General features: G+C 33.1%; 9 protein-coding genes across 14 annotated transcripts; 5 read left to right on the top strand and 4 right to left on the bottom strand.

Annotated features, from left to right (window-relative positions):
* Positions 1 to 4,160: 4,160 nt before the first annotated feature.
* LOC105128859 (uncharacterized) lies at positions 4,161 to 7,043 on the bottom strand. The gene is made up of 3 exons (XM_011030701.1): positions 6,292 to 7,043; positions 6,083 to 6,183; positions 4,161 to 5,030 (listed from the first exon to the last, which is right to left on the bottom strand). The coding sequence occupies exons 1-3, from the start codon at positions 6,765 to 6,767 to the stop codon at positions 4,396 to 4,398; spliced, it is 1,212 nt and encodes a 403-aa protein (XP_011029003.1). The 5' UTR covers positions 6,768 to 7,043; the 3' UTR covers positions 4,161 to 4,395.
* A 3,864-nt stretch (positions 7,044 to 10,907) lies between these two features.
* On the top strand, positions 10,908 to 15,750 carry LOC105128858 (tRNA (adenine(58)-N(1))-methyltransferase non-catalytic subunit trm6). Of its 3 annotated transcripts, none has more exons than XM_011030698.1 (13): positions 10,908 to 11,191; positions 11,291 to 11,421; positions 11,519 to 11,639; positions 11,775 to 11,856; positions 11,939 to 12,009; positions 12,217 to 12,258; positions 12,717 to 12,841; positions 13,174 to 13,267; positions 14,262 to 14,346; positions 14,427 to 14,596; positions 14,716 to 14,821; positions 15,009 to 15,095; positions 15,344 to 15,750. In XM_011030698.1, exons 1-13 carry the CDS (start codon positions 11,067 to 11,069, stop codon positions 15,431 to 15,433), a joined length of 1,329 nt encoding a protein of 442 aa, XP_011029000.1. In that variant the 5' UTR covers positions 10,908 to 11,066; the 3' UTR covers positions 15,434 to 15,750. The 3 variants fall into 3 exon arrangements, with proteins under 3 accessions (XP_011029000.1, XP_011028999.1, XP_011029001.1); XM_011030697.1 differs by having other exon boundaries at positions 13,171 to 13,267; XM_011030699.1 differs by lacking the exon at positions 10,908 to 11,191 and having other exon boundaries at positions 11,326 to 11,417; positions 13,171 to 13,267.
* Positions 15,751 to 17,364: 1,614 nt separating this feature from the next.
* On the top strand, positions 17,365 to 22,038 carry LOC105128856 (transcription factor E2FC). 3 transcript variants are annotated; one of them, XR_842958.1, is made up of 14 exons: positions 17,365 to 17,885; positions 18,296 to 18,479; positions 18,589 to 18,642; positions 18,824 to 18,909; positions 19,136 to 19,227; positions 19,312 to 19,363; positions 20,030 to 20,082; positions 20,163 to 20,213; positions 20,290 to 20,338; positions 20,428 to 20,493; positions 20,574 to 20,644; positions 20,746 to 20,947; positions 21,109 to 21,429; positions 21,555 to 22,038. XR_842958.1 is itself a non-coding variant. In XM_011030695.1 (13 exons), exons 1-13 carry the CDS (start codon positions 17,616 to 17,618, stop codon positions 21,181 to 21,183), a joined length of 1,305 nt encoding a protein of 434 aa, XP_011028997.1. In that variant the 5' UTR covers positions 17,365 to 17,615; the 3' UTR covers positions 21,184 to 21,531. The 3 variants fall into 3 exon arrangements, 2 of the variants coding, with proteins under 2 accessions (XP_011028997.1, XP_011028998.1); XM_011030695.1 differs by lacking the exon at positions 21,555 to 22,038 and having other exon boundaries at positions 21,109 to 21,531; XM_011030696.1 differs by lacking the exons at positions 20,428 to 20,493; positions 21,555 to 22,038 and having other exon boundaries at positions 21,109 to 21,531.
* Positions 22,039 to 22,953: 915 nt separating this feature from the next.
* Positions 22,954 to 25,543, bottom strand: LOC105128855 (putative HVA22-like protein g). Its single transcript, XM_011030694.1, has 7 exons — positions 25,250 to 25,543; positions 24,766 to 24,806; positions 24,566 to 24,664; positions 24,423 to 24,479; positions 24,272 to 24,335; positions 23,972 to 24,181; positions 22,954 to 23,614 (listed from the first exon to the last, which is right to left on the bottom strand). The coding sequence occupies exons 2-7, from the start codon at positions 24,795 to 24,797 to the stop codon at positions 23,216 to 23,218; spliced, it is 861 nt and encodes a 286-aa protein (XP_011028996.1). The 5' UTR covers positions 24,798 to 24,806; positions 25,250 to 25,543; the 3' UTR covers positions 22,954 to 23,215.
* Positions 25,544 to 32,185: 6,642 nt separating this feature from the next.
* LOC105128854 (protein disulfide-isomerase LQY1-like) lies at positions 32,186 to 34,728 on the top strand. The gene is made up of 5 exons (XM_011030693.1): positions 32,186 to 32,477; positions 32,563 to 32,646; positions 32,734 to 32,785; positions 33,815 to 33,971; positions 34,497 to 34,728. The coding sequence occupies exons 1-5, from the start codon at positions 32,313 to 32,315 to the stop codon at positions 34,516 to 34,518; spliced, it is 480 nt and encodes a 159-aa protein (XP_011028995.1). The 5' UTR covers positions 32,186 to 32,312; the 3' UTR covers positions 34,519 to 34,728.
* Positions 34,729 to 35,678: 950 nt separating this feature from the next.
* LOC105128853 (Tetrapyrrole (Corrin/Porphyrin) Methylase) lies at positions 35,679 to 38,414 on the top strand. The gene is made up of 6 exons (XM_011030692.1): positions 35,679 to 36,031; positions 36,126 to 36,250; positions 36,343 to 36,572; positions 37,157 to 37,196; positions 37,282 to 37,373; positions 37,895 to 38,414. The coding sequence occupies exons 1-6, from the start codon at positions 35,882 to 35,884 to the stop codon at positions 38,113 to 38,115; spliced, it is 858 nt and encodes a 285-aa protein (XP_011028994.1). The 5' UTR covers positions 35,679 to 35,881; the 3' UTR covers positions 38,116 to 38,414.
* Positions 38,415 to 43,866: 5,452 nt separating this feature from the next.
* On the bottom strand, positions 43,867 to 46,759 carry LOC105128852 (uncharacterized). Of its 2 annotated transcripts, none has more exons than XM_011030691.1 (3): positions 46,652 to 46,759; positions 44,991 to 45,326; positions 43,867 to 44,913 (listed from the first exon to the last, which is right to left on the bottom strand). In XM_011030691.1, exons 2-3 carry the CDS (start codon positions 45,318 to 45,320, stop codon positions 44,311 to 44,313), a joined length of 933 nt encoding a protein of 310 aa, XP_011028993.1. In that variant the 5' UTR covers positions 45,321 to 45,326; positions 46,652 to 46,759; the 3' UTR covers positions 43,867 to 44,310. The 2 variants fall into 2 exon arrangements, with proteins under 2 accessions (XP_011028993.1, XP_011028992.1); XM_011030690.1 differs by having other exon boundaries at positions 46,529 to 46,758.
* A 1,779-nt stretch (positions 46,760 to 48,538) lies between these two features.
* Positions 48,539 to 51,836, top strand: LOC105128851 (endoglucanase 2-like). Its single transcript, XM_011030689.1, has 6 exons — positions 48,539 to 48,904; positions 49,254 to 49,540; positions 49,907 to 50,341; positions 50,739 to 50,877; positions 50,999 to 51,165; positions 51,288 to 51,836. The coding sequence occupies exons 1-6, from the start codon at positions 48,694 to 48,696 to the stop codon at positions 51,618 to 51,620; spliced, it is 1,572 nt and encodes a 523-aa protein (XP_011028991.1). The 5' UTR covers positions 48,539 to 48,693; the 3' UTR covers positions 51,621 to 51,836.
* A 2,145-nt stretch (positions 51,837 to 53,981) lies between these two features.
* LOC105128850 (cytokinin riboside 5'-monophosphate phosphoribohydrolase LOG1-like) lies at positions 53,982 to 56,567 on the bottom strand. The gene is made up of 7 exons (XM_011030687.1): positions 56,245 to 56,567; positions 55,722 to 55,819; positions 55,589 to 55,619; positions 55,402 to 55,501; positions 55,099 to 55,169; positions 54,503 to 54,646; positions 53,982 to 54,421 (listed from the first exon to the last, which is right to left on the bottom strand). The coding sequence occupies exons 1-7, from the start codon at positions 56,377 to 56,379 to the stop codon at positions 54,326 to 54,328; spliced, it is 675 nt and encodes a 224-aa protein (XP_011028989.1). The 5' UTR covers positions 56,380 to 56,567; the 3' UTR covers positions 53,982 to 54,325.
* Between the last annotated feature and the right edge of the window lie 12,435 nt (positions 56,568 to 69,002).

Below are 69,002 nucleotides of genomic sequence, written 5' to 3'. Positions count from 1 at the left end.
GAAATGCCAAAATTTAACTGTTCATCTAATGAAGGCCCTAGTGATTAAGAAGCTAGCTATCGATCATTCACTGCTGATTGGGAATGAGCAAAAGCTGAACCTGTGATTGACCGATTTTTCACCAAGCAATTTAATTCATATTTGAAGTCCATTAGTCCTGTGGTCCATGCAACATAAAATCCAAAGCTTGGCTTGACTGTTCATGCATATCTATCAAGAGGCCGCTGACAAAAGTGGCCAGAAGAAATGAAAGGCATAAGGAAACCAGAGGCTCGATTTTGACAAAAAAGAAGAAGATTAAAATTGGAAAAAGCAGAACATGCATGATGAGATTATGAGGCGGGAGGGCTTTCGCTAATGGTTTTTCAAGACAACTACAATTGCGTCTTGTACTTTTGCTTTGACTGTGGAAGCGGGTGTTAGCGACATTTCACATTAATGTATAACCAAACAGTCATGTTATTTTGTTTTTTCTATCAGAGAAAATCGTGTATTTTATGAATCTAGAAAAAATAAGTAATATTTTATTTATTTTAAATTTTTATAAAAAATATATATTTTGACTTAAATTTAAATTTTTTTTTATATAAATCTCAACTTTTTTATCATCATACTACATTTTTTAGAGATTCATAATATATTTAACAGGAAAATAATATCTTTTTTTATTATAAAAATAAATAAAATTAATGTTATTAAACTCTTTAATCTTAACAAATTAATTTTAAATTTATCTCGTATTAAATTTTTTTAAAATAAATATAAATTAACTCGATTAAATTTAAATTATTTAATTAAAACTTTATTTTATTTAAAATAATTATAACTATATTATTTTAATTAAAAATAAAAAACTTAAAGTGATATCATCTTTTGTATTTATCCTAATTAACCCGACCACCTCTTGGTATATGTTTTGTACCGAGCTATGTTTAATAATTTGCTAAAAAGTTCGAGCTACATGAAATAGTCAAAATCACCAAGAGACAGTAGCAAGTCAACGGGCCAATTTGGGTCGGTCAATGACTGAACTCTACGAAGCGCCGACAAGCAACACATTGTGTTGGAAAGATGGGCCTCTTATAAGGCATTATGCTTTTCGGCTTTCAAATTTCAAAACGAGGCGAAAGCCCATAATATAAATACAGAAAACCTCGGATACACCGGTTGGGAGAGGAAATACTTGAGTTAATGGTGATTGTTTTTTTAAAATATATTTTATTTAAAAATATATTAAAATATATTTTATTAATTTTTAAAAATTATTTTTAATATTCAAATATTAAAATAATTTGAAAACATAAAAAATATAATTTGAAGTTAATAAAAAATAAAATAAAAAATTAATTTTTTTAAAAAAATATTTTTAAAATGGAAAAATAAACAGAACTCAAATATACTAAAAAGGATATTTTCAGGAATGTAGCAAAAAAAAATTTCTCTGTTTTTTATTTTTTATTTGAAAGTATATTAAAATTATTCTTATATTTTATATTAACATATAAAAATAATAATAAAATATGAATTTAAAACTAGAAAGAAAGAAAAAACAAACAAACAAACAGTAACACGTTAAAAGTCGAAAGCATGCCATAAAAGATGGATTCTGGTATGCATGTCTTTAACGAGGCTGTAGGAGAGCAGGAAGACACGTATCGAGCACTTTCCCAGCTTATCACGGCAAGTATATGCATGGTGTCCCTTCCCCTTTCCTTTAGAGTCCTTTGTGAAAACACTACAGCACTTTTGTGAAGGGAAAATCTACTAGAAACTTGGTGTCCATTTTATAGTTATCTCATGCAATTCGAAAACTGATCTAAAAAAGAATTTGAATCATTATATCATTTAATCATTACAAGTCGAATCATCGCAAGCACAAATGTCGATTAAGGTTAATATTTTTTATAAAAAAAAAACACATTGTTTTATTTTTTTTTTTAAATACTTGATATTTATTTTATAATATTTAAATTGAATGTGATCACTTCTATTTGATTCAATTAAATTTTATTAAAATATTTTTTTTTAATTTATATAAAACTCAACTTAAATTAATAGATTTTTTTATTCAACCTGACAAATTAGATTAGGTATAAGATCTTTTCTATTTCAAAATAGAATAAATTTGAATTTTTCTAATGGATGAGATGTTACTATACATGTTTTCTAATCAGAGCTCTCCCGGTAATTAAGAATTTCTTTCATGTTTAGTTTTGTCTGCATGTATTTGGACATTTTCTACCCTATTTTACCCTTGTTATTGACCACGAGATAGCCACCATCCAATTCAACTTGTGGCATTTGCGTCACCCGTTGTGCCGTGCACTCCGCCTCTCTGTTCAACCAAACTAACAAAAATCTACACGGTAATCTATCGTATCTAATTGTTTTTTTCAAGGATAATAATGTTTTTACACCAGTTTGATCTACACGGTAATCTATCGTATCTAATTGCTTTTTTCAAGGATAATAATGTTTTTACACTTCATTTTTTATTTAATCAATTACTGAGTAGACGAACCACATCTAATGTGTTGCTCTTGAGATAATTTAAAAGAGCCCGTGGATTACCGGGTTCATTAAAACAGTGTTTTTTTAATTTATTTCAAGAAATTATCTAAGATAAATAAACCGGTTAGAATCGAACTTGATCAGATTGAACTGAGTGTGATTATATTAATGTCTTTTATAACTTAATTCACTATTAATCACGCGGTTTTCAATTTAATAGTTACAAAGACAACTTTCTTTTTGACAACCTCCACTTTTATTGTATTTTCCAACAACCTCCACCATTTGATCAAACACCTTATAATAAAACGGAAAACAGACAGACTCGTTCAACTGGGCACAGCTAATTAATTTAGAACTCGGCATGAGTGCATCATCAATGGCGAGATGCATGCTCTCACATCCAATTTAATTTTAAGTTTTTAAACCATGCAAATGTCAAACCAGAAAAACACTTCATATTAATCTACCAACAATCAAATATTAATAAACACAATGAAGACCTACAACCAGGGCAGGGAGAGGATTTTCTTGGTTTACTAACCAAAGGTTCTCTCCAGTAACGTGCAAGGCCAAGCCTTGATCTAAGATCAACAGCCAATCATCAACCTGTCAACTCGTGCTCCTTACAACCCTCGGATCCCAGTCATGAGCTAATACAAGCAAAATTAGGTGGTCTGTCAAGTGCAGGAGGTTTCACATAAGTCAAGGATCCCAGTTATGAGCTAATACAAGCAAATTAAATTAGTTGGTCTGTCGAGTGCAGGAAATTTCACAGAAGTCAAGGATCCCAGTTCTGAGCTAATATCAGTTCTGAGCTAATATAAGTAAAATTAATTGGTCTGTCGAGTGCAGGAAGTTTCACATTAGTCAAGGATATAGATGTAGACACAACACACAACACACACGGACCCCCGTCACTCAGGTTATTATACAATAGATTTATGTGCTCCATTTTCAGTGATCTCACTGAGGATTACATTGAATATAATTTTAGGAAACTCCCATTTGATTTAAATACCCTATGCCATGACCTTATTCCCATATTCTGATCACTTCCTGCAAAATCCAAACACCTCAAACAATGAGAGAAATGGATGTGCATGTGCTCAAGCATGCGAGAGCAATTATAGTAGAGTCACTGTATGTGTGTTACTGTCTTTCGCTATTGTTGATTGGTCAAGGTCAAAGAACACACTCCTCCCCCACCACTTTTCATCTCATCAAAATTATTTCAAGATAATTTCACGTGGTCCATCATAATTTTGGTCCACTCCCTTCGAAAACCCAAGTTGGAATATGTCAATTAAACGAGATATCAAGGAAGAAAAGATTACACCAATCCATCCATTCCGAATTAATTCACACCCAATTAATTACCCTTTTAAGACTTTAATTTTGTTTCCCATGACAAGTCACTGTACCAACCCTGAAAATGTCTGGCTCTGCATGTAAAAATTCTCAGGAGAGGAGACCCACCTGCAAATAAAGAGGCCTAGCATAGCCATTTAGACAGTGAAAGGTGTCCATTCGAGGGCGACATTTCAATGACTCCTTTCCACCTCCCACTTATAACAAGTTGCTGTTGCTTCTCTCGATTGAATGGTGTCTTCGTGAGAAAATAGCAAACAATGATTTCAGCGTCCTTGTTAAATATATTTTCATTATCATCACTATTTTTTTCCCCTACTCCGATACACTGATTAAATACTAAATCTCTCCAATCCGATCATGTCTTGAGAGCAAGATTTATTATGTACACAAACACCTGCGGTGGTTAGCACAGTTACGCTAATCACTGATCAAGGTATAATAGGTTTTGAACATACTAATACAAAGTAATCTCTATGGTAAAAACCGAAAACTAATAATATGAAAAATAATCTAAGACTCAAGAGCCTTGTAAATGACAACAAAACAAGGCAATATAGCCCTTGGATTAAAGACTGATAATTCCTCGAGAGTCGAGTAGATCCCAGCACAACCGGCTACGGAATCATATGAGCCAGCAGACGCACCATCCTCCTCGGGCGGCTGCGCATCCTCCGCCACGCGCTTCACTCTACCAGCAATCACACGACACACCAACATTGCCCTACGTCCATCCGTACAGCCCCATAACGAGTCATGGGCCCTACCGCTACTGGCCGTGGTGCTTACACCTTTGCCTTCTATGCCTTGAAACCCGTGCCTTATTATGGTGCAGACGCCACAGACGGGGATCGAGCGGCACAAGCTGGAGGAGCCGAGTGAGCCGAGAGAACAAGTTAAGGTTGTACAGTGAAATCTTAACAGCTCGGTGCCGTCCGCTGCGCACCTGGGGTTTTTTTTAGTGCTGTTTAGTGCACGTGTCTTCACTGCGTCCCTGCAGTCCTCGAACCGTTGGATTGTTCGTTGTGTGTTGTGGACTTTTAATATCCGTTCGATCTTGCAGATAGGGTTGTCTTTCTTGAGCCAGCTTGATTTGAAGATGATCTCCACGATATTTCGGCCTGAATCTTCTGGTCCCAGCTCCGATACTGCATGTGTGGCAAAAAAAGTTGATTAACTCTTAAAAATTCGATGATTTATGAGATGCGGGCAGGGCCAGGGCCCGTGCAGATTTAACATGACGGGGCGTAAGAGGGAGTTCTTATGACAAAATACCACATAAGGCAATCAGGCCATCAAATTATGGTTGTCGAAGGACAGCTGTCGATCCCGCGCTAAAAATAGCAATGGTAATAAGACCAGATCTGTTCGGTTCAATTTGTTTTTAATACAAAAAGAGTGCGATCCCAAGTGGATATATTTTTATGGTGAATGATGACTTTTTTTATTTAATAATTAATAAAATAACACTAATTATTTTATATATATTATAAAACTTCCCGCGAGTTAGATTAACTAGTGGTCAGTAGGTGAACCCTCATTGCTCATGACTAAGGTAAAGAGATCATCTTGTATGGCTGGCAGAAAAGATGTCCCCGGAGAGAAGGCTGAAGTTGTTCTTAAGTCACATTTATGGAAGATAAAGTGATTTACTGGTTTTGTCTGTGCGAATTTGGTGAGAAATAAAGCATGGAGACAGCAATCATAAAAAGAATGGCCTTGAGCTTAAATGTCAAACTCTAGGCTTAACTCATTAACTGAATTGAAAAAAAGCTAAGAATAGAGGGTGTGCTGTTCCATCAGAGTGACGTATTCTTCCTTGGAAAAACTATAATGTTATAAATCAAGAATTATTTATCCTAAAGATAAAGTGAATGTCATATAAATACAAAAGCAATCGAATAATTGACATTATTGGAAACAAATAACATTACTCTTGGATAATGGCTGGTAAAAGAAAATCTGGACTAAAAAGAAAATGAATGGGAGAAATTTAATTAAAATTGAGCTCATAACAAACAAAAAAAATATTCGACTTTAATCTATTAATCTAAGAAAAAACAGAACAATCTCATTGGTTGAATGTGTTGGAACTTTTTTTTTTAATGGGCAAGCTATAAGAAATTAGAACATTGGAAAAATAATAAATCAATCAAGGATAATGAAATTTCCTTTTAATTCAGCAAAAAATCAAAATTACCGGCATGGCGAACTTTTTGATGAAGCTCCAAGCTTTCAATCTTTGGAAAGACCTCTCCACACTGAGTGCAAGCGCTTATTGTAGTTCTTGCAGATGGATATCTGAGTTTTTAGCCCAAATTAATAAATAATAGTAGTCTATGTTCTTTGTTTTTGTTATCGAAGAGAAAATGAGAAATTAAGAGGAAAATGAAAGCTAGCGCAGTGTACCTGCTAGGGTCAACGATCATGTGACATTCATAACAGCCTGAAAGCTTCCTAAATTGCATGCCTCTAGACGACGACGAGCACGTTACACCACTGTTGGATCTCCCTGAACTCATCAGTGACCGAGTTGATGATGACCCAGTACTCACACCTTTCCGGCTTAGTAGCCCAGTTTCTTGACCCAGTGTGCTACTTTCAGGTGAGTTATCAGCTCTATGAACAACCCTTGTGTTGCCATGAACAACGTCTTTGAAACTACATATTGAGCTGCAAGAAGATCCTAGTTTTGAGTATCCATTGGGGTTCTTTGATGGGTCGTGTACTCTCGACCCCTCGATCTGTTTGCAGGTCAGTAGGTTCTTGATTTGGTCCCATGAAGATGGTTGCTTTTCCTTTTCCTTTTGCAGCTTTCGCTTGTGCCTGGATGGTTGTTTTTGACGAGTCTCTTTGTGTTCTTGTAAGAAAGTGAGTGCAGCCATCACAAGCAAAGAAGAAAATAAAAGACAAGAGTAGCGGATAGAGTTCTCTGCTAATTAGTTCATGGGAGGGAGGGAGGGAGGGAGGGAGGGCTTGAGACAATGAGAGAGTTTTGTGCAATGGAGGGGGATCCGAGACAGGCAATAAGGAGGCAAATAGAGTGTGTTATGGTGGGTCTGGCTTTGTTTATTTACTTCACTTTTTTGTGTCAAGTACTGTTTTTTTCACACAAGTGAGGGTGCCTTTTGGAGAACCAAACCTGTCTTGATGGTTGACCATTTTGTGAGACCGAGTCAAGTATACATAGAAGGTTCGCCATGTCGTTTAGGGCCATTTGATGGGTGCTATGAGCCTGTAACCCACTGCTTAGAATTGGGAGGATAAGGTGGATACAACACATGTTATGTTGTTGGACGGCTTGCTATTTGGCTATTCTTGCAGAGAAAACATGTTTGTCTGCAACGAGTGATCGATCGATCCCATCGTTGGAGCCATTGTTCCCTTGTATCGTTGCATTTCCTTTCGTCTTCTTCCTTGGAATGTGCAAAGATTACGTTGGCAAAAGAGAATAGAAAGCTGGCCTCGGTGCTAAAATGTTGGCAACCATCCACTTGGACCGAGACCATTCAAGAAAAGGTTTAATCTAACAGCGAAAGTTGAGCAAACGTCAGAGACCTCGGTTGGATTCTTGCTTTAGAGATTAAAAGTGGAATAAAAAAACAGAAAAATCAAGTAAAATTAGAAAAAATCAAGTTAAACTAGTTTAAATTATTTTTTATTTTCAAAAATTAAACTGAATCAAAATCACTCAAACCGGTTATGATTTTTAAAATAAATATATTCAATTTGATTACTTTTTTTTTATATATAAAAATCAAACTGTACCAAAAATAATCACCAAAGCAGTTAGCAATTACCATATTCAATTGACAAAAATTCAATACCAGCTTATAAAGTTACTTGTCTACTGTTACTTCTAAGGAGACGGTGCCTTAAATTTTCAGAATATTCGTTCTGGTCCTTTTTAATGTTATCAGTTCAGGTTTATCCTCGTCTTTTTAGATGTTTTCTACGCTGAAATCTCCCCCCCCACCATTTCTGAATCTTTACTCCGCCCCTGGCAACCATTATTGGTTTTGTTGTTGTAGATGCCTTGGCTTTCTTTGAATCGTCTCCTTTATACCTTTCCTTACTTATTAATGATCATGTACTTGCCAACCTTTCTACTAAATCTTCCCAAGTTTTTTAGCGGCCGAGCTTTTAACCCCATGATTTGTAGTCGCCTGTTGTTGGTTTCCACATCTTTCACCTGAATTCCAACCACCAGTCCAATCGATCCCTATTCTCCTATATATCGGCATTTGCCGTTTTGCACCCTTCAGTCTCAGTGCAGGTCTGCAGTTCCCTGGCTTAAGAAACTCCGATTGTCAGGCTTACATCGGTCTCTTTGAATTACGTGGGCCTCTTCTACCTTTAAATCACTAATGAAACGGACTGCAATCTAGTTCGTTTTTATCGGTTAGTTTCATGGATATAACAGGAATGAAACGGACTGCAATCTAGTTCGTTTTGATCGGTTAGTTTCATGGATATAACAGGGTGAAAAGGTTCTTAAGTGCACGGGGCAACTTCCATAAAATACGCCTACAGGATGAAAAGGTTCTAAAATTGAACTGGTAAATCAACTTGTTGATTTGTTGGACAAAATAAATGATTTTCATACAAGCCAATGAAACACTTCCTACGTATCGATCCACACACTCCTGCAATATAGACTTGCCTCTCATTACTTCTTGAAGTTGATGACTTTACTGCAGAACTGCATACACTGATACAAGTAAACAAAAAACTCGGTCTAGTGGGCATTTCCTATCATATATTAAGCCGATATTCTCTGGATGTGTGGACATTTGGGTTGTTTTATGCATCAAAGCATAGACCAGTGGGGTACAGATTCCTAAGGAAGGAAAAGGTAAGGCGTATGAGCCAAAGAGACATCATATAAAACAAGGAGAAAGAATAGAAATCCTTGTAGGCTGTAGTAAAACGCATCTTTCTATGTCCATGTCTCCGGCTATCCACTTCCCTGGACAACATGAACAACGTGCCCCCGTTTCCTCTTGCAATGCCGAAAGCAACCTAGCTAGCAGTCACTTCAAACCTGGGCAGCGTCGCCTCTCATCACTTGGCTTCAGGGCTCGTCAGAATCCTAGGCTAAATGATCTCAATCCACAGTTCAATGCTTCGATCAACCCGGAGTTCACACACACACACAATCGGATTTTTTACGACAGGAAACGTTTTATCAAATTTTTCTGTCTGCATAAGTACATGCAACAAACATGATAATTGGGGATGATAACAATATTCGAAGTAACTCAATCCTCCCATGATTTAATAAAAAATCTTTTATAAGTTTTTTCATGCATTTTCCATATCTTAGAATTTTATTTAGACAGAAGAGAAAAACAAATTTTAATATGATAATCTTAAATTTAAATAGGAGCACATTAAGATTAGTATTGTTACGAGATGCATGTATCTTTGTATGTAATGAGAATCAAACAGAAAATAAAAATGGCAGAGAATAATAAGAAAAAAGGCGTCTTCGTGAGAGTTGTTAGAAGTCAGATGTAGATTTGGCCAACCATTCGCTTAATAAGAAAAAAAATAAATAGAAAAGGTGCTGTTCCCTTGTCGTCTACAACTCAAGAGAACCAAAGTCACTCTATGTCTGATCCATTAATATGGTACAATTATTATTAAATAAACAAAAATAATTTCCCACCACAATAACTAACTGAGACGATAATCTTGCAAAGTACAAGAAGTTGTTTTTTGTTTTTTTTAATCTTATTCGTTAATCAAGACATAGTCACTAAAATATTGCAGACATGGCTCCATATGCTGTTAGAGAATTAATTAATGAATCACTTTATAATTTATGGAACTGGTAATGTTTCTGCTTTCCCCACTGATTAATCACGTAAATTTCTATATATCTGCTGATGAATTTTAAAATATTAACTTGATGGTTGGTGTTCTTAATGATAATTAAATCTCTAGCTCCATCCTTTGCCTTGAATTCAGCAAACAAGCATAACTACTTCACTACCTTCAGTATTCAAGGCCGTGTGTGATATTTTTCCCTGCCGGCTAAGCCCTAATGCTTGATATATCCCATGTGCATCGTCACTGTATTCTCCCAGTATTAGGTGGAACATCACGTTCTTTGCAAAGAGACAGACAAATGAAGCTATAGAACTACTAGTAGCTCACAAGATTACTACGGGGCACTGACCGTCGCTGTTGTGATCATACACCGCAAGTTATTGAAAATAATTTGACTTGAATGCTAGCTTCCCACGTTTCATGTGAACAGGGAGTGTTTGTACACGCGTTCCCTTAAAATTTTAATTTTATTTTTATTTTTATTTAAATAATTTTTTTTGTACAGTTTGAGGAGAAAAGGCATGGTTGCAATTCTACACAAGAGGCATCATGCCATTTCTTCGAAAATACTCCCGGATTTTTTCTGACGGGCTTTGAAGCAGAAAAATTAGCTTCTCTGTAATTTGGAAACGCGGTTGTCACTGGTGCATCCATAAACAGGTATTCGGACAAGAATATTCCACTGTTTTTGCTTCGGGTTAGGATCTGAATTCATTTTTTATTTTCCTCTTGGTCATTGTCAGATCCTCCGACTCACATCACTAGTCAGGCAGTAAAAGCATAAGTCAACAGTAATTAATTTTTTTTTAATTCTTAACTCAGTCAAAACCCATGTAAGATTCAACTATTCTTTTTTATTTTTTATTTTCAAAATCATTGTCGTTTCAATTGTATTTTTTTCTTTTTTGAAATAACCTATTTTGAATTTACACGGGTTAAGTGAACCAATCCATAAATCAGGTCTTGACCGAGTTTGGGTTTTGTAATTTATGATTTATGATGAATTTTCAAATAGATTACTTTGGATACCACATACAAGAGGGCTCCAAATTTGTTCAGAGTGGGTTACTACAGGCCCACATCAAGAGTTTCAAAACTTATCTCTTTCAAGACGGGCCAACACTAGACTTTTCATGATCCCATAAATATTGGGCTCGCTAGTTTTGAACCTCCCACGGTTAGCACTTAAACCCTAATTCTTTGGGATTTGTGCGCCTTCGAAAATTTAGAAAAAAATCATTCGCTTCTTGAATGCTTCACTGCGGCAAATTCAAGCAATAGAGAGTACCAAGTCTGTTGCTTTGTTCTGTATTCTTTCAATTCTTAAAAATCACAATAAGGGGCCAAACATGTCCCAAAATAACATTCAGTCAAATTCAATTCAAAATCCTAGAGTAACCTGGGAAGGTTGCAGTGTCTTGCTCGACATTAACGACGGCGACCGCCTTGTTTTTGCTCGATTAACAGCTGGCTCGTAAGTTTTTTTGCTTTTTTTTTGTTTTATTCTTACAATTAACAAATGCTTATGTTTTCTTCTTCTTCTTTTTTTTCATTTCTTTTTTGAAATTTGTAGGACGTTGAAAATTGGAAGTAAGAATTTCTCTTTACGGCCCTTGATTGGATGCCCCTTCGGTTCTTCTTTTCAAATTGAGAATGGGACTGAAGGGCTTTGTTTATGTAGGTTTGTTCCTTCCACGGAAGTAGGTATTGTGCTTGAGCTCTTGTTTAATTGTTTAATCATGGATTAATTAAGAGCTTTGTCTTGGTTTGCTGATTATTATTTTTTAATATTTGTTGGTAGATAATAATGATCAAGAAAAAGGAGGTTCTCAAATAATGGAAGAATGTAGGGATAACCGAGCTATTGTTGATAATAATGAAGCCCAGACCCTAACTAGTGGAGACATAGATGAAATGCGGAGGTGATTTGCGTAATTTTTTATGATTTTATTCTCGAATGCGGGTTAAAACGTTGATGCCATAGCTTATAGTTTTTGTCAGTATGATTTGCAATCTTGTTTCTTTAAGATAGGAATCGTAAACTTTGTTTGGTGCAGGCAGGGTGTGAAAGGTGATGAGATAATTGAAGCTCTCATTGCCAATAGTGCAACATATGAGAAAAAAACAACATTTTCTCAAGTAAGTTTGATGTCGGAATGGATGAAGTTTTGTTGGGCCAAAAGGGCTTTGATTGATATGCTCATGTACTGTGTGGTTGCAGGAGAAATATAGGATTAAGAAGCAAAAAAAGTATGCCCCTAGAGTACTTCTGAGGCGACCTTCTGCTAGGAGGTAATCTCTTGCTTCATCTCTAGTTAGTTTATTTTTTTTGTCACCTCATTGGAATTGGCTGGATTGCTTTTTAACTAAGTCATGTTTTGTAATTTTATAATAAGCTTCGTCATGAAACAAATGGGCTTAAAGTTTGGTGAACGCTGTTTGAAAATGTCAAGTAACCTGATTTTATAACTGACATATTATTATTCTTGTTTATTTCAGCATATGCGAGGCGTACTTCAAGAAATATCCACATAGAATCGGGTAGTTTTATGTTATTAATTAACTCCATGATTTAAGTTATTTGATTTTAGTTTCTAAAAATTTTTGTTGTTCAGGATTTTGTTAGTTTATTTGATATCATTTTAAAGCATTTTCATTCTGCATCCATTCCCTGAAGTTGAACATTGAAAGAGAGACTATCTAGCTTAGGGTTTTTAGGTAGTTACAAGACATAGATTGAAAAATTACAGCATAGGTGAGGGATGAGTGAAGGATTATGGCAAAAAACCAGCATGACCATTGGGTATCTTAGATCAATTACCATAAGAGTTTCTTTTAATAAAAGTAGAGGATTGAAGGGGTGGATAATTATCAAATTATGTAAATAGGAAATAGCTTTATGAATATCAGTATGATTCATGGTTTGTTGGTTGTTCTCATTTAGATGTATGTGGTCTTTACTGTTTCGTTGGTATCTGAATTCTCTGCCTTCAATACAGATTCCTGCGAGTAGATGCATTATCCCTGTTGCTTTCACTTGCTAATGTTACTGCAAACTCTGACATCCTGTTAGTGGATATGGTTGGTGGCCTTCTTACTGGTGCTGTGGCAGAGCGTTTAGGAGGTTTGATCTCTGATTTCGTCTGAGAAGCCCTTCGAATTCTATAGCTTTATAAAGCTGTTTGCTTTATGTAGTAAAAGAGAAATACCACCAAGAAAGGGAAAACCAAGCTTTTTGCTTTAATTATGTTTCTATTACTCCTCAGTTATCCTTTTGACAGGATTCAATATATGATAACTTTTCAATTCTCAAGCCATCAAATAAATGAAAAAGAAAACGAAAGTGTTATTATACCCTTGCCACAATCATGAATGTATCTTCTTACATGTGTTTTCTTGGCTTAAACCACTGTAGCATGTAATTTCTGGTTGTGAATGATGTTATTTGTTTAGCAGGTACAGGTTACGTTTGCAATACATATCTTGGAAGTACACCGTATCCTGTGGAGATAGTCAGAACATTCAACTTTGATAATGAAATCTGCAAAAGGTACTTTGTGTTGTTAGTTTCATCATAGTTCCAGAAAGTGGAGAAACATGACTCGCTTATGGGAAAAAAATGATCTGTGTTACCTCGTTTTTCAAAAATAGTTGAGAAAGCATAGGGTTCTTTTTGGTATGATGAACCAGACAAGACAAAACAAGTTCTGATATATTTGGTGCATACTTTGGACATGACTGGACAAGTTGTGAAGTATTTAATGCACATTTTGAATCCTTGTCATGTCTTGAGTTGTCCCAGGGCAAAATTCTAGTTCCACCATAAGGGGTGGAACAAGCTTGTCTAATATCACAGACAAAAAATATCATTTCTCAATTTTTCATATTATCCACTTTTCTATCACTCATTTATTTTTTAATTTGGTAGGCTAAAATTTGACCACATTTATTAAAATGAATACTTACATATAGAGGCTTAATTGCAAAAACCTTTTGATTTAGAGACTAAGTTGTACTTATCATAAAATTAGAGAATCAAGAATATTACAAGGACTAAAATGTCATAAAAATAAAATACAGGGATCAAAATAAATTGTTGAAAAAACTCAAAACACTAGAATGAACATTTGCAAAACAAATTATCTTGCCTTATCCAATGTGCTCCAAACACAAGACAGGAATATGTATTGTCCAGTCTAGTGTAGTCCAATCCAGTTTCATCAACTACCCAGTTCAGTCCATTTCCATTTATATTGTCCAGTGACTAGTCCAGTCTAGCATACCAAAAACATCCTAGTTATTGTATAATATGAAGCAGCTGGGACTTCTATGTAGAATTATTTGATATGATAGCCCTTCCTGGTCAGCGACGGGAGATTTTAATATGCATAGGATCAGCATGACTCTTGCTTAGCCTCTTCTATACAAGAGATCCTCTGGATTCAACGTTGCTTTCATCTTTTGTTTCTAGCATATTCGCTTTGATTATGTTTTCTATCTAAACACAGGAATTTCATTTGAAGGAATTAATATTTTCTTTCCAGGATTGTGCGGGCTCCTCTGCGTGACCTCTGTTTAGAACAAACTGGAACATCCGAGATAATTGATGCCAGCAATGCAGAATTAAATGTTAGCATTCTTTTGCTCATTGCCAGAGTATGTTTTTATCTTGCACACCAGTAACTGTTTTGGAGAATCAATTCTTGTAGGGCCAAACCTCCTCCATCAACATGGAAGAAATGTCTCTTCCATCCAACCACGAGGCTGTGGATTCAGAGACTATTATCTCTCCACAAAGTAAAATGGGCAAACCCCCTAAAGCTGGTGAAAAGGCATCAGAAGAAGCCATTAAGTCATGGAAGGAAAATGGGTTCTCTAGGTAGCTAGATGTGAATAATTTGTTTATTAGTCAATAGAATCTATAAATGGATATTTTCTATTTCAACATTTTTTTAGTTTTCAAGCATAGTCAATAATTCTAGCTCACTCTGTGTGCAGTCTAATAATTGCTGCTCCAGATGCGGATGCTTGGAGCTTAGCGAAGGATCTACTGCCACTTCTATCATATTCAGCACCATTTGCTATCTACCACCAGTATCTTCAGGTCATTTGATTCAAATTATTGAGATTTGTTCAAATTAAGACTTGCTAATGCATTATTTTCTATAATAGATGGCAGTTTATTAATAATTAATGCAGTATTGTTACTGGATAATCTTTTGTAGTATTACTGGATAGGCTTTCACTCATGGTAGAATATTTTCTTAATTGCTATTCTTGTTCGAATGCAGCCACTTGCAACATGCATGCACAATTTACAGCAGGGGAAAATGGCAATTGGTTTGCAAATTTCAGAACCTTGGCTACGTGAATATCAGGTTTGTTGGCTACATTTGTGATAAATTTGGAAAACTTTTCTGTCTACTGTTTGCGTGGTGTTGATGTTTTAGTTTGGAGTTTGAAGTTTGTGGGGGAAATCAAAATGGGAGTTTTCAAACAGAATCATATCATATGCTTCTTCCCCTTGATATGTATTCTCGAGGTGTAGAGGCAGAGAGTATAATTCTTCTAGGGGATGAAGATGCAGTGATTCAATATTCCCTGGTGTTTTCTGATGCAAATGCAGGTTCTCCCATCAAGAACTCATCCATTGATGCAGATGAGTGCCTTTGGGGGTTACATTCTCAGTGGGACCAAGATATGTAGCAGTAGCTAATCTGGACTCCCAGAGAATAGTACATCAAACCTAGCTCCTTCGTCCATGTTGGCTGCTTGTTGGCAAGCGAAATACCCTGCCCATGAATTGGAAACCTGCAGCTCTGCAAATTGAGTTTTTTTAGATAGGATTGCAATATGGTTTCTGTAGCTTGATTTTTTCTCCTGCCCGATCTTGCACTTGCAAGACGTGCAACTTGCTGTTTCATGCAAGTTATATTTTGTGATTTCAAGACGGAACAAATCAGATTATTTTTAGGCTACCCACCTGTGTGCTTCGGTATCAAATATAATTTCTGGAAGTGTTTAGGGTAATGATTCATTCCGCCTTACACGTACTAGCCTGTTTGGCCCCGTTTTTATGTTCGTTGTGGTGAGTTTTGAAATTAAATTTATCAAACTATTTAATATGTTGTTAGTAAGTTATTTAAATTAAAATTAATATTAAGGATATAATTAAAATTAAATAATTTTTAAAAAGAGTAAGTTATTTAAATTAAAATTAATATTAGGATATAATTAAAATTAAATACTTTCTTAAAAAATGAATTCTTTCTGTATGAAGCACACAAATATTATATATATAAAAAAAACACAATAAAATGGACGCCATAATCAAACATTACATAGCTTTTTTTTAAAGTACATAACTATTCAATAATTTAATAAAAAAATCTAATATACTTGAAATAAAATAATTGAAGTTGAACACTATATATAAAGCAAAATTTATTTAAACTAATTAATTTTAAAATATTTATGATTAATTTTTAAGTAAAATAAGTAGCTTTTCATCTCAAAAAACATCACTTTTCATTCTTTTAAATTATAAGCTAATATACCTTTAAACTGATTTTGTAAAAAATATCGTTCACTTAAAAAAAAATTAAACAACTAATTTTTAAAATTCCAATCAAATATGTTTTTTTTTAATATAACTTCAAAATAAAACTCTAAAAGAACCAAAAGGGGAAAATGTTTCAGTTTCCTTAAATGGGTTCCCAAAAAATATTTAAAAAGTAAAAATCCACGTGTGGCCTTTGATCGTCAAGAGTTTCCTGACAATTCTAATTTAGAAACTTCACACAAAAATAAAATGATTATACATCAACACGTGAAATTCGATTTCCTAGAAGTAGAAACGTTATCTCGTTCTATTTCTCTCTCAACTTTTGTATGAAAGACACCAGATGTAATATCTTATATTAGTGGATAATTTTTTTTAAAAAAATCTTATATAAAAATATTTACTTTAATTGGTAAGATGGGTTTTCAGGCCATACATGACTGTAAAAAACATATCGATAAAATCCCATGAATCAAAATAGATAATATTTTGCTGATAATGTAGAATATTATATAAAAAGAATAAATTTTATATTTTCAAAATAACATTTTATTTATAAAAATTACTAAATTAGTACTTTAATAATTTAAGATCCTTCCCCGTCAAATTTAACAACACACAACTAATAAAAAAAAAACGTGATGTCATTCAATAGGACAAATGTCGAATATATCCCTAAACTATCACCAGTCCTAATTTTGCACCCAAAATGCCTTTTATATTAATTTTATTATCATATTATATTATTTTGATTTTTTAGTAAGAATTTCTGTTACAATCACTCAATGGGAAGTGTTAGTATTTTTTATAAAATGATTTAATTTTTAATAAAAAAATATAATATGAATGAAACATTAATGAAAAGTCTTAAAAATATATGAAAGTCGTTAATTATAATTTTTAAAATTTTAAAATAAAATTGACAAAGTTGGACCAACTTACACAGTTGAGCTGGTGTTTTATGGGTTTGTCTTATTTAATATCAATATTTCAAAATTAGGGTTTATCCAATAGAAAAGCCCAGCCCAATCCAAGCCGAAAAAATTTATAGCAGAGGGGCGTCCAATCCAACTGCCAACAAAAGGCGGGCGTACGCATTCGAAACTCACCTCCTCACCGCTTCTCCCCTACGATTCTCAAACCCCTCTCTCCCGGCAACTGCTGTGTTCTTCCCATCCTCTCTAATCCTTCCGTACCTAAATCGGTTTCTCCCTCCGCCTCCTCCCTTTAATTACCTCCTTTTCTTTGTCCAATCACCGCCCTTTTTACACTCACAAATTCCTCCCCTTCACTTCCCTCCAAACACTCTCTCAAAAACCCCTCTCCCCCTCTCTTCATGGCGAACGCCAGCGAAGATCCGACCCGGACAATCAATCCATCGCAATTTCACTTTCATTTACTTCACTCTCATTCTCACTTTCAAAATCAGAATTTATTTTCTTCTTCAAATAATTCAACTCCGTCAAATCGACTGTTCCCTTCCTCTTTCCGAAAACCTCACCACCCGCCTCCTCCTCCTCCTTCTCCTCCTCCTGATAACAACAAAACTCCTATCGGCTTTCAATTCCATAGTTCCAACACGCATTCTGCATTTCGTGACGTTGCGGTTAGTTAGTTTTACTCTCCTCGTCTTTTCTTTTCCTTACTTATTTTTCTGCTTAAATTCGTATAATTATTGATTGATATTCATTGTAATTATTTTTATTGTTTAACACACACACACACACTCGATCGAAGCTTTTTTTTAAAAAAAAAAAACAAATTGAGCTTGTAATTAAAGTAATAATTTTCTTCCCTGGAGAAAATATTTAGTTATTGTATATATGAAAACTCTCTAGCTTTAATAAGAAACACAGAAAATTGCAAAAACAACGTAACTATAACTACCTAATGCGCTAGGCGGTTCGGTGTATTGGAGACAAGTGTCGTATTTTAATTAAGGTTGCACTAGAATTTGTTGTCTAGAGATTAAATTAAGTTGCAATTTAATTACAAATTGTATGATATTTATTACAGCTGGGAATGAAAAGTGAAAGTGATGATCATGAGGTTTGGACTAATAGAGATACCGCTTTCCCTGCGCAAAGTGATATAGTTACTGATCAAACTCTTACTCGTTGGTCATCTTCTGGGGGTAAGCATAAAAATAAGTCAAGGGTTCCGAAACATGCCAAATCAGTGACTCAAAGAATTAATGCTGGTAATGTACTTTTGCATTATCGACTGGTAAATTTCTGCATGTTGTATTATTGAGCCTGTTAATGGGACGTTGATGTAGAAATTCTGGTTAAATTGATGTTCAATTGCAGAGTCTCCTAATGGACTGAATTTGGCTAGTGGTTGTCGATATGACAATTCTTTAGGTAAGTTTTGATTAATTGGGTTTCGCATTCTTGTAGTCTAGAATATTGCATGGTTTATTCTATTTGCACATATAACAAGCATTCTTATGTATCTACTTACGGTTAACTTGGGTGGATTTAAATTTAATGTTGCTGTGATGATTACTTACAATTTACAAATGGTCAAATTTCTTTTGGACAGGCTTGTTAACCAAGAAATTTGTCAAGTTGATCCAGGAGGCTCAGGACGGGACCCTTGATCTGAACAAAACAGCTGAAGTGTTGGAGGTATGGACTATGTTATGGGCTATGCACATCTGCTGCTAAATAAGAAAATTGAATTGCTTACACTGGAGGGTTCAAATAAGGTTTTCTTTCCTGTGCAGTATCTCTCCTTTCTCATCACAACTAGTGATATTGTGAAATCATATGTAATGCTTTTTATAGGGGTATGTGTAGTGTGAGTATCTTTGCTATAAACTGAACTTTTTTGACATGATATTGATTTTGACAGGTCCAGAAAAGGAGGATATATGATATTACAAATGTTTTGGAAGGAATAGGATTAATAGAGAAAACTTCAAAAAATCATATACGCTGGAAGAAGTAATGACACCAATCTTTTCTCGTGCACTTCCTTTGTTGTTTGCTTTGCATGGCTGGTAATTGACCATTGGACCTTCTAAACAGGGAATTTGATGACTGTGAGCAAAGGATGTTGGATAATCATGCTAGAATAAAGGTATTTCTTCGTCATATCCTTTTCAGGAGTCAGATGCTTTATGATGGCTTCATTCTTTCTGCACTGATGACTGACACACAATGGATTGGTAGCATTTTCACGTAATGATGATGAGCATTTGTTTGAATTTCAAAAAAATTCAAGATTCAAACTCAATTTGTTTTAGGTGCCCAGTAAATAGGTCTTGCCTCAGCTTTCTTAGGTTTAGGTTGTCGATGTTAGATTTTGAATGTAAAACCAGGTTTTTGCAACTCAAAAGTTACTGGTGAAAGTTATGGGTCATATTTTTAGAAAGTGAAAACCTGTTGGCCTTTATGGGAAGAAGGTTGTGATTGTGCTCTATGATTTATGTACTTAACATATTTCAGGGAACAATGAGCTAACATTAAATGACCTGTTTATCACTCACTAATCAGTAATTTCTGAAGCAACCCTCTCATGTTGTGGATTGATAATGAATTATCAGTGTGTGGAAGATGCAGTGAGCATGTGGTGATTTGGACATGTAAGATCAAGTTGATTTTGTTAGAAATTGATGGTAACTGATACTCTGTAACGAAGGCACTGTCAGTTGACCTTTCAGCTTTCTACACTTCTAAGAGGTAACACTATGAAATATTAAAGTCACCGGTCTTACTACCTGTTTATCTTTGGATTTGATTACAGGCTGAAGTGGAAAGTTTATATACTGAAGAGTTCAGGCTTGAGGAATCTATAAGGTTGGTTGAGTCAATCTTTTTATTTATATTTTTTCTAGTCCTCTGTGGTTAGCTTAGCTCTTATCATGTTCTTTTTCCAGGGATAGACAAGAACTTCTGAGACGCTTGAAGGAAGATGTGGTTTGTCGAAAGTATGCTATTTTCTCCCCCAGATTTTATGGTTTCAATATGACTTGTTTTGTTTATCTGCCTACTTGGTTTTGTTAGGCATCTCTTTCTAACAGAGGAAGATATTACCAGCCTTTCATGCTTCCAGGTATGCAAATCCTGGGATTGCTTTGAAATCTCTTTGCTATCATCTCCCAAATTTCGTGATGGTTATTACTTATGACACTACTGCTGCAGAATCAAACACTTTTTACAATAAAAACTCCTGAAGCTAGTTATCTGGAAGTGCCTGATCCTGATGAGGTACTGAGTGTGGATACGTGGAACTTTAAAAATTGTTGAAATTTATTTCTACCTGATGTAATGCTTATTTGCATGGGCAGGATATTGGTTCTCCGCTATACAAAATGACAGTTAGAAGCACCAATGGACCCATTGATGTGTATCTCTTGAGGTAACATGCACCACTGACATACAGTGTGCACTTGGTTTCCATGCATGATTGTGTTCAAAATCTGCTACAATTTCATAATGCCATTTTGATTATGGTTGTAGCAAATGCGAACAAGGTGAGGACATAACCATGGAGCATGTTGAACCAATGGATACAAGTACTTGGAACAGTAGCCAATGCAGAGACCAAGATGCAGGCTTGCCTTCAGAGTGTCAGGGTAATCAAAACAGTTGTTGTGAACCATTCAGCTCACTAACTCTAGAAGCATCTGGGATTTGTAAGTTAATTCCTGCAGACTGCAATGTAAGTATTGGAAGCTTCAAATTGGTTTCATAACAGTTTCCTAGTTGATAGTTCCGATCCTGCACACACACACAAATGCACTTTTATATACTTTCTTTGGTGTTTGGTCACGGTTAAGGAAACTTAATTAACCTGTTTGCCTGTGAACCATCCTGTTGCAGATTGTTGATGATTACTGGTTCACAACAGATGATTCAGTCAGCATTTCAAAATTGTGGGTTGATCGCATCTCTTAACATTCTGTTTTGATTCACCAAGTTCTGATTTTTGAAATATATGGAACTGCCTTGCTATTGGAGAAGTCTGGAGGCTAACTCTCCACTTGACCTTTATATGTTTATCACATGCTATGCAACTGACGTAGAGAGTTTTTTCCTCTTGGATGACCTCTCATCGCTTCTGCCATGACCGTCATCAAGAGTAACTGTTGTTCCTGATGTAAATGAAAATTAGGCAGTAGGTCGTTCAAGCAGACTGGAAGGGTAATTTTATATCCCCTCCACTTTTGCAAGTGTAAATTTTATAGCTGGATGTTTTCTTTTCTTTAATGGCAATGATGGTTATTTTTTAAAAGATTATTAATTATCCTAATCCCATCTCTTATAAGGGTTGTTGGGGCTGTAGTTTCTGCAAATGTGCCTACTGCCGGGCAGAGCGAAAGACCGTCTCTCGGCCTTGGTGTCAATAGTGGGCTTGGAGAGTCAAGAGCCAGTGTGCTTATGACCATCTGGCTGCCTGTGTTGATCAGCAACACACACAATCCTTCATAAAAAAAAAGGTGGGGGGCATTTTGTACACTGTTTGGGTGCTGATGGATCATAGTTGAGGGTGTGCTCCCTGAGCTTTTGCAGCAGTCAGTGGCATGATCTTCTAATCATCAATTCTTTTTTTCTTCTTTTTTTTTCAAGTTGACCTTCCAATGTTCAAAATAATCCAAAATAAAATATGAACTGTATCAAGACCTGAATTGTAGAGTCACCAGATTGACCTATGGAGGGGAGCTGTGATCAATAACTATGATCAAGATTGAAGTTGACATTGCATTAGTGCAGCAAGCAGAAGCTGTCCTCGTCTCTGAAAGTGATGGTATATACCATGTGTGCTCGGTATTTCTGGCTAAACACGAATGACACTGCAAAACACCATTGCTCCAAATGGCTTTCAGCATCCTAGTTTGCGCGCTAGTATCTTCTATAAGAGGAAACTTCACTGTGAAAACTGTCCCGCGTTGTATGTGGCAAGGAAGTTCTATCCCAGACGTTGACAACTAACAAACCAAATAACTGCAGGCATTACCTAACAAGGAGCTCTCGAAAGCTCGTTGAATAAAAATCATTAAAGCACGTAATCAAGTCCATGCTAATACTACATTAATTAGTGTGATTACAGACCCAAACAATTACAAACCGTACTATCTGCAGGTCCAATGTTAAAAAGTTTTTCATTTTTCACGATTGCCGTGAGGGAGGTTAGTGACCACATTCTCAAAACAAAACCTCAGTTTTAAAGGGATTATAGGGCAACAGGCTCACATCAAGTATTCCTAATCAGTTTAGGTGTACGGGTACAAATATTTTAAATAAGCTTCGGTGTAAGAGTCAGTGGCAAGTTAAAATTTTGCTTTCCTGTTTTGACTGGGAAAGTTAAATTTATGCCAGTTCTTTCCTTTACCCTTAAAAAATGAAAGATCCTCCTAAACTTTCGAGGAACAAGCCTCTACCTAGCTTGTTATTTTTCTCTCTTTTGGTATTAAATTGCTAGAGCTGACAGCATCATCAGATAATAGATAAGTCATCACATACTTTAGACAAACCTAAAAAAAACATCAGAACTGCAATCTTTCAATATTCTTGATGCCTTTACTTTAGGTCTAGGCTTTGTGGCACTGTGCTATCCACCAAATTTCTGCAGCGTATGCTCCACCATTAGATATAAAAAATCCCATCATGCCGTGTCAATTTACACTTACGTTTTCAACAACTGGTAAACACTATACAAGCCAACTCTAAAATTTGTAACCCTATCCAATTATATTATAGAGTGCAAGTGTGGCGAGTCAGATTGCATGATGAACCCAAGACCCTTTATTTGCCAACTTGAGTTCAAACAATTAAGCAACAAATGGAATTGGGAAACAGAAGATTACAAATTTACACCACCGTCACCGAAAAAAAAGGAAAAAAAAAAAAAACCATACCCATCACCGTCCACCTACTGATTAAATACTTGTGCTGGGGTCTAAAATTGGGAAAAATTTGACACCGGTCTTCATCGGTTTGTTCCAGAATGGGTTTTCCTCAATCTGACCTGTGTATCCCGGGTTGTTTGCTCCATCAAAGTTTCTTTTGGTGTAGGGTTTTTGTTTTTGTTTTCTGAAGATGATGGCACGTCTTCAGTCTCCATTGCTTCTTCCTCGGTTGGTTTAGGTTGGCTGGAAACTTCAGATGCTGTTTGGGCATTTGAAGCTGTTGCAGGAACTGCTGCTTCAAGCACTTGAGAAGGACCTGCCTCTTCCGCTACTTCCATTTTGTGCTGACTTGAAGATGTGCTAGAAGTGGGAGATAGAGGTTCTTCAGGCTCTGCTTGTGTCGTAGCTGGTTGACGGTTTGATGAAGGTTGACGGCTGGGAGCAGAAGGTTGGCGAGCCCTAGCACCTTGCTGCTGTGGCTGTAATATCGAAAGTAAAATTGGCATGAAAACTGTAATATAATGTATAACTCAAAAGGATAGCATAGATTGTTTTCAATCACCGCTCTTAAAATACAGTTTCCCATATCACTTATATGCAAGGTTCTTAAAGGACAAAAGTTCAAATTTAATTCCACATTACTGACTAGCTGCAAACTACATACACAACAATTCATCAATTGATGCTGATAGATCATTGTCAAACCTTGAAGAAAACAACTGGATGATTGCATCAAAGAAACAAGACAGCATATTGGTCCATTTACAAGAACCATCAAACTCTGTATTAGAAGATAATGGCAAGAACATACGAGTATATACTCCTAATTACACTACCTGAGCAGGGCGAGGCCTTCTTGTTGACTGTGCAGCAATGTACTGCAAAATCTCAAAAACTCTTGTCTGACCATAACTTGCTGCTCTTTGCCAATATACAAAAATCATATCTCCAGCCCTAGTCCTCAGCTCCAACAAGCTGCGATCTATTTCATTCTCATGCTTCGCAACATATGGTTTGAAGAAGGAATCGTACACATAGGAGGTTCCCTGAAACAAGGAAAGGAGGAGAAATTAATATAAAGGTAAAGATCCAAGAACATAAGAAAAACATTCTTATAGGCAATTCATAATACAAACCTTAGTTTTAGGGTACCATAAGTATATGTAAAATGCCAACTTAGCCTCGCTGTACATTGGGACCCTTCAAGAAACCGAGACAGCAAAACAAAATGAACATGCCAATCGCCATTTTGAACACAAAAGCTGGGTTTAAGCAGAGAATCAATACCATGAAATAAAAGTATCTCCAATTCTCTCACAAACTGTCAAAACCGCCACTAAAATCCTGCAAACAAAGAGAAAATGAAACCCACTTATAACCCTAAAAAATACGTTCCACTAGTTCACAAACATCAAATCACGGTAGAATACCAATACTGGCACCAAAATCGGAGTTGCTCAATCTCTGGCTTATTCAATTCGACCGTTTTATAGCACTCATACGCTGGATAAGCATAGCCAAAAACCATCCTGCCAATACATTACACCATTTTTAATTTCGACAATAAAAAAAAACCTTTAAATTCAAATAAAAAAACAGAATTAATTAATCAGGTCGCCGGGAAACATACACAAGCCCTCGTGTTAGAAATGATCCAATCATTATGTATACCTATCAATAAAATAAAAAAACTAGTTAAAATCCAATGAGAAAATATTTAATCATTCAAAATTTATTTAAAAAAAAAACTCAAATTAAAAAAAATCACATAACAACCAAACAAACCGTTTAAGACATGTTCGTCACTAAAACTAGAGCAAACAATTGCTCAATAAACCACTAGAAAAAACAAAATCAACAAATAAAAAGTGAATAATCCCGAGAAAATTTCTATTATCTAAAACTCCACCTCCTCGCCATCAAAATCTATAACAAAAGGCAAAAATTAGAGTTAAAATACTAAACAAACTACAAAAATTAGGCTAGAAGAAACCGCAATGCCAGTAATCGGACCGAAACAAAACTAAAAACCGCAACAACTTATCTGTGGTAAAAATACGAAGAAATTCAGATAATTTTACAAAAACAAATTAAGAAAAATGAATATTCAATACCTTTTTACAAAGATTTTTATTATTGCGATTTTTTGTTGGCACACCAGAAAAAGAAATTTATCAAGAGCAAATGAGAGTTGCTAACGATCACGGCAACGAGTGGAGAGATCGAAGAATGGAAAAGGACGTTGAGACTCTTCCGTACAGAAATATCGGCGCAGCCGGTTAGCAACAGCGCACCGTTAGAGGTCGGCGTCGGGGTAAAGAGAGGGGAAAAATTGAAAGGGAAGCTAGAGAGAGATAGAGCAGCTGAGGCTCTTTTGGTCGTTTCTTTAAAATTCTTCTAATTTTGGCTTTTGAGTTCCGCAATTTAAAGAGAGATATTTTCCTGTGTGCGAGAACACGAGGATGATGTAACTGCTAGGGATTAGTCACCGTCAAAATGTTAACGGACGGGTTACGTGCTGTAGAATTTGTGAGGTTTTAACAAGTGTAAAGTGTTGCTGTTGTATGCTATCGCTTCCAGTTTAAATCTGAAACTGACGTGTAAAATTTTTTGTTGGAACGGGAAGACTGTCACCTGCTGGTGTTCTAGCAAGGCAAGAGCGCGTGCGGTAAACTTTCTTCGATATTTCACTTTGACCTCTTTAATGTAAATTTGCTGATATGATCCCAGTGATTTGAGAAGGTCCTCGTGTTCTATAATAGTTAGACAATATTGTTAGAATTTTTATAGTGGTATAGTTTCTAAAGCATTTGGCAAAACATTGTCACGTGTATGGATATGAGGGGGTGTGGATGGAGTTAGCATACAGATAGCTGTAAAAAAAATAATTTATCAGTGTGTATGGATATGAGGGGGTGTGGATGGAGATAGCTGTAAAAAAAAAAAATTATCAGCAATATTTGTATTATTAAATCTAATTTTATTATTCAAGGTCATATAATATATATATATATAATAATGGGTTGAAAATTTTAAAAATAGATATCATATATTAAGTGATGGAATAATTTTTTTTAAAACATGGTTAACTTAGCTTGACTCATATGTCAATTTTTTTATGTTACATGTTTTATTTTATTTTTTTACAATTGATTCTTGTATTTTAATTGGTTGATATAATTGATGTACTAATTCTAAATTATACACTTATAACAAATTTTGGTTGGTTTATTGAAACCGGATCCTGATTATGACTAATCATAACATATTAAAATTAATAACACAAACCTAAATCATAAATATTTATATTATTCATAAAAAATATAATTCAATCCGGTATATCCATTTCACCCGAGTAAAAAAAATAAATCATTCAAGTTTGTAACTTGTAAAATATTAAAAATTAGATTTGATATAATTATATATCAAGATTAAACTCAATTATATCCATAAATACCTCTGCTTTTAAAATTTAAAAACATTCTTGAATTTTAATATTTATTTCATATATTTTTTAAAGATGAGTATATAAAATATTATTCTCTAAATGATAAAATAACTATGTTTGGTGTGAATTATTTTTCATTCTTATATGTTTATTGGTCCTTTTCAATGTAAAATTTTTAAATCTCTCACTGTACATGGACTGGGTGAAAAGATAAGAAATGTTTTAAAAATAACGAGAAGTGATTTTGTGTGAGGTTATCTTATATGAAAACATGAGGTTTTAAAGGGAAAAAAACAGGAGAGAAACTGTAAAAATTGGCATTCTTTTAGTTTCTATCATTTATTTATTTAGCGGCAAGGTACAAACCCAAAGCTTATAGAAAATTACAGTGTTGACACTAAGGATTTTTATTTATGAAACCGAAATGGAATATGTGTTAACTTACAGGGACTGAAATATAGTCTACCCATTGCTAAATACGTGTACCATAGTTTTACCATCGAGCCCTTGATTCAGGAGTCTTTCGCCACGAGGCATCTGTTTCTGGATCTGTACCATTCTGTCTCATCAGGGATCACGTGACCTAAGAGAGTCACTAGCGAGTGATGTTACCATCGCCGTGGATAAAGGTGTGAAAGAGAATAAATTGCCGATTAACGAGTGAAGTATCTCATCGACTGCTTAAGCCTCTACGGATAAGCAGCAAAAAGATAAATAAATAAATGTGGGGGCGTATTGTTATTATTGATTTTTAAAGTTTTTTTTTAATATATTAAAAAAATATTTTTTTTATTTTTAAAAACCTATTCCTGATACTAGAAAATCAAAATGATATAAAAGAAATTAAATTAATTTTTTTGTTTAAAAAATACTTTTAAAATATAAAAATAAATGAATTTTTACCTTGTGAGAAAGCTTGGTTATAAAAACTTTACCGGTTGATGGGTCATCAAAGGCTTAGAATGTATTTAAAAGGGTGGAAGTAATTATTTTTTTAAATATCAAAAGTATATAAAAATAATATTTTTTTAAAACCATTGCATCCATCAATTATCACCCTGCCAGCCCGGATTTTATAACCAATGCAGAAAGATATTGAGATTACTGAGTAGGCTCTATTGGAATAACGTTAGGCTACCCTGATATTTTAAAAATGCTACTGTGGCGTCCTTTTTGGGAGACGAATGTTCAATTCAGTCCTTTCCATCCCACTCTTTGCCTTCCCTTTACTCACACCCACGAAAAATGCTCAAGTGGATCACATCCTCTGAAGAATCTTGGTTTATTTTAATAAGATATGCCACATCAGCTTTAAAGCAGAGCTTGTACAACACAATCCTACCTTTTCTCTATTCTTTATTGATTGCTGATGGAAATACCATAAAATTACACCATCTCTTAGGTTTATGTTAGAATTTCTTGCCTATAGAGCAATTTTGCCACTTTAATTTACCTGTAGATCATTGATTTTTACATGGGATTATGCCAACCAACACTAGACACTATTTTAATTAGTCTCTGGTTTCTTTCTTCTTTTTTTTTATTTACGTGGGGTATCCGGGTCAGCTTGCGCACCACGACTAATTTCCACAACTCACTGAATACCCTGCAAACCCAGTAGGCATGTAAGGCACCGCGGGGGTGACAGGCATGCACGCCAGGGCTCGAACCCAGGTGCAGTGAAAGGAGACAAGCCCCTTACACCGCTAGGCCAAGCACTGGTTTGCATCTCTGGTTTCTTTCTCTTTTTTTTTTTTAGATTAACGTGGGTGTCCGGGCCAGCTTGCGCGTACCACGACTAATCCCACGGGCCCTGAAGTTAACGACCATGTAAACCTCCAGTGGCCATCATATGAGCAACAAAGAACTCGAACCTGAGACTACAGAGGGAGCAAACCTCTTAATTTCAAATCTTTATCACTTGGCTACCGCTTAGATGGTTGTCTCTGGTTTCTTTCTTGATTCCCTTGCTGGGATACATTTTCAAGCCCGTTGTTTCATACAGTATGGTGCAATAATTTGATGGATGACATAAAGCACATGTAATTGCATGTCGCCACCTTCAGGGTTTTTTTTCAGGCCAGGGCTCTATGGCCCGTTTACTTTAGGTTTTTTCAGGCCCCAGGGCTCTATGGCCCGTTTATGAGTGCGGTGGGTTTTATAGTCGTATATTTTTTTTTTACTTATATATATCAACATAATAAAATAACCAAAAAAACTAAAAAATTATACATTTAATATTTTTTCAAATCAAATATTTTTTGTGCATCTAAATATAATTTCAAAACTGTCACTGCATCTTGGTCACAAATTTTACCTGTCTACTTTCTTTTTTTTCGAGTATGATTGTCGAGTGACAATTAATGCGTTATCCACCATGAAACTTTATTAGCATCCAATTCTTTTCAAGATTCTCTGCAAAGAAAATTTTCTAGCAGCTGCTTGTGATTTTTTCACAGAGGATAGCACTTTTTATCCTTCCTTTCCCTTTTTTTATTAAATAACTTTAGATCTTGTTTTATGTGATCTTTTACCCTTTTTATCCACTCACTTGCTGGTTTCTTTGTATATCCTTTAACTAAAAGTTTGATAATTACATTGTTTTATTGATAAAAAAAATATTATTTCAGTTATATAGTAACAAAACGTTCTTAATGAAAGCTTGTAATGCAACCTGTTTTTTCATTGAATTTTTTTTAAAAGATTTAAAACTTTTCTATTTACAAAAAAAATATAACAACAATTCTCTTACAAGATGTCCCGGATAGAGAAAAAAATATATTTCTATTTGATGTAATATAAAATATAAAAACTTGTAATATTATAAAAGACTAAAACAATAAAAAAATATAAATTTAATGTTTTTTTTAATGAGATGTTTTTTTGAAAAAAAAACAAAACAAAATTCACTACACTCTCCGACACTGCTAGATTGCTCACAAAATTTACCTGTCCACGTTTCTATTCGATATTAAATAATGGACAGCCTCTTTTATCCTTATTTTCCTTTGTTTTTTTAATATTAAATAACTTTAGATCTTGTTTTTGTGATCGAGGTTTTTTTTTTTTCCACTGTTATTCTAGTTTTATCCACTTACTTGTTGGGTTTTTATATCCTTTAACTACAAGTATGATAATTATGTTATTTGATTTATAAAAGATTGGTACTATTTAACAATTATTTATAAACAAAAACCTCCTTAACCAAACTTGCAATTCAACTTGTTTTTTCATTGATTTATGATGAATTTAAACTTTTCTATTGATGAAAAATATAATAACAATTTTCATAATGTAAAGATATCTTTCATTTTGATGCTAATACAAACATTTTACTATTTTATTGTTGTGTTGTTTGATTTATAGTTTTTAAATTTAATTTAATAACTAACTTAGTTTAAAATATACATCATGAGTTTTGATTGAATCACTTATAAGTCATTTCAAGTCAATTTTAATTTTTTTTATGTAAAACAAAATAATATTTTTTTTGTTAATAAATAAATAATTATAATTGAGTTTTTAACTGGATACTTCTAGCTAAGAAAATCATATTACAAAGTTAATTCAAGTTTTTAACCTAATTATTTGAAATTTAAGGTTTCCTTGTCCAACTAACTGAATTTGAAAATTATAATTTGATCGGTTTTCATTTATCCCTATTTAATGAATTTCGAGAATAGCAATGTATTTTTGTGGTAGATTTGATTTCATGAAATTTTTATTTCTGATAGTAAAAGAAATGTGTCATCCACCAATAACCAGAGGTTTTAGTGACAGTACGATGCTGTGAATCTGGACTTGACATTCATTAATTAGCTTGGTGGGCTCGCTAATTAAAAAGCACCGCCATCTAATTCAAGATAGCCCGGATCAGTTTTCTTCAATATTTGACCTATATCATTTAAGGCTCCCGGCATGTAGCTTTTCCTCTGTTACTTTTACATGGAAATCATGATCACGATCCCCTGTATTCGTCTTTAGCTGGTTCCTATCTTTTCAGCTTCAGGAATCAAAGCGTCACTGTACTGAAATGTGCTTACCGTTTACCGGTCACGGAGCAGATATTGATCATTTACATGCCCAGGCTCCTGTTTAGCCAGTGCCCGTTCATGTTAATCACCTATCACGGCCACATGGTCCCGTCGGACCTGAGGTACCATGCTCCTTTAGCCAGAAACTGAGCATGTTAATCACCTATCAAGGCCACATGGCCAGTCGGACTAGAGGTACCATGCTCCTTTAGCCAGAAAGTAAGCATGCTAGTCACCTATCAAGGTCGCATGGTCCAGTTGGACTTGAGGCACAATGCTCCTTTAGCCAGAAACTGAGTGGGAAGCCTCTGCTGTAATGTTCATTGATCAATACAGTTGACACCAATTGAATTCTTGACGTGCTAGCTAGCTCATGGCGCTGGAGCACTGCCTAAAACAGTACTGTAAAGGAAACATGTAAAGCTTTTGAAGTTGGTCCTCATCTTTGACAGTGCTTCCATCCTCAAGACATGGACTGTACTGTGTCGAGTACAAGCAAATAAAAAAGAGCAACTAAAAAAAGAAGCCATTATTGAGTAGAGAGGCGGATGAAAAGCTAAAATGGGACCTAGAGGAAAGGGAAACCAAGGTGAAAAAGGGAGCATGTGCGGAGGGAAACTTCCACAGCCTTGGATTCTCTGTTTATCAAAGCATGCTGGTCCCTTACCACATCCATTCTCAAGGGACAAGGGTACGATGCCAAGAACCTTATTCAACATCATGGCCACTCTCATGCGCGTCTAATTATATCCGTTTGGCTGTATCTAACTCCTATTTTTATTTTTATTTTGTAATTAATATAAAGAATGCTTTGTGTCTGCTTAGCATGTCTAGAAAGTGTTGAAATAAGGAAGAAATGAATTTAATAGATTCATCACCCACTAGATTGTAAGCACTTAGCAATGCTTAGCCATGATTATTCTTGGTTACCTCAACTCCATGCCAATCAAGGTCAAAATAAGCCGACCCTTTGTCTCTATTTTCTGGCATTGGCCGAGGGATCGCCACCAATCTCCCCGTAACGTGCTTAACAACTACTCCGGTCAAGCACGCACGGCTATGTTAAAGAAACCATACTCGAGTGAAAAATGTGAGAAATTATTACATTTAAGTTAAATCAATTTACACGTTATCGAATCGAATTGATTTTTTTTTCAAAATTATGTTTTTTCATGCGGTTTGGTTAAACTCCACATACCAAATTTCCTAGGTTAATCGATGCTGGGTTTAACACCATGGATATAATGCCTCGTTGCATCCCCGAGCAAATAAAAAACATAAAAGAGACCTCCGTCATCCAGTCGGGTTGCAAGGCATTGCGCTGACTAATTGCCTAAACTTTGGACTTGAAATACATTTATTTGATCTCAGAGGGATTGGGCCGTTCCCTTGCAACGACTTGAGCTTGAGCATAACTCATAAGCATATGGGCTCATAGAGACAGTCCATGACAATCCATAATTAAAAAAAAAAAAACAAAAACAAGATTCATCATCCATAGAATGAACGCCACGTGGACATAGTGTTCTAGATAGAAAAAAAAACTCGAGCGAAACACCCACTCACAACTGTCTGGCTGATGGTGCTTGAAGCAGTCCCCACATATCCAAAAATTTCCTCTGAAGCTTCAATTGTTGAAACTCTAGCATCAACAGAGGCAGTCCCTTGAAATTTGGAGAGAGCAGAAAATAAGAAATGCCAGTAGCGCCTTCCATTCCTCGTCTTCACTCACCATTTCTATGCTGCCCTCTTAACAATATCTCTTTTTCACTGTCATCCTTCAAGTCCGCGAGACATCATCATCAACGGTCACCAGTGTCTTATCCATGCATCAGGGCTATTGATCTTGATCAGAACACGGTTCTTTCTCTATCCGTACTTGCTCTTAGTGTTTTTGCATGTAATGTTGTTGTGAAGAGTGTTAATTCTTAAAGAACAAAACCAGATAGTTGCAATTTCGGTCGGGGTCGTAAGCATTGCTGTTGGGATAGGAATTCCTGTTTTCTACGAATCCCAGATTGATAATGCTGTAAGTTAGTCTTGTTGGTGTCGAGAATTCAGCATTATACTATATTTCAGACGTTAAGCTGTGATTGTGGTTTTGTTCATGTTGCAGGCAAAGCGAGATAATACCCAGCCATGTTTCCCTTGCAATGGCAGCGGTGCACGTAAGGAACACTGAACTAAAATTGAGTTATTCATTATTCTGTGAGCTAGTGTGTGTTTGTAATTACTGTAAATCATCAGGATGTAACCACTGCTGGAGTATGAGACTTAAAGAACAATATTATATATATGAATTCAATGATGGCCTGTGAATTTAAGGTTCTACATTGTTATAAGCATGCATTGAATGTCGATTGTATTGAATTTGATAGTTTAGTTGGGGTTCCAACAAAAGATTCAAGGCATGTGGGATTGGTGGTTCTTACGCTCCCCTTACCTGCAATCTATCATATGTATTGGGTTCCACTATCTTCACTGGTCTTGATGGCTCCGTTATTATACTGAATTTGATAGCTAGTTTCGATTCCATCTAATCTCAACTCAATGTATTAAATATTTTTTATTTATTTCATATGGGATCGGTGGTTTTACCACGTTGGTGCTATAGATTCATATCGCAAATGTGTGCACTTTGGTTGTTTTTTGTACATGTCCTCTTCTATTTCCACTCCCTGCATAACCCTGTTAGTAGCAATCTGTGAGGGGCACCGGCATGTTTGAGGACGAAGATTTGGATTTCCTGAACTGTATCCCCTGCAAACTCCTGCACACATTTTTACCATTCTCCAGTTTAGTATCACGATTTAGAGCATCATTAATGGTAGCAACTGCTAGCTGGTGAACTTAGTGATCACAAGATTGGCTTCTAAAATGATTCTATCTAATCCATCACTGATCTCGGTTTCAGCATCCTCTCCTTCCCAGTAGTTTTCCACACATTATTTAACTAATGTACTAGATTTCCTTTTGAAATATGTAGGCATAGATCTTAACACGCAAATTCATGATCTAGTTTACAAGAGAAGGGAAGGAGAGTTGCTGGATTTTAAAGAGTATAAGTTGTAGGAACGTCATTTCTCAGCAAGAAAAACAAAATGACACGAGACTGGAGGCATAACTGAATTTGGATGATGATATTGCCATGTTGAAATTCTGATGGTTGCTCTTCGTAATTGGATTGCTTTCTGCAGAAAAATGTAGATTTTGCTTGGGAACTGGCTCAGTGACAGTGGAGCTAGGTGGGGATGAAAAAGAAGTCTCTAGATGCATCAATTGCGACGGTCTTGGTTCTTTGACTTGCACAACATGTCAAGGCAGTGGCATTCAACCCCGGTATCTAGATCGCAGGTATGATTCTATAATCAGATCTTGATAAGCAGAAAAAATAACTAACAGCTCATCGCATTGTATACTTAGATTACACTAATTAATCCCATACTCATCAGCAAGGAAAAATCAAACATGGTGGATTGCTTTTATTAAATTCTATGTTGGATGGAAATGACAATAAAATTGTGTCTAAACCATAGTCATAAGACCTGCTCCGACAATCAAATTGGTCCAAGACTTGGATGGTCTAGGACTCGGGTCAGATGGGTTGATCCATAGGGTCAGTGTATCAACTCAAGCTTTGCTTTTCTTAAAAAACAAGTTGTTTCAGTTTTTTCACCAGCTTGGCCTGGGGAAAGCATTGGTGAATGGGTCACCGGGTTGGGCTGCCGGGCCGAACAGGTCTTGTAACAAGTCAGTAATGCGGGTCTTAATTTTGGGAATGGATTTTATCTGCATTCATCAGATGCAACTTCAGGGAACAAGGGATGTTGAGAGTCTTAACTGTGTCACTAACAAAATTTTGTGTTTTCCTTTGAACAGAGAATTCAAGGATGATGATTGAAACTTTGAAGAAGACATGGTTTTGAAGTTGATCCGATCAACTTGTAATAAGAAAGACACGATCATCGACACTCTTTTTTGTATTAACACCTTCAGATTCCATCCTTTCTTTCTCCATCCTTGATCCAATGTAAACAAGCTCAGCATGTAGAAATTGAGGCGGTATTATTTCTACTGGAAAAAAAATTGAGAAGCAGGGGTGTTCTTGTTATGATATTTGTAAGCAATAGTACAGTACAGAAGAACGAGAGGAGAGGTCACAAGCAGTCCGATAATTTTTTTAGCAAATAAAAAAGCAGCCTTTTCCAACGTGTTGCTTAACACACAAAAATCCTAGAAAAGTCTATTTATGTATTCAATCAAATATCATCTAAGTACTAAATCAAAAAAATTAAAAAATAGATATATATTAAGATATTAAATTTTATAAAATAAGTCGTGTGTTTGTTTATGTTTGAAAATTTTGTTTATTAAAGTCAGAACTTTATTTAATTAAATGATAATAAAAATAGTTATATATATGAAAATGATTAAAAAATAAAAAAATTATATAAAGTTGCACATATTAGAAAAAAATGTTATTATTTTATATGAAAATCAAATAAATATTAAATAATATTTAACCAAATACTAAATTGAAAGATATATACCAGATCTTAAAATATGAGCTATGTACTGGTTTGTAATTGATAATTTTATTTATTGTAACCAAATGTTTTATTTAATAAAATAACAGTAAAAAAAAGACTACGAATACCTTCTAATATAAAAAAGTTAAAGTCTTACCCATAACTTAAGTAAAAATTTAATCATATTACATTAAAAAAATTATAGAAGTCTTTCAAATTTGAAAAAAAAACAATAAAAAAATTCCATAAAAAAACCAAGAATAATGGAAATGGAAGGATAAAAACAATAAAAAAACAAAAAAGGGGCTCCTGCAGGCGGGCCTGTCCTGGGTAGCCCATCATTCCTGGTCTAAGAAAAGCCTTGGAGAGTGGAACCTCAGACCAGGCCGGGGTGCCTGGGCTGGGTTTAATTTTTTTTTCCAGGGGCGGTTTACATTGTGCATTTAAATAGCATGGTTACGTTTTTGCCCCTAGTTCAGTCAAAATGCGTAGGTGTTTTGAGAGGGTGTCTTGGGTCTTGTGTGTTGCTCATTCTGGGTTTTAGCCCTGGCACCCGTTTTCCCACCTTCTTCTCTCATTAATCCCTTCCCCCCCTCTCTTTATCTGTCTCCTGACTTGCGGTGATTGTTAGATTTCGAGGGTTTATAGTATCCCTAACTCACTTCTCTCTTTTATTTTCCTAAACTGCTAGCAGAAACAAGAACTAGGGTTTAAGCAAGAGCGATACAGGTAGAGATGCTGTACTTGATAGGTCTGGGTTTAGGTAACGAGAAGGACATCACGTTGAGAGGACTAGAAGCAGTGAAGAAATGTGAGAAAGTTTACATGGAAGCCTACACTTCTCTTCTTTCCTTTGGTCTCTCGACTGATGGACTCTCCACTCTGGTAACAACTCCTTTTTTTTTCTTTAAACTCTGAATTAGTACTGTTTTAGTTAATAATCTATAAAATATGCATCTGAGCTGAATTGGATTTGCAGGAAAAGTTGTATGGGAAACCCATTACCGTTGCAGATAGAGAGATGGTAGAAGAGAAAGTAGACAGTGTGTTGTCTGAAGCTACTTCATTAGACGTGGCTTTTCTTGTTGTTGGAGATCCTTTTGGGTACGTCCCTGTTGGTTTTTCGTTTCAATTTCGTTTTCTATGATTGCAAAGCGTGTATTTTGGCTCATTTATTTGTTCATTTGGAAACACAGGGCTACAACTCACACTGATCTTGTTGTTCGAGCTAAGGAATTAGGGGTTGAGGTCAAAGTGATACATAATGCATCGGTGATGAATGCTGTTGGGATTTGTGGGTTGCAATTGTATCGATATGGAGAGACAATTTCAATTCCGTTTTTTACAGATACATGGAAACCTGATAGCTTTTATGAGAAGATACAAAGAAATCGTGAGCTTGGATTGCATACTCTCTGTCTATTAGGTGAGAATTTCTTCTGTCACATACCAATTTTTTAGTCTGCAGAAAAGATAAATGCAACCTGGTAAATTCTTAGTTCTTGCGAATGCATACAATGGAATTCTCTACTATACAGGCGTACCTCTAGTTATTCAACAATAGGGTTCGTGCCTTAACCTCGGTTATAAATTGCAAGTTTTGGTTCACTTTATCTTTTTTTGTCAATTGGCTCTGTAGCATTAATAAGGATTGCATATCTGGGAATGCGAATTTAAAGGATCATCTATTCTATGTAATCAGAGGCTGAGCCTCCCTGCCCCCTCAGTTATGTATAGGAGTCAATTTTGTCGAGCTATCATCTATTGACATAATATTCCAATTTTCATACATAATTGTTCATTGTTCCAATAACCATAAGGAACATTTCTTTTTTGTTATTTTATGACCAGAAATTCCATCTTTTACTTGTAAAAATAAATAAATAAGTAAAAGGAGCGCTAGTTGTTGAAAATTCTGGTTTGTTTATCCTGTGACCTTGCAAAAGCTTCCTATTTTATATGCTGTCAAACTAGAAACATTTGATCAATGCGTATTTGTCTGCTTTGCAGATATAAAAGTGAAGGAACCTACATGGGAATCCTTGTGCAGGTCTGTGCAGGTTAATGGCTCTGTAGTTTATTCTCTGCATTTGTGTTATTTCTAGACTGATTATTACTTTTCACCTATGGTCCAGAGGAAAGAAGCTATATGAACCACCAAGATTCATGACCATAAATACTGCGATTGAGCAACTCTTGGAGATTGAGCAAAACCGTGGAGAATCTGGTGAGGCTCACAATTATTCACTATTTTTGGGGATTGAGGAATTTGCAAAATCATATTCTATGTTTATTGACTTCATATTGTGCTAACTTTTACCCTCTCTAACAGTAAATAGCTTAGGAAAGTGTTTTACACGCATGTATAACCATAGATCTCGGATTTGTGCTAACTTTTACCCTCTCTAACGGTAAATAGCTTAGGAAAGTGTTTTACATGCATGTATCACCATAGATCTCGGATTCGTGCTAACTTTTACCCTCTCTAACAGTAAATAGCTTAGGAAAGTGTATTACACGCATGTATCACCATAGATCTCGGATTCTAGACTGTGCTTATAATGCAAGCACGACCTGTCATTTTCCTCCAGCCTAACACATTATCTCATGGATATCATTTTTCTTTTCTTATTGCATCTTGATCTTCAAGCTTTTATGAAATCCAATTCTCTGCACTTTTAGGCTCGTTGAGAAGAATCTGAATCATATTGTACTAAGAATTACACTTTTGTCATCCATGAATTGCAGCATACAATGAAGACACCAATTGTGTTGGGCTTGCTCGGCTTGGAAATGAAGATCAGAAGATAGTTGCTGGCACAATGAGGCAACTTCTGGCAGTTGATTTTGGGGCACCCCTGCACTGCCTTGTAATAGTAGGCACCACTCATCCAATAGAAGAAGAAATGCTGAATATGTACAAGCTTAAAGGAGAGAGTATAGACCACAAAGATCACAGGACTGCATGATTTGCAGGTCGTATTTCCTTTTGGTTTTGTTTTACTCGTGAAAAGATAAAATGGTTGATATGACTGAACTAAAGGTTTTATGCCGTTATATAGGCTACATGCAAGATAAAAAGTATTGTCTTGTTTGGCCTGCTCGGGATGCAAGTAGAGTTCATTCCTTGATGCTGTAACCTACACTCAATCTTTTGTTTTTCGCCTTTATTTTGCTGCAAATCTTTGGTTGCTGCTGAGGTGAAAATATCTTTCGGTTTCGTTATGTCTGTGCGATGGAGCCAACTGTACATTTGCATTGGTTTTTTTAGTAAGAGCCACTGTACCATCAGTATATGCCATGCCGTTTATTTGGTTGTTCCCCCACCGTCCCATGTATCTCACATGCATGGATTTTGAGTTCGTGGTTCTTGTTAAATGACATGAGTAAATGAAAGGGAATTGGATAGATCAGAAATTCGGTCGTTTCCCCAAGTTAACCAGCTTGAGTTTAGCCTTGCCTGGGAATATCATTTTTTATAATTATTATTATATAATTAAATAGAAAATTTCAATATAGCACAAGACATAATTTACTGAGGATTGTTATGATGAAATTATTGTTTATATTATTTTGCCCGAGTGGAGAAAGATTGTGTTTTTGTGATAACAATTCTTTAGTTTTTTTTTTTTTTAAGGTTTGAAAAAAAGAGAGAAGAAAACTTGATTTTTCTTGTAATTTTTCCTTGAATCCTTATCAAAATAAGGAAAAGAATATGCTTAAAGTGTTTATTTTCTCTAATTTTATGTTTTGATAAAGTAACTGAATTATTGTAATTATATGAAATTATGGGTTTGTGCATTAATTATAGGAATAATGTAAATTATGATCGAACCATGTCAAAGAAGTATATATTATAATCAGATAAGTGTTTAATTTTAAATAAAAAAAAAAATCTCCCTCCTCCCCCCTTTTCTTAAAGGTTTCGATCAAATAGAAAGATTTGAGATATTTAAAATTTTCATGCAATTGTTTAGAAATTGTGAGAAAATATAGGATTATAAATGTTAATAAATAAAATGAGTGAGGATTTTTCAAAGAGAGAAGAAAAATCCTCACTTTCTTCTTTTAAATTAATTTCGGCTAAGAAAAAAAAATTGAGATAATTGAGTTTTGATAAAATTGTTTAGAAATTTTATCAAATTGTAGATAATTAATGTTAATAAGTTAATTGAATAGTGATTTTTGTAAGAAAGGGGAAAAAATCTCACCTTTTTTTCTTATTGAAGTTTGGCCATGACACATAAAAAAAAAAAAAGGGAAAAGGTTTTGATCTGGACTTTGTTAATATAAAAAGATGGTTTTAGATGAATTGAGTGAATCCTTTGAGAGTTCGAGAACTTGTATTAATAAAAAAAAATAATAAATTTTTTTTTTCCGAGGACTTGTATTAATAAAAAAAATAATAAAAAAAAAAATTATTGATTTAAAAGTTCAATCAAACTTATTTAATGATGTTGGATTTAATTAAGAAATAATGAGCAATGTCATGACAAATTGTGTTCAAATAAAGAAGATCGTAAACCTAATCAGCAACAAAGAATATCTTCATGCGTTCAGGCACCAAATAAATGTTTAACACTTTAAACTAACTTAATAGCTTATTTCAGATGATTGCAAAAACAATTTTCTTAGATAGTAATTTTAATATGAAGTCATGAAATAAAGATGTAGTTTAATACCTTATTGAATAAACGAGTTCAAAAGATTATTTCATGGTTAATGAAAATAATATCCTAATAAATTGGTGCGTGGATATGATGATTTCCTAGTTAAGATAAATATTGTCCTGACAAATAGGCAATTAACTTTCTAGTTAATGGAATAAATACTTCGTGTAATGGATAATTATAGAATTTAATTGATTAAAATTGAAGTTAAATATGAGGGTTTGTTAGAGACACTTTTAGCATTTTTGTAAATTTATTTCTACTTTAGAAATTATATTAAGAATTGATGAAATTATTGAATTACTAAATACAAGATATTTCATTTAATAATGCGAGAATTACTTTAATACACATGAATAGCTAGTCTTTAATTATTTGTTTATCGTAATGTACAATTTTAATCATACTTAATATGATTATGTTTTTAGATACATCACACTCTTGAACCGGAAAATAGATGTATAGATGTATAGATGTATAATTTTATTAAGTAATTGATATTATTGGAAAAATCAATATTATGTTGTAATACACTTTTGTGTTTAAGAATTGTAATATTTAACTTAATTACTTACTAATGATGTAATTTAAGATGTTTCTATTATTAAGTTAAATTTTAGTTGGTTGTATATATATTTTAAACATAATTACCTTTGAAAGATTTTGATGCTTACCATGAATTAATTAGCTATAAATAATTGTTATATAAAAAATTGAAATGAGAATTTCATGATAAAATTTTAAAGGTCCAGATGATGAGATGATTATTATGATTGTTGTTTACAAGTTAATAAATATTAAGTTGATAACTTGATGTAAAAAAATACAAAGAATACTCAAAAGATATTTAATTTTTATGTGTGTGTGTGTGTAAGGTCGTTATAATTTTATTATAAAAGTTTTAAATATTTTTTATTTATCATTAAATTATAATTTGTCATATATTATTTTTTCCTATTCAATCTTTTTTTTTTTTTTTTCCTTTGGCTCTTTCGTTAAAATTTTTTTGGTTTTTAATTTCATCCTTGAATCAGAGTTTATGTTATTTTATTATTTTTAATTTAGCCATCATTATTTTGATTTGTTTTTCTTTTTGTTAAATTTTATTTATTTCTAAATTAACTCTGCAATTTAAATTTTTTTAATGTCCCTTATTTTTGTAATCATAGTTTTTGTGTGTTTTTTTTTTTTAATTTCATCATTCAGCCTTTAATTTGATAGAGAACGAACTTCAAAATTTTTTCATTTGTGATGCTTCTGAACTATTGATATGCGTAATGAGTTTGACAAGTTTATGCTGTTCAAGAATTTTATTTTTATTTTTTTATGATTTCATCATTCAACATTATTTCTTTTTTAAAAATATTTTTATGGTTATCTTCAATTTCTTTTCTATTGGTTTATCATGTTCCGATGGCTTCGGCCATAGGTTTTGCATACCTATTTTGTATAAATTTTTTTTATATTTAATTTTTTAACAGTTCCTTTTATTTATTTTGAAATAATACTTCTTATATGTTTAACCTTGTATAATTTTTTTCTTTTATTTTATTCAATCAGTTTTATATTTATTTTTGTTTCTATTATCTTTTACTAATTTTAATAAACAAATTCAATAGACACAAACAAGTACATATTTTATTTTACAAGATTAGATATCTTGGCTAAAATCCATATCTCAATTTTTCCAGTTTCTCTTTTGGGATTTTGTTTTTGTTTATTTAGATAAATGATTAATGAATTACTTGATTAGATGCTTGTATGAACTTTTTAATTTATACTTTGATTTTTTTAGAAAATTGCATGAATTCCCAAGGTTTATACTTAAATAAAAATTATGACCTGTGGTGGCGTGCATATCAAATAGCTAGTAGTATAAACTAAAAGAGGTGGTACTTTTATTGTGAATCACCTCATAAAATACTATTCATTTTAGTATTTTTTTTCTTTTTAAATCTATATTTCTTTCTCTAATTTTATATTTTAACATTTAGTTTATTCGAGATTAGACTTTATAATTTATTATGACTTGCTCCATTAATGATTAACTCGATTTTAAAACCAGTATGATGAGTTTAACAAATTAACTTGGTAGATTGGAGTTAGATGGTGCTTTTATTGTGAATCACCTCATAAAATACTATTCATTTAAATAATGTTTTTTTTGTCCCTTTTTTTCTTTCTAAATCTTTTTTTCCTAATATCATGCTTCAATACTTAGTTTATTGAAGATTAAATTTAATAATTTATTGTGATTTGCTTTATACATAATTAACTTGTTATCATATCTTGTGTCACATGTTTGATAATTTGACTTGATTTTTTTATTTTTTTATATATATATATTTTGAATTTTATCTTCTAACATTGGATTGATTGTGAATTTGGTTTCATGATTTATTTTAGTTTGCTTTCTATAAGGTTATTTCAATCTTATGACTCGAGTCATAGGTTTGGCGGGTTACCTAGTCAACTCGAGTGTTTTTCTTGTCTTTTTTTAATCGTTATTTTTTCTATTTCATCATTAAACGTTGAGTTGATTATAGTTTCATGATTTATTTTGATTTGCTTTCTATAAGGTTATCTTGATTTTGTGACTTGGGTCACGTGTTTTGCGGGTTAATCCGGGTAGACTCGATTCGTTTTATTGTGTTTTGTTTTTAGATTGATTTTTTTTCCATTTTCAACCTTTAACAATGAGTTTATTGAAAATTAAGTTTTATAATTTATTTTGATTTGTTTTTTATAAAGTTGTTATAGTCTCGTAATCTCAGTTGCAAGTTTAACATATTAGTCTAAGTTTACGTAGGTCATTTTTTTTACTTTCTAGGAATTTATTTTGATCTCACGCACCATATCACAAGTTTTACAGGTTAACTCAAATCAATTATTTTTGTTATTTTTTAATTATTTTTTTCAATTTCATTCTTTAACATTAGGTTGATTAAGAATTAAGTTTAATAATTTATTTTAATTTATTTTATATGAAATTATTATGATCTCATGATCTAAATTATAGATTTAACATGTTAACCTATATTGGCCCAGATCGATCTAACAAGTTGTTGTTTCAATATTATTTTTTTAAAAAAATATTATTTTAAATTTTTATTAATCAAAGAATGTTTTTATTAGTTGTTTGGGTTGCTTTGGAAGTCGATCATGTGATATCAAATTAATTTTAATTTTAAAAAAATTACTAGAAAAATATTAACAATATCTAATTTTTTTATATTTTTTTTTATTCTACCTAGATTATATATTGATTTCTAAATTCAGAAGGTTTTGAAACCTCTGAGCCTCTGCCAAAATGCCAATTCAGAGTATATTAAGAGTTTCTGGAAAGACGTAAGATTCCATGCTACATCATCCCGGTGCATGATGGCAGTGATTTTCATCATCTTCCACCTGGCTTTGTTAGACTGACTCTTTAATATTGTTTCTCGGAATGCTTCTGATTCTGAGGCATGACACAAAATACGCACTTTGTGGATTTTGTTCTTAGTCATCGCCACTAGCCAGAATCTGACAAGTCGAGTTTTATCATCTATGCTAGGGTAGAAAATTGGTGGGCCATAGAGAAGAATTTTTCCAGTAGCGTCTCTGACATCAGCCTAGATGGTAGCTTGACCTTCAAGTTAGCATGCCGTGGCCCAATTGAAGTTCACGAGCAAAATTAACACCCGCAGTTAGCGCTCCTCTGTAATGGACCTTCATACCAAGCAAAGAGGACCACTGCCAAGTGCGATCCACAAGCATAGTGCAAACGCTAACCCGGGACACGGTATATAATGCTTATCCACAACCCCAATTTTTTTTTTTTTTTAAAAAAAAGTCAATGCAAATGGATAGAATTAGAGAATGAATGGAATATAATGCTTATCCCCCACCCCCATTTTTTTTTTGTTTTTTAAAAAAAAGTCAATGCAAATGGATAGAATTAGAGAATGAATGGAATATAATGCTTATCCACAACCCAAATTTTTTTTTTTTTTTAAAAAAAAAGTCAATGCAAATGGATAGAATTAGAGAATGAATGGAATATAATGCTTATCCACAAGCAGCTCGAATGCTCGATACTTTCCTTGCTGTTAATAGGTCAACCAACAGGTCACTCATCGAGATTTTTTTCCTTTTCCTATTCTTTTTTCAACCCTTACTGGTCTAGATCACAGGTTGACTTCCAAAAGCTGGTCCGGATCATGGGCAGGAGGCTCTCCACCACCCGCAATGGAAAACACTACAAACACATGGCACCAAGATTGCAAATACGGTCCAAGTTCCTTCTGGGTGGTGATAATCACAGATCAATCACGAATAACCGAAAGTGCCTAGCAGCGTGCTAGCCTTGCCACAACTAAAACCCATGTACATCAAGATTTTAAGCCATGGTATGGATATTGTTGCTACTTAAAACTAAGAGTGGCAGTAAAGATCTTTGAGAGAGCAAAACGATGCGGGGCGGAGGGGGGTTGTTTAAAAATGACACATGCCTTAACCTCCAAAATGATTATATCTACCACACTTACCCTGCAACCAAGTCAACCGTAGGTCATCACCTTTGAGAGAGAGAAAGGTCTCTCGTAAGGTGGGGTCTTCAAAAAGGTCCAAAGCTGCAAAGTAAAGTTGCTGGTCAATCTTTTGAATCTCATCCAGAGCTTCAATACAATTAGTTATGGTAAATCTCTCCTCATCTTGTCTTGCAGCAACTTCCCTCCACTTCGAAGCAGCTACCATCTCCAACAAGGCTTCTGCCATAGCTTCATTAAGTTCTTGATCCCTATTATTCTGCTCTGAAGAAGGTGTCTCAGACGGACGTTTCCTTTTTCTTTTCCCTGCATTCTTCACTGCCTTTTCTGATGATACAGAATTTCCTTTTGATAATTTTGATGATGATGATGGATCTTCAGAACGAGAGGTTCCGCCATCTGGCCATGAAATTCTACCTGCAATATCATTTCCAACAGATTTGTCCAAACCCTCAAAGTGACTTGATTGGGCATACTTCCCATCAACTGATGTATCTGTGAAAATCTTGCAGAGTTGGTCATATATGGGACAGTCCTTGACTTTAACTGCCTCAGGCCTAGGTTGTGCCTGTAAGTAGAAGATATTAGAATGCAAAATAAGATGATCAAGAAGTAAAACAGGGTAACTGCAGGAAAGAAACACACCCCAAAAGAATCTTCCCACAAATCAAATCCAACACCACAGGGATCCACCAAAGCAAACTCATTTCGAGCAAACGCTGACTTCACATTATTGAATCGTGTCCGCAGTACATCAAGGTGCTTTCTCAGTTGATTGTTATTAAATTTTGAACCCGTCTCCTTGTTGAATTCATCACGTATGTGATTCCAAGTTTTCTTGTCAAAAACATTATTTGGTCTGTTTCCTAACTGAATCTGCTGCACTACCAAGTCTGCAAATATCCTATCAAGGGATGGTGTCCACCTTGTTCTAAAACGTTCTTGCTTAGATTGATTACCAGTTTCACCTTCCATGTACAACTACATAAAGCACATTTGCAGTCAGAAAAACAACTACCAATAAGATTATCGGAAACTCTCCAGTTGAAAAGAAGATTGTTCAAATGCAAAGATAACAAAATAACAATCAGGTTCCAGGCCAAACGTGGATTGGAAAACATAATACAGAGTACAGTCAGATAAATTCATATATCTAATATTAATGGACTGTATAAATCCATCAACATCATATATCGAATCCCAATCAACTAAATAAGAGCATGTTTGGCATGAATTGTAAAAAAGACTTTTGACTTTGAGTCATAATTCAAAAGGTTGTTTTTCATATATAACTCAAAGCATTTTGTAAAGAATAGATGTAGTAGTATAAATTAGAATTCACAAGTGAAGAGTTATTTCTAACCACACATATTTATGACTTTTTTATGAGTCAATAGTTAAAAAACAACTTTAATCAATTTTCAAAAGTCATACCAAACGACACATAAATCCATCCAAAACAATCATATGATTAACAAGAATCACAAATGCACAAATCTATCATAATTATTCCCAGAACTTATAATCATCCCCTGAAGTTAAATTCTGAATCAAACAATCCCTCAATACACACATAAGACCATCAATGGAGTCCCCCCTGCAAACATACACCGTCACAAAAACAGCATCATTTGTCGACAACATCAGCAACTCCACAATTTCACATTATGCTTTCGAACTTCACTCTTCGTCTATCAGTTTTGCCACAAATCACATAATTTCAAAATTCGGTTTCTTATCAATAACACTAAGATCCACGAGCATCGAAAATTTTAATCAAAATAAATAAATAAAAATATCTTTTTTTTCAAATGCATCACATCGAAATGTTAAAAACTACAAGTTTCTAGGCTAATAAACTCATCATTACGGAGCGCTGCGGTCATGGAGTGCCGCAACATCACACGATTCACAGAACTGTATTAATTCAAATTCACTCCTAAAACTCAAAACTGACACACAGATGATCAGTTTTTGTGACGCGTCTGCTCGCATTCATGGACTTCTTAATCACGTTATTAACAACATTTATAATTGTAATTAACCTTTCAAAATACATACTTTGCTAATAAATCTATATGTTCTAGCCATTTTGATTACCTAATTGTTCGCCTGATTAAACCCTAAAGAGAGCAAAAATGAACAGAGTGAAAGTTAATAGCTCGTGATCAAAGGCAAGGTACCTGATCGGCAGGAAATTAACGGGAATCCAGAGAATGGAGAGTGAGAGAGGCGTCTCTCCGGCACCAAGCGCCGTCGGTCTTGGCGGAAATAATAAACTAGGTTAAAAAGAAGAAGGAATTTACCTCTTAATCGTTTGCTTAAAGAACTGGTGCCTGGAATTGGTGTTGAGTGATTGATTAATCAGGTGAGATGGAACTGAAGAGAGACAAATACATGTCAATAGCTGATTGGTTGTCTCTTGGGCTTTGATATTGGCAAGTTTTACACGTTGGTGGTGACTCGACCATGGAAACGGCCGCGTTTGGGAAATGGGCTAACTTTGCTCCCCGTCTTGATAAATAACGGGTCCTCAGCCTAATTACAAAATAAGATTGAATTAATCGAATTATCTAAAGTATTTATAAAAACTGACTTGAAATTAATTAAACTGAACAGGTTTTTGAATATTTTTTATTAAAAAATAATAAAAAACTGGTTCATTTTAGTTCAATTTAAAAACTAAAACCATTAAATTTTAAATTTATCTAAGAACAATTTTAACGTTGAATAAATAGAAAATATTTATTTCCCCATCAAGTCTCTGAAATTTAGAACTATAACATCAAAAGTAAATATATATGGAAATTATTTCTGCCCAAATTTCTTCAGGCAACACAATAATGCAGCCCCTTAAACAAAATTAGGACTCTCTCTGCCCAGGGCATTTCTCAACTGGCAATTATTTATAATAAAAATAAAAAAAGAAAAACATTTCTCTGCTATTAATGCTCTCCCCTAAAAAACTATAGAAAAACTGAGTTTGAACCTCTTATTTATAATAAAAATAAAAAAGAAAAACATTTCTCTGCTATTAATAATAATTAAAGAAGCCCTGCAGAAGTAAAGTTTTAGGTATGAATTTCATAATAATATCATATCAGTAATATCAGTGAAACCTAATCCAGTAATTGAACTAGAATAAAACTTTTATTTGAGTTTAACTAATTTGATTTAATTTTTTTCGTACCAGTAATATCAGTAATATCAGTAAAACCTAATCCAATAATTGAACTAAAATAAAACTTTTATTCGAGTTTAACTAATTTGATTTAATTTTTTTTAAAATAATTTTAGAATGTTGTCATTTAAAAAAAATAATGAGTTTTGATAGTATTTTTTACCCTTCTATCAATTATAAATTAACTTAAGTTTTTTGACTAAGTTAAATTCAATTAATTTTTTATTATATTTATTTTTCAACTCAAATTAGTCTAATTTTGTAGTCAACCGATATACCAAACTGGTTAAGTTTTATAACCGTTTTATACTTTGAGCTAGCAAAATATATCTCATCTTCTTGGACCTCAACATTTACCACAAAACAGGGGGTCACACTTTACCAACTCTTTTAATAGTCTGTCTCTTTCTCTGAAATGGACACCACACCAACATCCTGGCTGCCATCTTCTTGTCACTGAAGCCCATAGCCATTACTGGTGTTTGCTTTAAAAACACAGCTGACCATCACAATTCAGCTTCAAAGAATGAACAGATCCACAGTCCTTATCATGCACCGGCTGTCAGTGACCCGATTGACCGGTCCATATAGAACGGGTCCCATTATTAAACGGCAGACACGAGTCCTCTCTCGACCAAGTCAACATCCATCTCTGATTTCACTAAGGGAAACTTACAAAACTTAAAGAGAACAAGAAAAAATTATTACCTAGCCATTGTACTGTCAGCCACATTTCCTTTCAGTCCTTATACTTTATGTTTTTTCAATATTTGTATAATTTATAACACTAACGAAATGCATCCAAAAAGAGTATTTATCAGGCACCTTCCCTTGAGATATAGGATCGATATGAAAAAAATTAAAACTATGGAGACCAAAATGAAAACTGTTGAATCATAGTTTTCACTAGGAAAATAATAATACGGCTGTCGGTGTCTCGTTTTGTGCCGCAGACTAGAGGCAAAAGGTTAATTAACTATTTAATTAATAATCTAACTTAACCGTAGCTTGATAAGTAGGATTCTGGCGCCTAAAGCAACCATCTTCCTTGCATTGCTTAATGCAAGCACACGGGGAGTGCCCTTTATCGTAGAATTTCATTTTCTTCAGATATGGACGTTAAATATTTGATCTTGATTTGGTTTTTAGTGATTTAGTTTCGTTAAAATGAGAGTGAAACCAAGTTCTAGAGGTTGCTGTTGGTGGTTTTTGGTGGTAGTAACATTGGCATTGGTTTATGATGCCATTGTCTATACAGTCCAGAAGAAAACTGAGGAATCTGAAGGGGCTGCTCCTATTACAGGGCCTCCTGGTGCTATTGAGAAGAAATATGCTGATGCTCTCAAAATTGCTATGCAATTCTTTGACATTCAAAGATGTATGCTCTCTTTCCCTTACTTTAGTTTCAGTCACTATTTTATACTCGAAGCATTCTTTTTATTGAACACATGAGTACAATTCTGATTGTTTAAAGTTAAAACACAATGTAAGGAAGCAACGAAAGGGACCGGGGTTTGGTTTTGATTGTTGTTGTTTTGAATTGATAGCACAATTTAGGATCTTTTCTTGAGCTTAGAAGCCTTGTTTTATCTATCTTTGATTTGATTACTTAGAAATTTTGTCTTGGTAACTCTGGTTGTGTCTATGTTCATTGCATTGCAATCTTCTGTGCCTTGTAATTATCTTTCTGGTCATGAATGTTAACACTAAGATGACAATTAATCCAGCTGCCGAGTTGGGATATTGTAACAAGTTTAGTTGGAGAGGGGATTCAGCTCTTACAGATGGAAGTCAAGCGAAATTGGATCTTTCAAAAGGCATGTATGATGCTGGGGATCTTATGAAGTTTGGTTTTCCAATGGCTTTTACTGCTACAGTACTTTCATGGGCCATCCTCGAGTATGGAGGTCAAATGGCTGTAGTGAATCAGTTGGATCCGGCTCAAGATTCGCTCAAATGGATCACTGACTACCTTATCAATGCGCATCCTGAAGAGAATGTGCTCTACGTTCAAGTTAGTTCCTTTTCCATAGCCTCTAAATGTTTCTATTTTGAGTCATGATGTTATTTGCAAGCCTTAATAAGCTACACTCAGAGCACTTGAAGTGGAAGAAACTTGAAATTTATGCTGATTGTCTGGGGGTATTTAAGTTCCGGAGTTTGGCATTCTTCTTTGTCATTGTCAAGGCTTTCCCTGAAACTGGAATCTTATTGTTGGAGAAAAAATCAAACTAATCTAGTGAGCCATTTGATCAGGGTAGTGATGAATCAAAATGTGAGCTGCAACCTTCCCTAGAGCTATGCTAGTAACTTTATCTTTCATCTGCAGAATCCTGGATATGAACAATTTCTTATATGATTAGCTATCATTTTGGAACAGGTTGGTGACCCTGAAATTGATCATGGTTGTTGGGAAAGACCTGAAGTTATGAGTGAAAAGAGGCCTCTTACTCAGATTAATACATCTTCTCCTGGGACAGAAGTTGCAGCTGAAACTGCAGCAGCTTTGGCTTCAGCATCTTTGGTGTTTAAATCTGATTCCAGATATTCAAGTGCGCTGCTTAAGCATGCTAAAGAGTTGTTTACTTTTGCCGACAAATATAGAGGTTCTTATAGTGAAAGTATCCCAGAAGTTTCCACGTATTACAACTCAACAGGATACGGGGATGAGCTCTTGTGGGCAGCTAGTTGGCTCTATCATGCAACGGGGGATAAATCATATCTTCAGTATGTGACTGGGAAAAACGGTGAAGTCTTCGCACAATGGGGAAGTGCAACATGGTTCAGTTGGGATAACAAACTTGCAGGAACACAGGTATCTGTCATGTTCCAAGTAACTGGATGTAAATTTTATCCCCTTTTTTCTTTTAATCTCAGGACATGTTCTACATTTGGCATACGTATGCTTAAAGCATACTGATTTCATTCCAAGACAGAGTTATGTTCTTTTACTTTAAATTTATGCCAAAATTTACAAAATTATTGGTGTGATTTGTGTTCATTGGTTCTATTTCCTAAAGGTACCATCTCTAAAATTTCTCAAGTCAAGATCCTCGTTTGTTTGGAATGTGTTCGGATATGGATCATGGTCTAATTTCTTGGAAACTAAGATACCTTGCACTAGGCCTTGAACTGTGAAGTACATTTCTTCAACAACATTTGAAATACAGGTGTCCTTTCTTAAGAGAACAATCCATTTATTCTGGATGCAGGTTTTGCTGTCGAGACTAACTTTCTTTGGCAACAAAGACACCTCAAACTCAGGCCTTCAGATGTATAGGAAAACAGCCGAGGCTGTTATGTGCAGTCTCATCCCTGATTCTCCAACTGCCACACAGAGTAGAACAGAAAGTAATATTCTTTTTCAAAGCTACCTAGTTTTCTTGATATTCAAAATGTGTGGCACATGTTCAAAGTTTTAGTAAAATTTTATACCCATTTACTGTGGCCTCATTTCCACTTATTGGTGCAGGTGGTCTTATATGGGTCAGTGAATGGAATGCTTTGCAGCATCCCGTTGCTTCTGCATTTTTAGCTTCTCTTTACAGCGATTACATGCGTAGTTCAGGAACTGCAAAGCTATCCTGCAATGGATATTCATATAAACCATCAGATCTTCGGAAATTTGCTAAATCCCAGGTAGGTTGCCCATGTTATATTTGTTTCATACATGGTATAGGCTTTAGAATGTGACGAATTACCATGTCCAAGAGCCATGATTACTTGCAAACCTGATAATGCTGTATTACCTTACTTTTTAGGCTGATTACGTCTTGGGAAATAATCCTATGAAGATGAGCTTTCTTGTTGGGTATGGCGAGAATTATCCACAATATGTGCATCATAGGGGAGCTTCAATCCCAGCTGATGCAAAAACTGGTTGCAAAGATGGCTGGACATGGCTTGAAAGAAAGGAACCTAATCCCAACGTAGCAACTGGAGCACTTGTTGGTGGTCCCTTCTTCAATGAAAAATTTGTCGATGATCGCAACAATTCAATGCAGGCAGAGCCAACCACCTATAATGGTGCTGTGATTGTTGGCCTCCTCTCAGGTCTTGTCACCACTTCTTCTGCAGTTCCATCATTCACCTAAATCAATCCTGGCATATAATTAGGTACACATTGTTTGTATCGTATTGGTTATTGTCGTGAGACGTTCACTTCAAATTAGTGTTCAATAGCTTGTTTCATACAATTAAGTTTGAGACAAGATTCTAGTGCATGGAGCTCTTTTCCCTTGTTCTTGAGGGAGGGCCCTGAATATAAATGTTCTTCTAGCAGTATTTTTTTGCCAATTTTGTTGAAATTATATGGTGTTCTGCTCTTTTGCTTTATGTATTCTCTTCCGCTTTGTTATTTCTTAATAGACTCTGGAATTTCTAAAACTTCTGCTATATCAAAATCGAAAGAAACCAAGGCAGGATCTTCTTAAGAGCAGTGCAGCACAGGAAAAAAAAGAAGAAAGAAACCTACCGTTGCTGATTAGAATCTAAAACTAACCCTTTGGCAAACGTGAGCCATGATACTCACAAAATTATAAATTAAAACTAAATTCTGAAAATGTGTTGGATAAAAGTCTTCAGATTGATGAGGGTGGCGTTTTGTTCATGGAATGGTATGATTTGGCTTAACATGTCCAATGGGTAGCACAAGGAGTGTAAAGTCAGATAAAGCCAGTGTAGTTTCACATTTGAGAACTATGATGGGACGAATCTTTGTTTCAAGTCAAGCTTCTCCCTCCCTTCACCCACTTTGACGTAGGCAAGATTTAATTCCAAGTTTGTGGTGCGCAGCCAGAATACTTTATCACCAAGGTTAGTCGGCAGATTCGCGATTTTCTCTTACTGAGGAATGACAAAAAGGAAACCATGCACGTTATGCAAGAACAGGTTTTGAAGCAGCAATCCAAGCTACGAGAAAGGTTGCATCTTCCCGAAAGATTTGGTGATTATTTTCGTACCAAGCTCATGACTCGTATGCAATTGTTGATGGAGACTCCCTGAAGAAGCATTGTCATTTTCCACCAACAATATGAGCACTGAACTCCCACATTACTACGAAGTATATGCTTGTCCAACAACAGAAAGCACAATAGAAAAAGAGGTTGAAATAACTACTCAATTGGGCTGATTGAAAACTCATGTTCATACTAATTTAACGCAATCAGAGATCCATTGCAGAATATTTTATCTATGGCCACTAGATACCATCTCCACCAGAAATCATGACCCACCATTGGCATAACATTGTTGATAACTATGGAGTTCAAAAAGGTCCTCTCCTTTTGGTTTCCATTCACGACCCAACAGAAACTTCTACGAAAATGCCATTTCCACATGTGAGCACTAACATGTACATAGTCCCTAGGCCCTTATCTGCAACACCAACAGTTATCATCACCAAGAGTCAAGAGCAAAGAGCAAAGCAACTATACTATCCACCATTCCTTTCCTCCTTCCTCTTGTGCACGAGTCACTTGTCTGTGGCCCATCTTGGTACGATCAGGATAGGTGTCCTTGTTCCTTCAGTCATTCACTGAAACAGCTTGGTCTTCTGAATCATTTGACTCCCAAGCACCCCACCTAGCTAGATTCCTGCGTAAAGTCTCCATCTGGATGACAAAAAAATCTTTTCCGCAAACCATTCTGTGTTTTGCCTTATCGCAATACCTTACGCTTGTTAGGACTTATCATTCAAGATGTTTCTTTACATTAAGGATGTTTTTTGTGAAGTGCTTCTGAAATATACAAAATAAAATTAAAAAGCACGCACATCACTTTAAGTCCTTTGCAGCCTAAGAAAAAAATAAAAAAAAATAAAAAAATAAAAAAAATAGCAATTTCAACCATGTCATTTTCTATACGGCATCTACATAAAGTATATATCTCCTTATATTTTCTATTTTAAAATATAAAAATTAATTTTAAAATTGCCATTTATTTTCATCTTTATTGTTTTTGTTTTTTTCTGTTTCGAAATAATAATAAAATATCACGTCTTGTCTAATGCTTAAGATCTGTTTAGGAATTTGATAACTTTTGTTTTTTGATATTTTTAAAAGGTGTAATTGTCTTAAATAAATTAAATTGATGTTTTTTTAAGTGTTTTTCAATTATTTTAATTTACTAATATAAAAAATATTTTAAAATAAAAACACACAATGCACACAGTACTGATCACCCCCTTGTAGCATATCAAGGAAAAAGTAGAGGCATAAACTCGATATTTGAGACCAGAACAGGATTAATTCGTACTCAAGAAATGAGAAATGGGACCTTGTAACCGAAAAACGCACATATATACACCATATATTATAAAGTAAACTGTGATATTTATGTGAGAAACCAGTAAAGGTTTTTTGGGCCAATGCCCTTATTGATCCTTGTCATGATTTTGTCTTACATAAACATCCCTATCAATCTCCTTTCATGAAATTAATTTATAACAACCCATCGATTCAAGACATGACATCAATGTACTCTCTCTTCTTCTTCTTCTTCTTTCCTTTTTTTTTCTTTTCTTTTATTGGATTAAGCAATTAATATACAAAAACACACAATTAGTACTACCGACATAGGAAAATAGTAATAATTAAACTCACTGGTAAAACTCTAATTAAAAAATAAAATAAAAATAATGACAAAAAACAAGAAAAAAATTAAAAACTAAAATCATATCATCATCCACACACACAGCTAACTAAAAGAAACTGTGGTGGCACTTCTTAATGGATCTCACATCTTCCAAAATCTATGGTCAATATTTCTTCTCCATCATGTTTAGGAGTTTCTGATCAAATCAACGGGAGATATCAGACTTTATTGTGTAGCCCAGTTGCTGCTCCATCTCCCAACTTAGCTTTGATGCCACCCCAGAATGCTCAGCTTCATAATCCTATATGTGCACAAAAATCATATGAGAAATGGACGGCCGAGACCATGTTGACTGTATTAAAGAAGATAAACGAAATAAGACCTCAAGCTTGCACATGAGTTCATGGGCAGTGTGGGCTGAAACAATAATGTGCCGGGCAGCTGGTGTGACGAATCCTTCATCGACAGCCTTGTCTATGAAAGATAGAAGAGAGTTGTAGTACCCATCAACGTTCAACAACCCCACCTGAAACCAAAAAAACAAAGTAAATGTTTCTTTTACTCTTTTGTCCTCTCTTATCGTTAAATGAAAAGTACTTTTATTATGTTTGTTCTTATAGTTAAATGAAAAGTACTTTTATTATGTTTGTTCAAGTCTATGTTATCTCCTATTGTTTTTCACCGCCTTGACATGATCATCAAGTAATTATCAAAGAGTACTGCTAATTTCATAGTAAATTCTTTGAAATTTACTTTTTCCAGAAATGTTTTACATTAAATGTGTAGATTTTATAGTTACAATACCAGGATTAACCCGCATGTCGCTAAAAAAATAAAAAAACTAAAACTATGTCGTTTTAGTTTTAATAAAAAATCAGATTAACAAGTTATTCAGTCGAGTTGAAATCGAGTTTCAATGCTAGGGCAGTGATATTGAAGATAATTTTTGCATAAATATATGAAGAAAATCTTCAATACCGGTTTATCGTGGATTCCCAATTGAGCCCAAGTGATGACCTCCAAGAGTTCTTCCAAGGTTCCATACCCTCCTGTGAGAGGATTTTGAGTTAAATACAGTGTGTCCAATATGGTACTTGACCGTTGTATACACAGATATCTTGAGTTGTAAAATCTTATGAGCTCAATGATCGGCTTAAATTTATTGGTAAATTATAAGAGATTGAGTTGCACTTCAACCAGTACGAGGCAGGTAATTTAAACATCAACATAATTATTGCTTGAAATGTTGATTAATTTCTTATTTTAGGAGTAATTAAGTACCTGGTAAGGCTATAAATGCATCAGCTTGGCGAGCCATTTCAGCTTTCCGTTGGTGCATACCTGATACAGCTCTTACTTCTCCCACAGTCTCCCCTGTAATCTGAAATTACCACATTAAGTAAGTAAGATTCCGTGCTTAGAACCCTTTTCTCCAAGTGATTTTAAGCTGATTAATTAAAGTAACTACCTCTCTTGGCATAAGAGTCTTGGGAATAACTCTGCAACAAAGAAGAGAAAAAAATGAGAGAACTCAAGATGAACACGAGAGGGAGAAGTGACAGGGGGAGAGGGAAGTGGGAAACCAAAGGCAAAAACGTTACCCCAACACATGGCGGCCACCATCATATACAGCTTGAGAGATCAAGCCCATGAGACCAATGCTGCCTCCTCCATAAACCAAGTCAATGTTCCTTTCAACCTGCAAAATCTTTATTGTTCTTAATTTTTTTTTAATTAACAAAGATTACGTGTTTAAGTGTAAAATCTACCTGTCCAATATAAAACAATATAATCACAACTATACTCAATTATTTAGATAATTCTTTAGTTTCATTTAATCCAAACAGAGAAGAAAAGCAGAGGATTGCTCCTGAATGGAGCCCTGCAGGTGCTGATCTTATTGTCCTTTACTAAAACTCCTCAGCCTCTTTGACTAAACCTCAAGCTACTTTGCTCAACAGGTGCTGATCTTATATTCTTGATACAACATACATATGACAACTGAGAAACGCCCAAGTTGTGTAATTCTTAAAAGAAAACATTGAAGCCTTGACAAGAACATGAGCACAAGCCTAGGATTTAATTTCTGCAGACAGAGCAAGTACTAAGTAGTAGTATATATACCAGTTGTTTGCCAAGCTGAACGGCAGCATGCTGGTAATTAGGATTCTTGCCAGGGCTGCTGCCACAGAACACACAGACACGTCTAAATCTTGATTTCATCAAAGGCTGACGTTGCTGTTGCTGTGGATTTTCCATGGGTGAAAGTGCTTAATTAGCAAATAAAATGTTTTGCCTAAAAGAGGATTGTCGAGACAAAGAGATAGAAGGAAAGAAAGAAGAGGATGGGGAGAATGTATGTTGTTGTGTTGGGCTATGGGCAGCCTATTACTACTGCTTTCTATTGAAAACAAAGGCCAAAAGTAAGGGAAAGAAAAACGCTGCCATTGGCCCCTTTTTATATCAAAAAATTAAAAATGGAAGCCCCTCGACACTCGCACGCTTCCCACGTCACCCATATATATATATATATAATTCACATTGAATTTTTAAGATGGAGGTTTCACTATCACAAAGAAGAATTATTCATGTGCAGTTGTTTATCCTGACGTTAATATATTACATGTGAATCTCGATTGCATACCGAAGTGAAAAACACCAAGCGCTCCGTGCTCTCATGCAAATTTATTAAATCCGGCACCGCCTCTAACACGTTGAGGATGTTAACTTGAACTATCCGGGTCAATAGACAAGACAGTATTTTTAAAAAATTAAAATAATTTTTTTTTTTATAAAAATCAAACTAGATTTTAATTGGTTTAGAAGGTAACTCACCAACCCAACTCCCTTTCAATTTAATTTAAAATTCATTCAGCTCTTGTTAGGAGCTAAATCAACAAATAATTGATTTAATCTATTAAATTAAATTGAGTTTAATAATAATGTTAATCTTCATGTATCATAATGTTTATTTGTTTTTTCTTTACATTAAAGTTGGATCAACTAAATTTTGAATAGCTTATTTGCTAATGATGCCAGATTCTCTCCTATGCATTATTTTCCCAGACAAATGTGAATGTGTAAATTACTGGGAAATCCAATCAACTATATGGATATAATTCAATCAATAAGTTCTAAAAATAGCTATTTAAACAGACTAAAATACTCTCTCTAATTCGTTATTTTCTGAGAAGTATTCTGATGTGTAAATTAATGGACATCAACTCTTCAATTGGTGTTTAATTGGGATTTGTTGTTTTATATTTTTTTCTTCACTTTTTTGTTTTTCATTTATTTTTAATTAATTACGCGGATGGCATTTCACATTAATATACATGCTAACAAGTAAATAAAATAAATAAATAAATAAATAATTGAATAGAGTCAAAAGACGTCTATTTAGAAGAATTTAACTTTATAAGAGTTGATTGAAATAAAGCATAGAGAGAAATCAAAGATATGACATTTGATTGATGAGATGTGCAAAATCCATTTCCGAAATTTACAAGTATTTATGGTTATGGTTATGAGTGTCGGTCATCGATAATATATTAGGCTTTATATCCTATATATTTATTTATTTGTTGAGATGGTATGCTTGAATGGGTTTTTTTTTATGAAAATATCTTTTTTCCATTTACATAAAAAATAAGCAATTTATGAAAATCTGATGCTTTAAAAAAATTGAAAACATCATATTTAAGCTGTGCAAAAATCTATGCAAACCAAATAAAATAAAAAATATAAGATTTAATATGGTTGGGTTATTATCATTAACAAATCCAGTTATTATTTAATAATCATACAATTTCAAGAGATTATACTTCCATAAATTATTAGAAAAATAAAAATAAATTGAGACTGCAAAACAATATTGGAACCACGTCCACTCCAATAAATAAAATATATGGTGTGGTTCAACCATTTATTCCAAGTTTCGACCCCTTAATTACAACTTGAATCGTCATTAAATAAATAATTGATGAACGAAGAGGAAGGAGCACGTCATGATGTGCATACATAATAAAGACACGAGATTGGTGACTTCTCTTACACCGCAAGTAAGATAAATTTTTCTTAACATTAAAAAAAATAAATCAAAATAATAATAATGTTAATTTTAATAACACGCGACTTAAAATATAAAATCAAGATAAATTATATAAAAATAAAAAAATTAGAAAGTTCAAGATTCATATTAAAAAATAAAATAAAATAAAATTTAAGTTAACTAGAGTTCACTTGATTGACCAATCACTTATAATATGAGACCATAATAAAAAAAAAGACACTAAAAAAAAAACATAGTAAAAAAGATTAAAATTTAATAAAAAAAATATTGAAAAAAAAACCTCAACCTAACTTGGATTAGTTTAACTAAGATATCCTATAAAAAAAAAAAAGTAAAGCTCAAAGGCTAATAATTTAATATTAAATGATAAAATTAAAAAAAAATCAACTTCTTAGAAATAGATCGAGAAAAAAAATTTGATGCAACCAGGGTTAATTCGATTAACCTTTGACCCACGATATGAAATCGGGATTATAATATTCAAAAGGATCCAGCAAAAAAAATCAAAGTCAAATAAAAAAAACATTGAAAAAACCTAAATTAATTTGACTAATTCATTACCCTGGTACTTCTATAGGAAAAAAATCACAAAGTTCAAAAGTAAATAACTTAATGTCAAATAATAAAATTAAAAAAAAATATCAAGAAAAAAATCGAAGTTAACTTGTCTAACCCATAACTCGTGATATGAGATTGTGATAACCCAATAAAAAAAAATGGAGCAAAGAAAGAAGTTTGTGGCTTGAGAACTAAATGTCAAATGATGAATCTTTTATTTAAAAAAATTAGTAAAAAAAAATGAACTTAAATCAGGCCTAGATCATGAGACTATAATTAACCTGTAGAAAGGTAGGCATGAAAAGATAACAAGCTAAAATCTTCATTCACAAAACAATTTAAAATTCAAAAAATACGAACCAAATATGGTATGAAAACTAAATGAGAGAAACTAATTAAGGACTAAAATGAAAACAAAATATATTAAGAAAATGATGAAAAATAGTAATTAAAAAAATGAAACCAAAATTAGACAAAAAACTAAATAAAATAAGATGTCGATGAACAAATTTTTATAAAAGAAAATAAACAAATAAGATAAGATGATAGCAATAAAAAGAAAAATGAGAACTATATTAAATAAATAAATCAAATCCAATAAAAATTACAGGGATGAAATTTAAAAAAAAAATATAAATTTTTAAAGGCATAGAAAGTAAAATAAAAAATAAAAAATAAAAAAAAATTCATAAAAATTCATACTAGAGATACAATTGTTTTTTGAATAGACTGATGTAAATTTCTAGATTAGGAAAAAGAAAATAGAGGGAAAAAAATCAATTAAAGATTAATCATACCTCCAATATAAGCACACGCTACACAGATAGAACGAAGATGACATGCTACTTTAATACTATCATAAATTACAGAATTTGATAGTCAGATGGTTCCACACGCATTGTTCGAATGACAAAAGAGTTATTATGTGCTGATGCTTTTTTGGTGCAAGTCAACAATAGAACGAAGATGACATGCTACTTTAATACTATCATAAATTACAGAATTTGATAGTCAGATGGTTCCACACATGGTTCCACACGCATTCTTCGAATGACAAAAGAGTTACTATGTGCTTATGCTTTTTTGGTGTAAGTCAACAGTCTTTTTTTAATATTATTTAATTTGTTAAAATTACAAAACAATTCCTAAGCAAACTTAAAAAAACAAAAAAAAAACATTAAAATACTTTTAAAAACAACCATATATAATTATCATCACAGTAACATTATTAAACTTAAACTCGTTTCAAACTAATAGATTCATCCAATAAATTTAAAATCTAAAATCTAATTTCAATTAAGTTTTTAATTAAATTGAATTGGCAAACTTAAAAAAAAAAAACATTAAAATACTTTTAAAAACAACCATATATAATTATCATCACAGTAACATTATTAAACTTAAACTCGTTTCAAACTAATAGATTCATCCAATAAATTTAAAATCTAAAATCTAATTTCAATTAAGTTTTTAATTAAATTGAACTGGATATTGACATGATTCAATTTAATTTAAATTTAATTTAATTAATATTAAGAATTAAAAAACATAACTTAGTTTTTTTAAAAAAATTAATCCAAATTATACGGTAATTCATAGATTGATCGAATAATTTAACTTTTTCTTGAATCAATCCTAAGACAAACTCGAAGAAAAGAATTGAAAAGAAGTCTTCAAAATCTCCAATAATTTTTAATTTTTAAATATCTGCGAATCAGACAAGCCGTAACCATTTACGTGGAGGAGCTCCAGGAGTAGCACGTGAAAATGTCAAGCTGAGCCTGTCCCACTTCGAATTATGACCAGGTATATGCACGTCACATGTACTCTTGAACGCTCAGGTCCAGAGGAGCGAAGAGGAATCAGAATGTCACGGTCCGTACGATTTGGACCTCCTGATTGAAACTGTATTACCTGTTACACAGCTGTAACGGTGGTTGCATAGTTGCCATGGTCCAAGGGGTTGAATAGACATGTAGAACGGGTCTTCTCTTAATTTCTATTTTCCATTTCAACGTCTCACATGTCGCTTACCCCCCCATTTTTGCTAAACAAATATTAGGGTTTCTTTTCTTAATTTTCCTTTTCCAATATTAATGGGTTTAATTTGCATAGTATAAAACCAAATCCAGCCAAAAATTCAGGTAACGGTTTTTAAATATATCAATTTTATATTTTTTTAAAAATTAAAACAACATTATTATAATTTTTTTTGTTTTTATTTGAATAGAAAAAGGGAATTTAAAAAGTCAAAACAATTCTCATTTTTTATCAGAGCCAACTTATTAGGTCATTTTGTTTGATATGAAATTTAATACAGATTAAGGCCGGATAAAAAATTAATTTAATGTTTTTATTCTTAGAAACTGTTTTTTTTTCTATAAACACGGAAGAAAAACATGTGTATGGGATAGAAGGACGATTGATTGTGTAAACCAACTTGAGGCTAAAATAACAGTATACTCCATGATAGTTCAACTACAGTACTGACCTTTGACACTTCCAGGCACCCACTGGCCATGTAAACGACTTTTAATCACGTTAGTCTTGGAGGGTTCTTGCCTGGAGATTCCTGACGAAGATGTTTGTGGGTAGATTAATATGATCAGAACGGATTGTTTATTGCTAATTCTGACCGTTCGATGGGAAGAATAATAAATTTATGCATGAGAATAAATACTGACCGTTCGATGGGAAGAATAATAAATTAAGATCGAAGTTCGTAAAGGTGAGCCAACTTGGAACTTGATGTAGACAACAAAGGCTTGAAACAAAAACAAGTGATGACTTGAAAAGTCTTGCTCGTTCATTTAATGTCAAGTGGCAAGGATTTTGAATATATTTCTAATATTATTATTTAGAATTTGAACCTTATTAAAAATATTAAGAAAAATTACATAATTCCAGGCATGAATGACCTGTTTAGAATCCGGTTAAAACGAGTATTATTCTTAATTTATGCATGAGAATAAATCAAAAATACCCTTTTATTAAGGAGAAAAAAAGGTTTGGTCCAAGTTATTCTGATATTAATTTACTAGGAGAAAATCGACTTATTCGTGTAAATTCCGACTCTCTATTTTTTAATTATTATTCTGAGAATCATTAGTGTAATTTCTCTGAGCTAGTTTGAAATGGCTTTAATAGTAGTTGCTGCCGAAGACGACAGGAACTACATGAAAACAAGTAGGAGAAGAAAAGCCGACAATCCACCAATCTAACCTTTGCCCTTGTTGGGTAAAAGTTCAAGCCAAATGTTCCATGAATCATGGATTATGTCTACTTGTAGTTGCACGTCAACAGAGATAACTTCCAGACAATATTGCCAATGACAATTCCTAGATTCAAAGGCTATACTTTCACTAGGGGAAACTATATATCAACAAGACAGGGTTAGTTACGTGACCATGATATCCCTTCAATGTGCCACTATAACCAAACTAACAAGAAACTGGAGGTGACTGGTAATATATCATGGATTTAAAATTTGTCCACCATTTGACAAGAAATGCGAAAGGAAGTGCAAAGAGATTAAGTAATGTTGAAAACTTTGTTAAACGACATGGTTAATCAATATATTTGAATTCAAATTAAAAACGGATAATATTTATTTTCAAGGTTAGAACTTTGTTGGAACTTAATTTTTAATATAAATTTTTAAACATGAAACAAATTATAGGTGAATGAAAATCCTTAATAAATATATTAATTTTAATAAAACCTAGAATCTCTTAAAAAAACTTTATCTCATATAGAAAAAAAAATTAACTTTCTTGATGCATATAAAATGAAAAGTTAAAAAATTAAAATTAAATTCAAATAATATAAAAAATTTTATATCAGAAATATTCAATGTAAAATGAAGTTTGAGTTTTAAACCCACACACAACACACAAACATATATCAACTAAGGTAGGGTCCAGGGTACAATTTATTGTAAAATAATATTATTTTGGTAAAATATTAATTTTTTTTATTTGATATTTTTGTTTTTGAGCTTAGTTACGGTGGGTGATCAAAGTTGTTAGTGTGAAAAGTCTATCAATTTACATATTAGCATACATATTAAATATTTTAGATAAAAATTCATAATTAAATATAACAACATTTAAGTTTAATAGTAGTTTTATAGTGAGTAATCAATGGGGGTAATCGAAGTAGGGAGGGGGGTGGGGGTGGGGGTGGGGGAGGGGTGGTTGGTTAATTAGCTCCAAAGTCATATTATTTAAGTCTAAAAACATTCTAGTGTAATACTAGTTTGATGGTAGGTAATTTGAACTTATTAGGGAAAGAAAGTCCATCAACTTTTAGAGCCTAAAATTATTTGTAAAAAAGGGATGAAATAAAGTGTTTGAAGTTGATTAGTTTTGTACTGTTTTGATAAAACTTGACACTATTCCTCACCTAATTTTCATTCTTGCTCTTGTATATTTTGTTTAAAAAAAAACACTTTTCTCTCTCTAAATTTTCTCTTTATCTAGAGTTTTGGGTTCAATTATTGTAGATGGATAATTAAATACTATTTTTTAAGTTATTTAAATCTTATTTAGAAATGCAGCTAAACAAAATAAAATTGTTGAAATTTTAAGAATTATATTAAAAAATTTTGCTTTTATACTAAGCAAGGAACAATCTAATCTTAAGTACACGTAATTGATCTTTAATAGTAATAAAGTTGATAAATTTTCAAGCGATTCAACTAGTAAGTAGTTTTTTTTTGTTTTATTTAATTTTATACATTAATTAATATGTATGCTAGAATTATGATTCAATTATTTATGCAAGTTTACATATATTTATTTGATAAATACACTAGTCTTTTTATTATAATTTCAACTTGTTATATTCACATATTTATAAACTAAACATATTTTCTTCACTTCTCTAATTTTATTTATGAATTTTTGAGAACAAATATGAGCCACGTGATCCATGTTATAATTAACCAAGCAAATTAAGCAAAAGTTCGGGTGGCATGGTTAGGAAAATCAATTATTTAATTTGTTAGATTAATTCAATATTTGGAACATTTAATCATTCAATATTTTTCACCCACGTGGCGTGCCTTTTAGGCCATTCTATAGATAGATTTGAACCGAATCCTTGTCATGTAATAAGCAGCCATAAATGTGATAAACAATGTACGTATGATGAAGTAGGAATTAAAAATGGAGTCTTTTCAACTACATAATGCTATGTGGTGATAAGAAAAATAAAGAAAAAGAACATAAAGCTATTTGTCCCATTGATTAGTGGGGTTAATATTTAATACAATTCAAATTGATAGAGTAGTTCGGTATCATGGTGCTTAATTATTGGGTACTTAGCTTCTTCTCCACCATGCATGTACATGTTCAAAAGTTGCATAAACCAATTTGTTTTTCCCCTTTCCCTATGATTTTCATTTTCTAGAAGTTTTGAGGGATGATTCGAAGACAATTTACTCATTAGAATAAATTAAAATACCATTAGATAAAAAGAAAATAAATAAATAAATCTATATATCACTTTATTTTTTAAAAACATACAATTTGAAGTAATATTGGATACTATAGTCTCAAAACAGGATAAAAAAATTTAAAAAATAATTATATATCACTCTATTTTTTAAAAAACATATAATTATAAGTAATGTTGAATACAATAGTCTTGAAATAGAAGAGACAAAAATAATAGAGATAGAAGGAACATGTTTTTATATATTTATATTATGAAAGTATAAAAATTCACCCTAAAATTATTTAATAAACAAATTTATTTTGTCTCCAACTATATCTTTTCATATAAACAAATTTACTATGTCTCCAACTATATATTATTTTTTAAATCTAACATTTTTATCATAGAATACTAAACACAACTAAGGGTGGAGCCAATAATTTTTTTCTAATCTTGGCTATTAAATAAATATATAAATATTTTTTTAAGATTAATTATTAACTTATTTATATGAATTTTTAAAGTTAATAGTAAATTTTTAATTTAAATATACTACCTAAAATATTAAAAAAATAAAATTAAAAGTACATAAAATTAAAGTGAAAGTAAAAATAAACTCAATATTAAAATTATATTCTTCAATGTTTTATAAAATATAATTTATCTATAATCGAATCTGAATCGATATTGTAACAATTCTTCAACTGAGATAAAATAACAATTTCATGTCAATTAGAAAACAAAGTAATTGAATTTTCTCTCTCTCTCAATTCCTTATTCCTTCACTCGATTCTTACTTATATTAGTATTTTATAAGTTAGAGTTTGTAAATTTACAAGGTTATTCTCTCACTTTTCTTTTTTTTTTCTTGGGATTTTTTTAAATAATTTTCCCATACTTTTCTCTCTTTTTCTCTCACCTTTCCTTTTCTTTCCTTTTCTATTCTACTTCTACCCAGTCAAAACTATATAAAATAAAGGAAGAACTGATTTGTTTTATTTTTTAGTGGCAAATAATCATTTTACCCTTAATGAGTCGTTTTGCTTTTATTTGACAATTGTTTTTTGTTAGCATTGCTAAGCTTTTTTCATCCTAAAATTTTAACCAGATTTTATTCAATATATTTTAAGATTTCTCATAAAATGTTAGCTCAATCTAATGGTCAAATTAAAAATTACATTCAATAACGTAAAATTGGTCAAATTAAGATTTTTCATCAAATTTTTGAATTTCTACAAAATTTCTAAAATTTAAACCCAAGTTAAAGCATCATATTAGAAGGTTCCATGCAAAACTTTAGAATTTTTTTGATAACTCAATAAAGAATTAAATTTTTTTATATCAAATTAGTAAAAAAATATTAATAAAATCTTGACCTTGGCTAACCCAAGCCTTTAACATGACTCCGCCCTTTAACACAACTTTATAAGTTTGTGTTTGGTATCAGTTTGGTATTGTGATAAAATGTGTTTTTTAAAAGTATTTTTTATTGAAAATATACCAAAATAAAGTTTGGTATTGTGATAAAATGTGTTTTTTTATTGAAAATATACCAAAATATTTTTTTTTAGATTTTTTTAAAATTTTTATATCAACACTTTAAAATTATTGAGGAATATTAAAAAATTATAATTATATTTTTTTTCCAAGTAAACACATCACTTTCTTCTTCTTCATCTCTTCAATTCCATATTTCTTATCCAACCCCCACAAATTTGTTATCAATGATGGTTTGGTTATTGCCTCGTGTTTCAAAGCATGTTAGCTAACTAGTTGTATTATATTTTAGTTTTCAGGAGGAGGATTCCTCGAATAATTAGCTGTTTTTTATTCAAACAGTCACTACCCTCTAATTTTAAATATTCCTTTCCTTGCATTCGTTTCTCAAGCCAGCCTGCCTTTTGTGGCCTGAAGTCGTGCACATAACCTTGATCAAATTAATATGAACACACTTGTTGGTCTGTCTCTACACATTACATATTACTCCATCATATTTTAACTCTATTCTGCTTTTAAAAAGAGTATGTCTCAAAAAGAAAGAAAATAGTCCACTTAACGAAGCTTTTATAAGCCTTTTTGACCAACTATATTTGATTGCTTATATAATATTTATACCTGTGATTACTATATGGTTTTTGTAACCTTGACCTTAATGTGGTTAATTTGGACAATAACATATAATCTCCTCCGAAGGAGCTTGGTCTTTTGAACGGTAGAAGAAGAAAAAACCTAACACCCTGAAAAAGGGATTATTCATTTGGATTCTAATGGATAAAAGGCGTTGCTGTTGAGATTAAGGGATGTTGGTGATAAAAAATATCTGGAATTTGTATGACCTTTAAGCCTCAATATAATTTTTCATGGCTGGATCTTTTGGTTGGCAAGCCAGATCTCCTCAAAAGCTAGATATAGATAATGTAAATAATGTAAATACAAATGTCAATTACCGAATTGTATGACTGAAAAATATAGGTGACCACGTGGCACTTGAGTGTAAGAATTTTGATAGATGACATGGAATCAATGTAATTAATCATGATCTTGTCTAGCAAATTGACCTAAGTTCTCATTGAATAAAAACATTAAGTGGAAATTGACTTGATTAAACTCTAATTTGACTTCTTAAAAAAAATTAAAATGATGAGTTTTATTTTAAAAAATAAATTAAAATAATGTTGTTTTGATCTGACTGTGGTGATGTTTTAAAATCCAACATGCTCAAGAATTTAGGTTTTTAAAGTGTTTGGATAGAAAATTATCACATGTTCACGTTAATATTCTCTTTTGTAGAGTTCATCAAATTGACTATTGATTATAAAAGGACCTAATAATCACAAAACAATTTTTTTTATAGGAATTAGGGATTATCTAATGATAAAGTCAATAATTTTTAATACGAGATTATAATAAATAAAAAAATAAGTTTTAAATTATAAGAATATAAAGTCAATAATTTTTAATACGAGATTACAATAAATAAAAGAATAAGTTTTAAATTATAAGAACAATAGTATTTATTCTTAATTGTGTATGATAAATACTTGGTAAAATAAAAATATGAATACTAAGAGAATAGAAAAAATATTAACAATTTACCTAGTGGCATAGAAGATATATATAGTTTAAAAAGCTTGAATGGAGAGTTTAGAACATCATCTCCTCTTGATATTATCGATGAAAGATAAACATTCATTCCACAACATTAATTAAGGATACATATCTTTTACATAATATTTAATATCGATGGAAATACAGTAGGCACTTACAAGATTTTTATACACTTAAGAATATAGGCAGATTATCATTACTGATTTTTAGCATTTTATGTTAAAAAACATAAGAATAAACAAATAAATTATTATCAAGAACATTAAGTCTGATATTTTACCAAATTCATACGCATTTAGACTCAACAAGTAACTGAATCTATAAATATTAAGTATGATATTTTTATAAACTCACATATATTTAGACCTAACAGATAACTAAATTCAAATGTGTTAGACCTAGAAGTACAAAAACTCATAAGCTTGACGTGTTGTCAAGCCTAGGTATATTATGTTAGTGCTCAATCTTTGATTCTTTTAATTATTAATTTTTAAGTAAATATTTTTATAAATACATATATATACAAACTTAGATCCATCGTATAGTTAAACTCAAAGGTATTAAATCTAGAAACAAAAAAGATTTATACATTTTATATTTTATGAAATCTAAATATATCAGGTTAGTAGTATATCTTGGACCCTTAATAATGTGCTTTAAAGCAAATATATATATATAAAAGGTTAACACATCATATATATATATATATATATAAAAGGTTAACACATTAAATTAATTCGAGTCATCTCATCTACCTTGTGACTGGAATGTAAAACGGCATTTTATAGATTTGATCTCTATCAAAGGATTGCCATTATTAGTTTGGAATGTGTTTTTCGTTATAAGATGGTGAGAGTACATTGCCTCCTAACACCTAATTAAGTTGATTGTCTTTAACCTCTGTCAAATCTATCTCCCTCTTGGTGATTTACTTGACAAAACCCCAATCTTGTTGACAAAGGACAAGCATAATTGACAAGTAACATCAAGATTAGGGTTTCGAAATTCTGACAAGAAAAGACAGGCCATAATGATTTAGTATCTACTAATCATTTGCTACAAAATTATGTATGCGCATAATATGCCATTGACTGCTAGTTATTGAAGTACATGCTTGAGATGCATTTGATCTCATCTCCAATGACTTATTAATGGATCGCTATTATGGAAAATGAATTATTCAAAAGACAATTGAAAAGAGAGTGATAATGTCGGTTGGCTCTAAATTAATCTTTGATCATAAGGAGTTAAGGACCTGGAAACAACAGGAAACATGATGGGTGCGAATTTTGTCCCACTATGTCCATCACCATAATCACATAAAAAAAAAAAACTTCTAATTATGACAAATAACATTGTTAGTATCGCCATCATTACTGTCTCAATATAGCATCATCTATACATATACACGTATACATAATAGATGAGTAAGTGCAATTTATGCACTAACCACTTGCCATTAACATACATGCATGTTTAATTGATTGTTTGGGATTATACTGTGGAGTATTTTTTTTTAAAATTTTTTGGTGCGAATTTTGTCCCACTTTGTCCATCACCATAATCATATAAAAAAAAAACTTCTAATTATGACAAATAACATTGTTAGTATCGCCATCATTACTGTCTCAATATAGCATCATCTATACATATACACGTATACATAATAGATGAGTAAGTGCAATTTATGCACTAACCACTTGCC

The sequence above is a fragment of the Populus euphratica genome, unplaced genomic scaffold, assembly GCF_000495115.2.
Source record: "Populus euphratica unplaced genomic scaffold, PopEup_1.0 scaffold11.1, whole genome shotgun sequence".
Classification (NCBI taxonomy): Eukaryota; Viridiplantae; Streptophyta; class Magnoliopsida; order Malpighiales; family Salicaceae; genus Populus; species Populus euphratica.
Note: the sequence above shows the minus strand (reverse complement) of the source record. Positions and strands in the feature narration are given on the sequence as shown.

Coding starts and splice junctions, on each gene's coding strand:
- LOC105128859 (XM_011030701.1), bottom strand. CDS start 6,767: ATGGCTGCACTCACTTTCTTACAAGAACACAAAGAGACTCGTCAAAAA. Junction 6,184..6,291: donor ATGATCGTTGACCCTAGCAG/GTACACTGCGCT, acceptor CTAAAAACTCAG/ATATCCATCTGCAAGAACTA. Junction 5,031..6,082: donor TCAAAAAGTTCGCCATGCCG/GTAATTTTGATT, acceptor CCACACATGCAG/TATCGGAGCTGGGACCAGAA.
- LOC105128858 (XM_011030697.1), top strand. CDS start 11,067: ATGTCCCAAAATAACATTCAGTCAAATTCAATTCAAAATCCTAGAGTA. Junction 12,010..12,216: donor AGGCGACCTTCTGCTAGGAG/GTAATCTCTTGC, acceptor TGTTTATTTCAG/CATATGCGAGGCGTACTTCA. Junction 12,842..13,170: donor TGTGGCAGAGCGTTTAGGAG/GTTTGATCTCTG, acceptor TTATTTGTTTAG/CAGGTACAGGTTACGTTTGC.
- LOC105128856 (XM_011030695.1), top strand. CDS start 17,616: ATGGCGAACGCCAGCGAAGATCCGACCCGGACAATCAATCCATCGCAA. Junction 17,886..18,295: donor CTGCATTTCGTGACGTTGCG/GTTAGTTAGTTT, acceptor TATTTATTACAG/CTGGGAATGAAAAGTGAAAG. Junction 20,494..20,573: donor AAGTGCCTGATCCTGATGAG/GTACTGAGTGTG, acceptor TTGCATGGGCAG/GATATTGGTTCTCCGCTATA.
- LOC105128855 (XM_011030694.1), bottom strand. CDS start 24,797: ATGATTGGATCATTTCTAACACGAGGGCTTGT. Junction 24,336..24,422: donor GGAGATACTTTTATTTCATG/GTATTGATTCTC, acceptor GGTTTCTTGAAG/GGTCCCAATGTACAGCGAGG. Junction 24,182..24,271: donor TATGGTACCCTAAAACTAAG/GTTTGTATTATG, acceptor TCCTTGTTTCAG/GGAACCTCCTATGTGTACGA.
- LOC105128854 (XM_011030693.1), top strand. CDS start 32,313: ATGCCAGTAGCGCCTTCCATTCCTCGTCTTCACTCACCATTTCTATGC. Junction 32,478..32,562: donor TTGATCTTGATCAGAACACG/GTTCTTTCTCTA, acceptor GAACAAAACCAG/ATAGTTGCAATTTCGGTCGG. Junction 32,786..33,814: donor TTGCAATGGCAGCGGTGCAC/GTAAGGAACACT, acceptor TGCTTTCTGCAG/AAAAATGTAGATTTTGCTTG.
- LOC105128853 (XM_011030692.1), top strand. CDS start 35,882: ATGCTGTACTTGATAGGTCTGGGTTTAGGTAACGAGAAGGACATCACG. Junction 36,251..36,342: donor GTTGTTGGAGATCCTTTTGG/GTACGTCCCTGT, acceptor TTGGAAACACAG/GGCTACAACTCACACTGATC. Junction 37,374..37,894: donor GCAAAACCGTGGAGAATCTG/GTGAGGCTCACA, acceptor CATGAATTGCAG/CATACAATGAAGACACCAAT.
- LOC105128852 (XM_011030691.1), bottom strand. CDS start 45,320: ATGGAAGGTGAAACTGGTAATCAATCTAAGCAAGAACGTTTTAGAACA. Junction 44,914..44,990: donor TGTGGGAAGATTCTTTTGGG/GTGTGTTTCTTT, acceptor TTCTACTTACAG/GCACAACCTAGGCCTGAGGC.
- LOC105128851 (XM_011030689.1), top strand. CDS start 48,694: ATGAGAGTGAAACCAAGTTCTAGAGGTTGCTGTTGGTGGTTTTTGGTG. Junction 48,905..49,253: donor ATTCTTTGACATTCAAAGAT/GTATGCTCTCTT, acceptor CAATTAATCCAG/CTGCCGAGTTGGGATATTGT. Junction 49,541..49,906: donor AGAATGTGCTCTACGTTCAA/GTTAGTTCCTTT, acceptor ATTTTGGAACAG/GTTGGTGACCCTGAAATTGA.
- LOC105128850 (XM_011030687.1), bottom strand. CDS start 56,379: ATGGAAAATCCACAGCAACAGCAACGTCAGCCTTTGATGAAATCAAGA. Junction 55,502..55,588: donor AGACTCTTATGCCAAGAGAG/GTAGTTACTTTA, acceptor TGGTAATTTCAG/ATTACAGGGGAGACTGTGGG. Junction 54,422..54,502: donor AACTCATGTGCAAGCTTGAG/GTCTTATTTCGT, acceptor GTGCACATATAG/GATTATGAAGCTGAGCATTC.